The sequence below is a fragment of the Cupressus sempervirens genome, chromosome 8, assembly GCF_028749045.1.
Source record: "Cupressus sempervirens isolate cs-2001-9-10 chromosome 8, ASM2874904v1, whole genome shotgun sequence".
Taxonomy (NCBI): Eukaryota; Viridiplantae; Streptophyta; class Pinopsida; order Cupressales; family Cupressaceae; genus Cupressus; species Cupressus sempervirens.
Window position 1 is genome coordinate 320013611 of NC_143125.1, and position 72089 is coordinate 320085699.

Consider the following 72089-nt stretch of genomic DNA (forward strand, 5'->3'; position numbering starts at 1 on the left):
TGTGGTGATGGAATTATGTTGCCAGATGCCCTCTGACACTAGTCTAGATCCTTATGAGAAAGTTTATGATAGTTAGTTAAACAAGTGGTAACATTTAAAATTTCATGGGATGGGAATCATATAATAAGATAAGAACATTGTGGTTTCATCTGACATAATGAGATCTACGAGTGGTTGAATGTAGATTCTCATGTTGACACCCTAGGGCTACCGAATCATTACCTTGTCATATTCTATGTGAGTTTATTTCTGTATAATTATGTGTAAGAAATTATTTACTTGTTTTACAATTTTAATGCGAAAGGGAAATTGTATTATCAGTTTATCTGTTATTTGGATTTAATGATTATAGCATTGTTGTTAAATCTAACATGCAGGATAACTGGAGGTTTTATCAATTAGATTTGTACTAAGCCTTGTTTGGTGTATTGTGTTTGTGTGTTGATCTGATTTTAGGTTCGGGATATGTTTGATTACAGACCTAGAAGAATTGGTTGTTTAGCATTTGAAATGAAAGATTAAATTTGAATGTATTTAAATGTTGCTATTTTACTTTTTAGAAGAGTATCAATTTGATAAATTTTATGATGTAGTAATTTGTAAAAATTACATTGTTGATTCTGAAGTACTATGTTGTACTTACTGTATTAAGGATATTTTGAAATGGTGATTTATTTAAAAAAAAAAAAAATTGTTTGAGGTTTTAATATCTTTTTGTATGTTATTGGTTGTATGGTTGTTATTTTGGTTTCTTGATGGTTAGGGTGTTACATTTGGTATCAGAGCAAGGTTTAAACACTTGGGACTCGATAGTTTTAAATTAGGGGTTTCATTATGCTTCCTACAAGATTTTAATTAAATCTCTATGATAGGAATTTCATTATGCCTCCTATTACACAAGGAGCACGGGGATGAGGTATCCCTAATGCTGATGCTGAAGCAGGCAGAGGTAGAGGTGGTTGTAGAGGCTGTTGTCGAGGTCTAGGTAGAGGTCGTGGCCTTGGTAGGGGTCAATATTGTCATGAAAGACATGATGATGGAATTCCTCATGATGAAGAGCAAGGGGGATTTCAAGCTGATATTCTTCAATAGATTCTTGGATGGCTAGATGGGATTGAAGCTAGGAATAATATTCTTGGTGGGGGAGCAAATGCTCAGAATTTGCAGATTTCCAATGCCAATCAGGCTATGGTAATAGATCCTAGTATCAAGACTTAGTTGAAAGACATATCTAAGCTTAAAGGGTCATACTTTAATGGAACAGAAGCTTGTAATGAAGCTGAAGCTTGGCTTCTAAACATCAAAAGGTGTTTTGTTTTGCATGACTATCACACTAATGTGAAAGTTCACTAGACTACAATGTAATTAAGGTCTTTTGCATCAATTTGGTGGAATATGGAGTTGGAATACCTTGGTCTTCGCATTTCTCAAGTCACTTGGGAATTCTTCATTGAGAGGTTTCGAGAAAGGTTTATGTCTAACTTCTAGAAGCAAACTAGGTCTGAGGAATTCTTTAGCATTTCTCAAGGAAATTCAATAGTGGAAATGTACGAAAGAAGATTCTTTCAACTTAAGAGGTATTTTGGTTGGAATGAAGGTGATAAACCTTTAGTGCAACACTTTATCTGGGGTTTAAATCCTAGGATCGGTGAGGAAGTGAGAACTTTCCAACCTAAATCTGTTAAGGAAGCTGTTGATCAGGCTAAGCTTGCTGAAATGAAATCTAGTTTTTTAACCAAGAGTGTTATTAACCCATCTGTTCCTGACAGTAGTAAAAATCAAAAATCCTTCAAAGATGATTCTAAGGTAGCATCTAGTGGCTATGGTAATAAATCCCAAAAGAGTAATTTCAATAAGTTTACCAAATCAGATAAGGGGTTTAAGGTCCCTGAACTACCTAAATCCAGTAAGCTTGCTGAAAGTGTGAAACAGAGTTTTACATTGCCACAAGAAAATTCCTCATAGGATAAGAGTACCAAAAGAGGAGCAGAATGTTGCATTATGGGCAGTTGGGTCATTTATAGTGGAATTATCCTCTTAAAGGCAATAATCAGGGTAAGCCAAGAGCATCAGGTTCTAAAGCTACTATTGGAGATTCTGGAAGGAATCACTGTATTTTTGCTACTGTGGATCATAACCAAGAAAAACATCAAAAAATGGTGATAGAGGCTAAAGGTACTTACCAAGGTACAAAAATTTCCATTTTATTTGACTCAGGTGCCACTAATTCTTTCATTTCTGCAAACTTGGTTAAACATTGTAATATTCCTGTGAGAAAGGCTGAGTTGACATGGCAAGTTGAGTTAGCTTCTGGATCTAAGGTAGAAACTGGGCCAACTACAGTAGATTGTGAGATTTGTCTTATGGCATTTACCACTATAGCAAACCTCAGAGTTATTCCTTTAGGAACCTATGATGTAATCTTAGGAATGGACTGGTTAGATCAGCACCAAGCTGTAATTGACTGCAACGAAAAGATCATTGAGTGCATTGATGATTTTGGATCAAGTAAATTCATATCAGGTATTAAGAGACCTATTTCTTTTAGATCTATATCCACTAAACAACTTCAAAGGTGCATACAGAAAAGCTGCAAACTGTTTGCTATTTTTGTCAATGATTTTTCTGAACCTAAGGCAAAGCAAACTAGTTTTGACCATACCTTACTTAAGGAATTTTTTGATATTTTTGTAATGGAAATTCTAGGTATTCCACCCAAGAGAGAAATTGATTTTAGGATTGATCTTGTGCCTGGCACTGAACCTGTTTCCAAAACTCCTTATTGTATGACAGCACAAGAATTGGCAAAACTCAAAGTTCAGCTTGAAAAACTTCTTGAGAAAGGATTGATTAGACCAAGTGTCTCTCCTTGGGGTGCACCTGTTATCTTCATTAAGAAGAAAGATGAGTCACTTAGACTCTGTATCAATTACAGACAGTTGAACAAAGTTAGTATCAAGAATAGGTATCTATTACCTAGAATTGATGATTTATTTGATCAAGTTAAGGGTGCTAAGTTATTTTCTAAAATTGATCTTAAATCGAGGTACCATCAGCTTAGAATTCAAGAGGCTGATATCCATAAAACAATGTTTTGAACTAGGTATGGGCATTACGAATTCACTGTTGTACCATTTGGTTTAACAAATGCGTCATCAGTATTTATGAGTTTGATGCAGGGAGTTTTAAGAACTTTCCTTGATAGGTTTGTAGTTGTCTTTCTAGATGACATTCTGGTATATTCTAACTCCTTGGAGGAGCATGAACAACAATTGAGACAAGTTTTTGAGTGTCTCCAAAGGAATAAGCTATATGCTAATCCTGATAAGTGTGAATTTTTCAAATCCGAGATAAGCTACCTTGGACACATTATAATAGGAGATGGAATATCTGTGGATCCAGCTAAAATTAGAGCTATCATAGAGTGGCCAGAACCTACAAACGTGTCTGAAATGAGAAGTTTTATGGGACTAGCTAGTTATTATTGAAGGTTTGTGGCTAATTTCTCAAAAATAGCACATCCTATCACTTCCCTTCAGAGAAAAGGTAAGAAATTTATCTGGTCAGATAAGTGCAAAGAGGCTTTTCAACATCTTAAGGAACTCTTGACTAGTGCATCTATATTGGCTGTACCTAATTCTTGTAAAGAATTTGTGGTTTACACATATGCTTCTTTAGATGGATTAGAAGTAGTTTTAATGTAGGATGGCAGGGTGATTGCGTATGAATCTAGGAAACTCAAGGATCATGAGATTAACTATCCTACTCACGATTTAGAACTTGCTGCAGTAATGCATGCATTAACCAAATGGCAACATTTTCTCCTGGGACAACATTTTGAGTTGTGTACTGATCATAGAAGTCTTCAATACATTTTCACACAGCCAAATCTGAATGCATGGCAACGCAGATGGATGGAATTTTTTTGTGAGTATAATTTTGAAGTTAAATATGTGCAAGGTAAAGAGAATAAGGTGGTTGATGCTCTTAGCAGAAGACGTCATGAACTCTCTTCTCTAACTCTCACTGTGGATTTGAAGGAGAAAATAATGCAAAATCTAGTTATTGATCCCTGGTTTTTAGATGCTAAGGTGGTTATAGAAAGTGGCAGTACGTTAGAAGGTAGATTTGAAGGTTACTCTATCAGCACTGATGGATTGTTGATTTATAGAGGTAGCATTTATGTTCCTGAGGTTGGAGAGATACAAAATTTGATTATGTCTGAAGCTCACAAGGTGCCCTATTCAGCTCACCCTGGTGTTAAAAAGATGAATGCTAATCTTAAGCAGCATTACTACTGGCTAGGTATGAAGAGGGATATTGCTGATTTTGTCACTAGATGCTTAGAATGTCAAAGGGTGAAAGCGAAACATAAACATCCTGCTAGTTTACTTCAATCACACAATGTGCTCGAATGGAAATGGGATACCATCTCTATTGATTTTATAGTGGGATTACCATTATCTGCTAGGCGGCATGATTCTATCATGGTGGTAGTTGACAGACTAACTAAAGTTGCACATTTTATTCCTATAAGATCTTCATATAATGTTGCATTTGTAGCACGTATTTATATGGAACAGATAGTAAAACTGCATGGGATTCCTAAAAAGATCATATCAGATAGGGACCCAGTTTTCACATCTTCACTATGGAGGTCTATGCAATGTGAACTTGGTACTCAACGAAATTTTAGTTTTGCATATCATCCAGAGACTGATGGGCAAACTAAGCGTGTAAATCATATTTTAGAAGACATGCTCAGAATGTACATCATGGATAGGAAAAACAAATGGGAAGAATTCTTGCATTTGGTTGAATTTGCATATAATAACGATTATCACAGCTCTATAGGAATGGCTCCATTTCAAGCTTTGCATGGGCGACCATGTAGAACACCCTTAAGCTGGGATAATTTGGAAGATAGAATTCTCCTAGGTCCTGAAATGCTCCAAGATTTGGAACAGCAAGTGAAGCAAATCAGTGAACACCTTGTTACAACACAGGATAGATAGAAAAAGTATGCAGATTTGCATAGGATTGAGCATCAGTTTGTGGTTGGGGACAAAGTATTTATGTGGGTCAGACCTAGAAAAAGTCCTATTAGATATGGTAAGGATCCAAATTGTCTCCATGTTTTGTGGGACCATTTGAAGTTTTGGGATGTGTTGGTCCTATTGCTTACAGACTTGCTTTGCCTCCTAGCCTATCTCAAATCCATGATGTCTTTCATGTGTCTGTTTTGAGGAAATATATACCTGATATCACTCATGTTCTGAATTGGAATACATTATAGGTAGTGGATGGCCAATTGATGCTGGAACCAGTGCATATAATTCAACAAAGAGAGCTAAATCTTAGAGGTCGCAAGGTGGAATAGGTAAAGGTATTATGGGATCATAATGATGATACCTCTGCAACTTGGGAAGATACAGGTGCAATGAAAGTTTCCCATCCTCATTTGTTTTTAGGCTTCTAGGCATAAGCCTAAGTTGGTGTGGGAGGGTGTCATGGCCCTAATCCTCTACATCCATCACTTTGAAATTTGTGATTAGTTTTTGTTCTGAATGATTTGGTACTTGTTAAGTTATAGTATTCTGGTTTATCATATTAAACTATTTGAGAAGTCATAGATTCTCAAAGACTGATTTTCAGATCAGATGTTTTACGTTTTCCAGCTTTGTATTATTTGCAAAATCTTGTCATTTGAATCACTCTAGATTCAGGAATCATTTTTATAATCATTAATGTATGGTTTCAGTATTGTATTCTTGTCTGGTTTGCACTTTTAGACTTAAGTCAGTGCATCTTAGAACACCTTGAATTTTTGTGCCGAATTTAAGTATATGTATATATAAATTTATATTTATATATTTACAGCAAGGTGTAAATAAATAAATAAATATATGTATGAATATAAATGCATCAGTATATAAATAATTATGTATGTATATATATATATATAAATAACTATTAGATATATTTATATATGTATATATGTATATATATATATATATATATTTGCTAGTAACGTTTGGGTGTTAGTTGGATTAATATTAATTAGTATTGATGTTAATATTAATATTAATATAAATATTGATGTTAATACTAATATTGATTAGTGTTATGTTATGTTAGTAATTCCTAAACTTCGTAAGTTAGTGCTTAGTCTATCCTATCATATGGGGTTAAACTAAGGCATTAACTAAGATGAAAAAATCATATTATGAACTTGGCTTGAGGCAGCTATTTTGTGAGATTTTATGGCGGGCAGTTGCATCGATATTTGAAATGGTACTGCACTCGCCATGTGTTGGAAGTAAGGAAGAGGAAGTTGCTAGAGATAAACTCACAGTTATGGCATTGATTTTATCACAGCTTGAACCGCCATTGCTGGGTTTTCAGTTTGGGTTTTGATGCTCTGTTAAGCAAGTCTCTCTGCGATTCTTGAGGAAATTTGATGGCCATTATGGTGTTTACTATTTCTATCTTTCCTTATAGGAAATTTGTGGGTTTAAAGGCTGTGGTTACGAGATTGGAAGCTTGGGGTTTTGAGTTGGAGGAAAGGCTCAACAGGCAGTTTCTAATTGTGTTTCATCCCGCTTTTTCACAGGTAGGGGGCTTTCTCAACCTAATCTTGTAGTTTTAGTTTTGTTTCTTTTGGTTTTGCAAATAATGAATATCAAAATTAAATGGGTGATAAACCCAGAATTCGTAGATGGAAAAAGAAAGTGCTCTATTTTTTGAATGTAGTATTCGAGTTTATGATGCTTTATACTAGGCAATTTTACTTATATTATTTTCTTTCTTAGGTTCTATTATAATTCTTTGATAAAGGAATGTAAAGTAGGGTTAACTGTATGGTATTGAGGTGTGAATTGATATTCATGAATGGGCTATCTACAGAACATGGCTCTGTGTGCAAAGTCAGTATTATTTATATATACATATTAAATAGGGTTTTGATATTAACGGTTGGGTTTTTTGTTTTAGCATGTTTTATTTTCACCATTTGGGTTTTGGTGAGGAACCATTGTTGTGACAGCAATTTCATAAATGCTTTGGTTTGAACTGTTTAGCTCATGGCTATTATTAAGCCGAGCCTTGTATGTATATTGCTTTGTATGGAAGTTGTGTTCAAATGCAAGTCGTAGTATATTTTGTGTTTTGATTATGAACTCGGTTGAGGATGCGAGTTGCAGTCTAGAGTCTTGACTAAGGAAAAATAAATATACATGATAGGATAGAGTTTTTGTTTGTCAAACATTTTGTTTGGAATATGTGTCACGGCTATTGTCATGAATGATTTGTTGAATTTGATTCGATAGCAGTTTTAAGAATTTTTTTTTAATTAATTGGAATATAGGAAATTGGGAGCATTCTAGTGTATCGAGTTGGAACAATGTATTAGAAATAATGGTTGTTGTTTTGTATTTACATAATGGTATAAATAAGTGAGTATGTATGCATATATATATATATATATATATATATATATATATATATATATATATATATATATATATATATATATATATATATATATATATATATATATATATATATGAATGTATGTATGTATTGTATACATATATATATGTGTGTGTGTATGTATTTATTTATTTGTATCATCATATAAGTATATATCTTATGAAATGATCGTTAGAATATAAGTTGATATTAATAATAAAAAAGGTTATTGTAAAACACTAGTTTGGAAAATGGAAAATTGATTGATTTTCATATTTTGATGTTTGTTAGTATTAACATTTGTGGATAGTTTTAAGTGGGTATTTTTAAAGTGAAATGCATTTTAAGAGAATCATGGAAAGGTAAATTCATTGTTATTAGATTAGAGTTTAGTTGTTTTGCAGTTTTTAAAAAAAAAATTGGTTGCTTGTGAAATTAAAGGGGACATTGCTGGTTTGGTAATACAGATTTTTTGAAAAATAAGAAAGGTTGCAAATATGGTTTCATTTGGTTTCATATGATATTATGTTGCTGATTCAATTATTATATTGAAGAAAAATAAGAGTTTTAGTTGGAATTGGAAAATTAAATTAAATTTTCTTCCAATTAGGATAATTAAACTTAAGTGTGTGTTAGATTATGCAAGTGTGATCCTATAGTATGGGTGGCTATCATAAAGGGAGTAACTTGTGGTGATGGAATTATGTGGCCAAATGCCCTCTGACACTAGTCTAGATCCTTATGAGAAATTTTATGACAGTTAGTTAAACAATTGGTAACATTTAAAATTGCATGGGATGGGAATCATGTAATAAGATAAGAACATTGTGGTTTCATCTGACATAATGAGATCTATGAGTGGTTGAACGTAGATTCTCATGTTGACACCCTAGGACTACTGGATCATTACCTTGTCATATTCTATGGGAGTTTATTTCTGCATAATTATGTGTAAGAAATTATTTACTTGTTTTACAATTTTAATGCAAAAGGGAAATTATATTATCAGTTTATCTATTATTTGCGTTTAATGATTATAGCATTGTTGTTAAATCTAACATGCAGGATAACTGGAGGTTTTATCAATTAGATTTGTACTAAGCCCTGTTTGGTGTATTGTGTTTGTGTGCTGATCTGATTTCAAGTTTAGGATATGTTTGATTACGGACCTAGAAGAATTGGCTATTTAGCATTTGAAATCGAAGATTAAATTTGAATGTATTTAAAATGTTGCTGTTGTACTTTTGAGAAGAGTATCAATTTGATAAAATTTATGATGTAATAATTTGTAAAAATTACATTGCTAATTCTAAAGTACTATGTTGTACTTACTATATTAAGGATATTTCAGAATGGTGATTTGTTTTAAAAAAAAAAAAAAATTGTTCAGGGTTTTAATATCTTTTTGTATGTTATTGGTTGTATGGTTGTTATTTTGGTTTCTTGATGGTTAGGGTGTTACAATAAATCTAAATCCATGATTTCCTAAAACAAATGGATTCTATTATTATGTTCTACTCTAAAAATTCTTGAAGTATGCTAGTTTGGAGTGTCTTGACAAATCTGTTTGCACACTTTTTTAAGTCTATTCTATTTGTAGCAATTGCTTTTCTACCATTGTTACCAATCCTGCAAATTTGAGTAGACCACTTTGACCATTCACCAAATGCACCCAATTATTGTTCGTGAGCCCAAATACCATATTTATACTCTTCCCATGATAGTGAACTAATGCCCTAGTTTTCATTCCCCCAAGTGTCAGTTTGACCTATTTTCAAAGCCAAAACCAAATGTGATTTATAGTTTTCTGACATGTTTTCTTGCAGACAATTGTACAAAGGTAATTTTGATGGTAAATATGTTTTGACCTAGATATTATCATGAGATGGGATCTAACAAGGTAATAGAATGTAGAACAAAGAACCAACATGTCAAATCTTAAGGCTTGATTAAGTGTTTTGGTCAAATTTTAAGGCCAGTCAGAGGATCACTTGACAAGAAGTCAACATTTCACAGACAAGAGGTGATGTTTTAGTGATCAAGTTCAATTTTGATAAGTAGAAAATATTGATTGGATCAGTTTGAGATGTTAGTTGTTTTAGAACAAATATTTTTTAGCTAGACCCACTTTGGGGCCTAACTAATTGCATTAGATTGATAGATATGGAGGGGATTAAATATGTTTTGAGAGGTCATAGTTATCTTGATATCTTGGATTATGAAATAGTGTAAGGTCCCTCCTCACATGCTCTTATTAAATATGAATTTCTCTATTAAATTTGTTATAGGAAATTGGAATGAATATGAAGTAATATTTTAAGGTTTAGATTTCCTAATAGAAACTAAGATCAGCTCATTCATCTATGATGTAAATATTTAGTAATTCAAGAACTACTACATTATCTTGAGTGTTTAAAAATTAATTTTCACTAATGATGAACGAGGTGTTTCACTTGATGATGAGGTTGATTATGGTACCTCGATGATTAGATTATACACATTCAAATAGTTTAGTATTCCTTGTTGGAGATGTTTATGATGTTTAGGTATATGCATACCTAATGACGATTATTCTAGTATTTTAATCTAAATTAATAAATAAGGTAGGTTATATTGATTAATAAATTACTAATGATTAAATGTGAGTAGAAATGAGATAAACAATTATTTATATGAAAGATTGATTTTTTGATTAATGTGATTACACAAATGAGTTTTAAATATATACATGTGATTTTCCTTGAACTACTGATGTGTGAAATGAAGTGTGTAGGATTATTAGCCAAAAAATATAACAGAGAATTGGAACTCAACCCTATGTATAGCTTGTGAAAACCAGGTTTGAGTCTAATGAAAAGATGTAGGCCCCATCATTTCCTACTTTATTTATATTGTAAATTGAATGTGTGTATCATTCTATAATCATAAAGTGTTTTATGTTTTGTAACAGTGATTTGATAGTGTCACTTGACACTCATGATCCATATTTGTATATCAGCATGATAATTAGAGTTAGCTGTGTAACCTAATATCTAAGTTGGACTAGGTTAGTGACCTAATACTAATTAGTTAGTAATTAGTATTAATTACCCTAATTAGGGTTTAGTGATAAGTTTCTCTCCTATGGTTTTTAGAAAGCCTAAATATTTCAAGCAATTTAATAGGTCCCTAAATAGTCGTAGAGGCCAAAAATTATGAAAACTAAGTGTCAATGGGTTATATGTATGAGTTGGGGCATTTTCCACCCTTTTAGCCCCTTTTGTTGACTTTTGTGATCACTCAAATATCTCATTTTTTCTTTAGTGTGAAAATTGGAGTTTCACCATGAGTTTGACAAGTTATACTCCACCATGAAGTTTTCTTTAATGATAGGATTGAATTAGAACACTCTGGAAGCCTTTGCTCAAGTGAGAAGTTATTACAATTTGTAGGTGGTTGAGTTAGGAACCTATTTAGTTGTAGAATTGAGGGTGAAAGAGTGTTCACCCAACCTCTATATTTAGAGAAAATAGTCAAGATTGAAGGAGAAAGAAGGAGAGCTCTTCTCAAATTTTAGTTTTTCATAACCATTTGTGAAGGTAGGAATCCTTCAAGTTTGTGTCCTCATCCTACATTTCATTTTTTAAAGTAGCCTTTTTCATGTGTGTGTTTGTATGTATAAAGAAACATGTAAGGGATGGGATTGTGATGGGTTTTCTTAAATATTTTTACTTTGTATTTTATGTTTTAATTTTTGAGGAAAATTGTAAGGGTTTTGTTGGCATTACTCACCCTTGGATAGGGAAGAAGTGGTCATGTATGGGAGGAGGGCTTTAGTTGGACTCTAGCAGTACATAGTCTCTCCTCATGATGAGGAGAGGGATAGAGTAGGGTGTTATGGGTCCCTACTCATCTGTACAAACCATGTTTGTGTTTTAGAAAATTGAAAAGTAAAAGAACATAAGTTCTTGTGATTATAGCCTCAAAAGGGCATCTGTAATGGTGTTGTGACTGACTTCTCCTACCTAGAAAAATCTAACTTCTCCCTAGTCTAGTTTGATAATGAACCTATTGTACAAATTTCAGATGGGATTAGATAGGTTGAATGTGCCTTTGTGTTAAATATGTTTGTCTCCTAGTTAGTTTTTTTTTCTCCATGGTTACTTGATGAAATTATAGATTTTGTAGTGGCTACCTTGTTATGGAGCCAAGTAGGAATTCAGAGTTGTTATTTTCATTTCAAATGTTTGGAAGATTTCTCCTCAAGATAATCACCCTATTGTAAAATATTATAGGTTAAACTTATTTTCAAAATGGCCATGATGTCCGATTTTCTTCCTTAGTTCTTTCCTGATGCAGTTTTTGAATTAGGTGATTCAATAAAATAAATAAGAAGTGGTTAGCGCACATATGTTGATAAAAATCAAGTATTATCCTTGCATATGATATTTCCTATAATTCAGTTTATATGCATATGTTTATTGGAAAATGGATGCAATAATGTTTTACCTTTCCTATGACATTCTTATATATGATTAATGGTACTTAGATGAAATGAAGTTATATATATATATGTATATAGTTTATATGTTATGCAATTTGATTTCAAATTATGTTAAGAAAATTTAAATTACATGAATGGTACTTCATCTTGTATTTTCATTATTGATGAAATGAAAAATAGTCCTACGTGGATGAAAAACAAAACATTAAACTCTATGTTATAATCCAACTTAGAGGGAAAAAAATAATCCCTTGCCTTGAAATCTAAATAAATTGAAAATCTAACAATTAGGAAAAAAGGGGCTTGAAAAAAAAAAATTCATCATCCTAGAGAAAAAAGCTCTCTGCCCTTTGTATGGGAAAATTTAAATTCCCTTTATAATAGAGCATATTTTAAAAGAATCTCTTTAATATCCTTTGTCATCATTTTGAATAACAGTTATATAATTATGAAATCAAATTTTTAAAAAATTCAACACTACTCTATCCTATCCTAAAGTCTCACCGACTAAATTTTAAGCCATAACTCTTAATTCCCTTTCCTTCAAAATGCCTCCTTTGTTGACTTTACATTAGCGATAAACCCCACACAAGGTGATGACATCACAAACTTTGCATCACCCCATGGTAGGTGAGCTTGGGAGTTAGGAGGTGGAGTTAAAGGTAGGTGAGTTGGGGGGGGTGTAGGGTTTGTTTAGCATGGGGCTATGTGTTAGGATTTTTAGTGTTAGAAAATGTTAGTTGTTAGTAATAGTAAGTTATTTTGTTTTAATAATATTATTATATTAGTCAAGTTTTATATTTTTGGTGTTAATATTTTTATTTGGTTAGTAATCTTTTTGAAAAGGACTTTGAATGGAGACAATGTTAGTTAGGATTTAGTAAGGATTGTTTATTAATTTAATGTTAAGTTAGTAGGTAAAAAGATAAAATTAGTTAGTTATTTTGTTTAAAGTAATGTCTTTGTTTAATGAAATGTCATTTTATTTTATTTGTATATTTTAATTATATTGTTAATGTTAGATATGCTTATTTTAGAATAGGACTATAGATTTGAGTATTATTAGTTTTACTTTTAATTTATGTTTAATAGTTAGTTTGTAAATATAACATATGGTTGATTAGCGTATGCAATATTTAAAAGTAAATAGAATTAATATTATTTTAGATTAATTTAAATCTAATTAAAACATATTTTATTTTTTATCATGTAAGGTTTAATTAACATTAGTAATGTTTAAAATGTGATTGAAAACATTAATCTTGTTAATATTAATATAGTGAAATTTAAGATTTGATTATTAGATATGTAGAAAATGTTGGGATTATAGATGAAGTAATTGAGAGGGGGGGGTGAATTAGTTACCACACAAACAAATCTTGATCCCTTAGATGCCTTAAATAACTAGTTACTGCTGTCACTCGGTAAACACATTATAAAAATGTTGTAACTTGGTAGATTAACTTGTTACTGATATTTAGGCATTCATAATTGTTAGCATGCATGAAAAAGTAAATAACATGAACACAAGAGACACTAGATTTAACATGGAAACCCAATATGGGAAAAACCATCAAGTAACTAGCTACCAATTTTCACTCTTCTGAAGTGAGCTCTATTAGGAGCCACCCTATTAAAGGTTACAATACACACTATTAGGTGTGACCCTATTAGAGGATTTAATCACCTTGTTGAGAGTGGCCTTCCTAGAGGTCTTTAGAAAAATTCAACTAAACTGTCACCTTGTTAGAGGATTTACAAAATGGCTATTAAACCAACTCTGTTAAGAGATTTTGAAATCACTACTACAATGGTTAGAAAGTAACAATTAATTGACCTAAATATGATGCAACTAAATTTGCTAATTACAAATCTCTATTCTACACTATTAGATCCTTCTTAATCAAATATAGCTTTGCTACTCCTTAATGATCTCTTGTCGTCCTTCAAAATTCACTCCCGCAATAATCAGACCTCCTTCTCATTCACATTACATCAAATCCATCACTTAAACTTATAATTTGCAACTTGACCTCTTATATATGCCATTCAGATTATCAAGTTGGCTCACAAGTTACATTTACCAATAAACCATGCATCTATTCGCTACAAATATTACATTAAACAAATAAAACTTAATTTCAAACTAATGAAATCCTTCATTGGTTGACGTTGTTTGGTAAGCACTACTTCTATAAATAGTTTCTTGAGTTAACCATCTCAACTTGGTTAACACTACAAAATCTGCAAAATCCTTTGGTTGTCGAGTGAACTCAGTAAGAACTGAATTTCCTTCACTGACCATGAGAGCTTGGTAGACTCTATCTCTACCATATTTCCCTTTGATAGCTGAGTGAGCTTTGTAACAACTAAATACATAAGGTAAACCCTAAGAATGCTCGGTAGAAACTGTAAACCTTCTTTTCTAACCTTTTTAGCTTGGCAGACTCTGTCTTTTGCCTTGTTGACCAACTAAGCTCAGTAGACTCTATCTAATGATTGATATGATATTTTTATAACATCAAAGATAACACATAATTGAACAATTGTATGCAACAATCTCCCTCTTTGGCATTGATGGCAACACAACATGTCATAGCAGAATGAAATTCGAAAAAAAGTCTTTTCTGATAGAATGCTTCTCCCTCTTATGTTTCATTCCACAAAACTCCTCAAATAATCTCCCTCTTTAATAGTAATCTCTCCCTCTTACATAAACTCTCTTTTTCTTGAAAATTTTAGAAATATATGATAGTAAACTCTCCCTCTTTGACAACACATGCCAAAGACAACACAAACCAAATGAATAACAATGTACCTTATTTATTGATTCATATGCAATGTCTTCATTACTTTGCTACATCAAATAATAGATCTTCAATTCTATTTCTGTTGATGCATCACTAAAACTATATTTTAGTGAGCTTTAGATAGGGGAATGACCCCTAACTTACCTCTTAGATCCAAGAATTCATCCTTATGTAAAGGCTTTGTGAATATGTTAGCAATTTGTTCTTTTGTATGGACATATTCTAATCTGATTTCCTTTTCATGTATCAATTCTCTAACAAAGTGATACTTTATAAGAATATGCTTGGTTTTTGAATGCATTACTGGATTCTTCGATATGTCAATTGCACTTGTATTGTCATAAAACATAACAATAGGTTCCTTGATTTCTTACTTCATTCCTTCCAATAACTATTTAAACCATACAATGTTTGAGTAGTTTACAACTGCTGCAACATATTTAGCCTCTGCTATGGATTGGGATGTACAATTTTGCTTTTTACTTGTTCAAGAAACCAACATATTTCCAAGAAAGAAAGCTCCTCCACTTATACTCTTTCTATCATCAACATTTCCTGCCCAATCTATATCAGTGAACACTTTTAAATCTAGATTTACTCCAATTTTATACCATAATCCATAATCTTTAGTTCCTTTTAAATATCTCATGATCCTTTTGATTGCCATCATGCAATTTTCTTTTTGCTTTGCTAAGACTCTTGCTATAATTCCTACTGCAAGGGAAATGTCTGGTCTTGTGTGCACTACATACTGCAAATTTCTAATCATAGATCTATACAATGTCTGATCCACTTCCTTTGATTCATCATCCTTGGTAAGTTTCAATCCAATACACATAAGGGTCCCAACTAGTTTGCAGTCTTCCATACCAAAAAAATTTAGTATCTCCTTGATTTATTTAGATTGAGTGATGTAGATGCCATTCTTACTTTGATGAATTTGAAGACCAACAAAGAATTTGATCTCACCAAACATTGACATTTCAAATTCTTTATTCATTTGTTTTGAAAATTCTTTACAAAGATTATCATTTCCTATGAAAAAAGTATCATCTACAAATTTTTATGCCAAAACAATCTTATTATCTGGTCCTTCCTTGATGTACAAGCTATTGTTATCATTAGTTCTTTGAAGACCAATCTAAATAAGATAGTTATGCAGTCTTTCATACCATGCTCTAGGGGCTTTTTTTAGACCATAAAATGCATTATGTAATCTACAGACCATGTCCTTCTTGTCTAGATCAAAAAAACCTTCAGGCTATTCAATGTAAACCTCTTGATCCAGTATTCCATTGAGAAATGCTAACTTGACATCCATTTGATAAATTTTGAATCCTTTTTATGTAGCATATGCAAGTAAGGTTTTGACACCTTCCAATCTTGCAAGAAGAGAAAAAGTCTCTACATAGTCCACACCTTCTTCTTGAGAGTATCCTTTGCATACCAATCCACCTTTGTTCCTTGACACCTTACCATCTTCATTTAACTTGTTTTTGAATACCCACTTAGTTCCAATCACATTTTTGTTTTTAGGTCTAGGTACAAGAGTCCATGTTTTGTTTTTCTCTATCTATTCTATCTCTTCATTCATAGCTTCAATCCAAATTTCATTTTCTAATGCATCTTTGACATTTCTAGGTTCAAAATCAACAAGTAAACAAGTGTCTTTTAACTTACTTCTTGTCATTGTTTCTTCAGATTTATCTCCAATGATCTAATCTAGTGCATGATGCTTCACTACTACATTTAACATCATTTTTTGACCAAAAACTTTGACCATCAACTAAATAAATTTAGGGTGGTCAAAATGTAAAGGCAAAAATTTCATTTTTTTACATATAAGACCAATGTTGGTAAAAATTTTGACCAACACAAGGCTTATACATCTGCAAAGTTCAAAAAATATTTTCCCAATTATGTTTTTCACACCTGATTTCATTTGACATTTTTGGAGCATTTTCTCATGGTTTTCTCTGAGCCCAGTTTTGTTTCAGGTTTTCTCCACCCACTTGATTAATGATGCTTGCTAGCCCTGGGAATAATATGAAAGGAGGCCCTGCATTTGCATCAATATAGGTGGGGTAGAATAGTAGTTCAAAACTCTCGATATTGTCTTTCTTTCATTCTTCCTGATGTGCTCGACTTCAAAAGTTGTTCCATTCACGACCTCCAATCACACCTGCATCTTCGGTGGTCAAGGAGAGGGATTTCTCTTCGAGCATATTTCCATAGGTACATTTGTATTTTTTTTGTAGGTTTTTATGATAATATTGAAGATGGAAGTGAATACTATTACTATCATTATTATTTTTTATGCCAAAGTTTAGCCATTGTTGTGTAATATAAATGGGAGAGTCTCCGCTCAAGTGTTTTTTCTTAGTGATGTTTTGATAATAAGTGTTAAAAAGAGTCTAGTTGCAAAAATAATGTAATATACTTGTTGTTTCATTTTATCGAAAGTGTGTAGATGCAGATTTATCATTTGGAATGTTGGTCTATTGTAAAAACTATTATACTTTTTGTTATAGTAATGAAAGAAAAGAAAGGAAATGTATAAGCAAAAGTTGTAGTTGTAAAAACTTAGAAGAAATAATAATGAAAATTTTTTTTTTTTATAAATATAGTTGTGTTGGTATCATATTTTTCTTGTATTTTTGTTTTAATAATACATAATTATATTGTATCATTTAGACAATAGTTTTATATTCAAAAAAAGAACAAAAAGAAAAAAAAATTGAGTGTGTTTCTCTCTTCAACTCTAGAACATTCAACTTAAACATCAACACATAAAGATAATAATTTGAAATCTGGTGTGTTTAGTGCTTGGAGTTGTACCCTCAATGCCTAGGCCATGTGGGCTATAAAACATGATATTCATGTGATTCTATGCTAGATGATGATGATGATAATGAATAATCACCATCTACTACTAGCTCATGTAGTGATAAATTTTTTTTAAAGCACCTCTAACTACAAGTATGCCATGGAAAACTTGTGATGGAGATGACTCCTCAAACTAATAGACTATCATGGAAATTTTTTGATGAAGATGACACCTAAAAATACTGGACTATCTTCAAAAACTTATGATGAAGATGGCACCTAAATTTACTAGACTATAATTGAATTGATGTACTTTGGATCCTTCACCGAAAGTCTCTGTCATTTTGTTAGAAGATGATTTATCTTCTAGTTCAACCAAAAGAATCTCTCTCCTATATTTCAACATTACATTTAATTGTTGCATTGCAATTAGGTCTTCCTACAAGGGTTTCCATTTGGATGAATAACAAACTTGTTGGTGTTTTAAAACTACTAAGCAACAAAATGCTTAATACCAAGATGACAATACTCACATATTCTAAAGACTAGCCAATTCTTATTATCAATTGTATGTGCACACCATTTGGGCCAAAATTCTACAAAACCAAGGGTGGTTTTCTACTCTTTTGGCTCTACAAAATTAGGGTGGGTATACCCAGGGATGATACAAGATTGGGAAAACTATATGAGAATTATCTTAGTTTCATTCTGATTCTCATCTCAAATTCTCCAATACATGTACAATTCTTGATACTTTAATAAAAACATCCCATATAACAGATATGGCCAAAAATCTTCTATAGGTCTATAGATGTTCTCAGCAATAATGGCTAACTAAAGCTAAAACATTCCATGCAAACAAGTAGAGACCAACTTTGAAGACCTACAGGAAATAAAAGTAAAGTTGATTATAATTTTGCATTTTGACAATCATGTGTTACACATTTCTCTTTCAACTAGATTAAATTTGATTAGTGCCTAAATCATTGGGGTTCAGAGTCTACTACAAATCTCTAGATCTAATTTGTTGCCTTACAACAAATTTTATCAGCAATTCTTATCAGAAATCATCATTCAAAATCTTTTCCACTACTACAACAACCTTATCAAATTCATCAAAGCTTTTACTTAATCCATTGAATTAATAGCCATGATAAAAAGATATACAACCTAATTGAACTGCATTCGATTGCACAAGCCTTTACTTATACAACATCAAGATAACCAAGTAATCAAAAGGAGACAAAGTTTAGAAAGAACTGATATGGGGACAGTTCATAATTTGTATTCATTTTTCTTGAAAATTGTATACAATTTACAATAGACTCAGAATGACCTTCAGAATCAAACACAGATCATTCTATATTCATGTATTCTCAAGATCTGACAGAGAAAATACATCACGAATTTTTGCTCAAAAATGGTGGACCAAAAACAAACTAAGTGTATCACTTAGCAAATAGAATTCAAACCTTTTCTCTTGTCCTAGAATTTCACTTATATAGTGTGAAATGCAACAAGCTTTAGGCTAAGAGAAACTGACAGGTGTCTTTTACAAGGAATATCTACATACACCTATCACAAAATGACAAAACTATGGGTAACAGAAGATATCAAAATCAAATCATTCCTTTCGGTGGGTCAGCTTCTGTTACATGTTCTAATGTTGCTGAGTTGGCTATTGATCTGATTCATCTTCATATGTAACTGCTAAATTAGCCAATGATGAAGCTTGTTCTAATGAGGGCACATTAACCTCCACCTGCAGGCTTCCACCACCTTCATTCTGCATGGCAAGGACAACTTCTATGTTTTCCTTTTCTTTAATTGTATTGGCATCTTGTGGTCCCAGTTCTGCAACTAAAAGTGATAGATTTTTCTTGTCTTCTTCTTTTTATTGGGTTTGAGTAGTGATGGTATCAATGATTTGGACTTCCTCACCCTACACCTCATCACTATCAATTTCATCTACATCAAACTGTTCACTAGAAGGCATTTCTACCATCCACCTATCAAATAATGTGTCATCTAGCCAATTGAATTGCAAAATATCCTTCTATTTCTTTATTATATAATTAGCCTCATTATCAATATCAACAAATCCCTATTGTAAAGAATCAAAGAATATTTTGGCTTTCACCATTTCTTCTGTTGTGGTGGCCCACCGTGCATGCCTTGTTTCATTTATGACTTGATTCATTCTTAAATAGAATAAATCATCAAGTTCCTTTGCCCATTCCTCTTTGCTTTTCAAACTATTTTTCTTATCTAGGGAATGAGGAAATAAGTTGAATTTTTGGCTCTTATATTTGTCTAAGTAGCCTATTATTATCTTCTGTAAATGTATCCTTTTGCTATCAAAATTAGCAAGATTAGAAACAATGTCAAAGGTTTTATCAATCTGATCACGAGAATTATTTATAATAGATAGACACAATAAGGTTATTTCTTTCTCCCTTCTCACCCATTTGTTCACAATAGGCTTTAGAGCCTCATCATCTTCTTTTAACTCCTCCCAGATGTTAATCACCCTGGCCAATTGATCATGGATTAGTGGCCAGTCAACCTTGTCTTATGTAAGAATTGTTCTTAGTTTATCTTCATATTTAGATTCCAGCTCTACATGTAAGGCCTACAGTTTACTCTTTTCTTCTTCAAAATCCTTAGTAGTGTAATACTGTGGCCCTTGGGGTGTGTCTCATATTTCAATGAGGGGGGTATATTTGAAAGGTTTAACAGGGGGGTGAGGGTATGTTATTTTAGGCTTGGTGGATTTTCCCAGTAGCTTGTTCTCAAGCTCAACTCTCCTTTTTACCTCTTTATTGTAGGCATCCACAACTGCCTCATATTTACTTTGTAATTCAAACATTTCCTTTTCCTCCCTTTTAGCAATAGCCAAGGCAAATTGAGAATAATCCACATTCATGTGGGCTGCCTATATGTTTGAGGTATCAGCAACTCTCCTCACAATAATATTCCCTATCAGTCCTGAACCATCAGGCTGTGCTGATACAATCCTTGATCCTCTTCTTAATGACCACATAACAAGAGTAGCTTGATCATCACTAAAAGTAGTCCCTATAAATTCCTTTTTATTTGGGTCTTGTAACTCTAGTCTATTAGAAACAGAGTTGAAAATTAATGCATTTTCAATATCCCAATTAGGCAACAATAGTATGTTAGAAGTTTTTACCATTTTCCTTCCCTCCTTAGGGGTAATGTTCTAGAATTCTTGCATCATTTTCTCCTTTATTTGGTTTTGGATGGAGGCTTCATCCATTTCTGGATGCTCTGTTTTCATGTTCTTACATCTTTCCTCAAAATTGTGGATGTTTGCCCTCCAAGAAAATTAATGGAAAGCCCTAGACCTTACAAAACTGTCATCTATCAAAAATTGCTGGTTGGCTTGTTCCAAAATGAGGTCCAATTCCCTTCCCTTAAAATCAGCTACAGTCAGCTCGAGGCTTGGCATAGGAGGTTCCTAGGGGTTCCCTTCATCGATCTCTGCTTGACTGACAAAAATACCCCCTTGTGATCCAATTTGTTCAATTTGCTCAATAGTGAGCTACTCCTCCCCAGTTCTCAAAGGGGTCTATGAAGGTGAATACTCCTCAACATGAGAATCCTCCTCTCTTATTATTTTTCTCCTCTTAGGGGAGGGCTCAGTAGGCCTCTCTTCCAAAACCCTACTAGTGGACTCAATTAATTTTTTTCCTTTGTCCACTATATTTTTAAAATTTTGAACAATAGTATATCCTGGCCTTTGTTGGACAGTTAATTGACCTGCCCTTATATTGGGAGTAAAACCCAATCTTCCCATTACTTCCTTGCCCTTATCTAGGTAGAACCTAATAAAGAATTTCTTCTTTTCATTCATTGCCTCTATTATTTTAGAAAAATTATTCATAAGTTTTCTCATCTTATCTACATTTGTAACTGCATTGTCCAAAGGACTATAATCTGGATCAAAACAATGAATGAAATCAAAAATTTTAGAAAAGACTTTCCACTTTTCTTTCCTAGTCTCTTGCTCCTACAAGGAGTACTCATTCCTTATTAAGTCTTCAGGAAAATAAAATTCATGCTCAATTTTACCAAGCTTAATTCTTTGCCTCAGAGCCAAATGATAAAATCCTTCAGAATCACAAAAAAGATGATGGGAAGTGGCCATCTTATAAGGATTCAAAATTTTGTGTAGAGAAAGCCAACCTCCTTTTGTGATTACAAAATGATGAGCCACTATGCAAGTAGGAAAAATTGACCCCTTTTTTCTTTTCAATAGAAGGGCTTCCTCCACTCCTCCCAGCTGCCACAATATCTCAGCAACTCCTACCTTCAAAGGCACTTGGTAGGGTAGTACATGAGGGCTTCCTTTAAAACCATATATTCTAAATATAGTAGAAACAAAATATGGAATGACATCTCCCAAATTATGTGAAACTTTCAAACCACTTGGGTTGTCCATAGGCCTAATGAGATTCATTAATGCTTTGGGGATTCTGGGATTGTCCCTTAATAGGAGGCATCTGATCTTTGAAGTGAAATACCTATCAAACCTGACAAAACTAGCATTCTCTACATCCCAAGTCATATCTACACTCCACAATTAAATTGGTAATGCTTCCCCACTCTCTTCTCTATCTAATTCCATTTCTTTACTAAAATATGTTACTCCCTTGAATAAGAACATGTGCATTAATAGAGAATAATGGCCAAAAGTTTTTTCCACCTTACCCTTAGCAATTCCAATTAGTCCAATGTGAATCTCCTTAGCTAAGTAAGAAGCAAAATAAAAAATTATATCCACACCAAAAGAGGAAATTTGAGTAATCATATACATAAAATCCATAGGCATGAACTCTTCTTCATCTCTCCCAAAAACTTTACACAAGGACCTATATATTTCTATAGCCCTAGAATTGAAGTATGCCCTTTTGAAAGGCTCCCTGGAGGATACTGTTATTGCTGACAATTTTCTAATTCTACCTATGTGTGCGCTCAATGCTCCTTGCCTAATTGCATCTCTCTTAGACATATACTCATTTTCTAACCCTTTCAAATCAATGGGCACATGATAATCAGTGACAGGCCCTAAACTGAAAACTTCCCTAATCTCCTCTACGCTGATTGTAATCAAGATTTCACCATTAGTTCTCCTCACTATCCTAAGGGCTTGTTCATAATTCTTAGCTATAGCTTCCAAAAGATCATAATCCATGAAAATACTGGGAACCACCATTTTCCCTAGACCAAAATTCCAGATGTTGGCATGTGGGGCAAAAAGGTTCCTCTCTAAAAACCATTTTTTGAATAAAACAAGACCAGTCTATGAAGTTGTTGCATCCCTAACCCAATTTCCTTTGTCATACAACCCATCTTCTATTTTCAGCCTAGGGTTTAATGAAGTTAGCCTCTTAACTTCTACAGTTTCAATAGTGGAAGAAGGGAGCAGTTCAAGCAAATCATCGTGGACATTCCTATCCAAATAGTTCTCTTGACTAGAAAATGCTTTCTATTTTGGAGCCATTTTAATTAACTCTCAAATGAATTGAAACAACAGGAGGATTATAATGCAAGTACTTACTTTGAATTTTTCTCTAGTTCTTCTCAGTGTTATTGCAATCTTTCTACAAACAAACTACTTCACAATCTTACCAAATCCAACACAGTCTTCTCAACAATTGTTTCTGCTTAGAAATGCTCTGAATCTTTGTTTGAGTATGGTGGAATTAAGAAAATCTTCTGTGTTATACTCTATTTTTCTTCACACATGAAGCTTTCATCTCTCATAAATGCATAGGGTGGTATCACCTTCTATATTCAAATTTACACCGTGGATTTATGAAAAATCCTACGATCTAGGGATGCAAGAAAAGATGACTCATGTTCCTCTTGACAAGCTGGTAGTCAACCCAATGAAAATTTTCCATGTGTACCTTTCCTTCATTGTTGGTGCCTCTGAACTGGACCCACAGAACTCTGAGGACACGTGTCACTTAGGCACTATCTCACTATACATAAAGAGTGAGCACCTTGCGAGATATCGCCCATCATTGATCCTGATTTGATCATGCGGATGACATTTGATGCATTGCTCAAAAGAAATATGGTGAGCCCCTTGTCTTTATTCATAACCTTCATGCAACTCACCATAGCGAGATAGCTATGATCATGGATCTGAGATAGATCTGACGATCAATCTTTCATATATTTTGTGAACAAGGCATGGGTCCAATCATTGATGACATGATGAAATCCTGGCTATATTACCTGCTACTTGGGGCCCATATTTTTTTATTTCTCGACTGAGTGCTATGTCGCTAATAGGGAGAAGAACATGTTCCCAATAGTGACATAGCGAATCTTGGTGTCTTCACTTTTCCCAGTGTATACGTGTAGCCCATTAGATGCTAGTGTGTTCCAAAGCTTTATAATTGATATCTGATGGAGTACTTTCTGGGACCCACTTACTCTGAAAGGTCATCGTAGTACTACTTTCTGTCTAGGTGCTATGTCGATAACGGCGAGAGACACCAATTCTCCAATAGTGACATAACGATTTCTAGTGACTCATCAAAATTCAAGGTCAGAAAGATAAAGGTGAGTGAAGTCATAACTACCCTCATTAATGCATTTGACACATAATAAAATAGCATGTGCACCACACAGCCTAAAAAAACTTATGATCATTGAAAAATTGAAAAGTGATTGCTGGCCATTATTTTTGGTGAAGGCATCATGTCGCTAATGGCGAAGTGCCCAATTTATTCGATAGCAACAAAGCGACTAATCTAAAAAGCTAAGATTTTTTTTGACGCCTTTTGTACCTCAATGTTGTAATTCCTTTTCAGGTTCTAACATGTCTATTGTAAATGTGATGAAATATCTTTGAAACAATACAATCTTCGGTCACCATATTTCTACTTGACGGTACCGCTTTTCAACTTAGCAGTGGTCACTATGTTGCTAAGGGTAAAATACTTGTATCTTTTCTGATGCAAGAGCATCCTGAGGTATAAGGGCAATCCTATGTCACCCAAAAAATGTACTTAGACTTAGTTTCTATTTCATGTGTTTTCATTTTTGGACACCCATTTGGGTCAAATAAGGGTTCCAACTCTCACAGTTCCACTATCAGTGTGCTAAAAAATCCTAAAAAAATAGGAGCATGTAATTGGGCCATCATTTTGGTAAACTAGAAGGTGTGAATTGGCCAGATGAATGTAATTGTGATTTAGAACATTCCGGAAAAAGAATCAGGTCAAAAGGCCCCATGGTTTGAAAGTTATTGCAGTTTTTTGAGTTTTGGAGACCTCCTAAGAATGCTTCAAAGTTAGGTTAGAGGCATTAAATGACCTCATAAAGGGCCAAAAAATGGGGGATGAGCAAATCTGGTCCATAGGGCTATAGAGAACTTTGAGAGCTTTTCAAAAATGTAAACGGTTCGTCAATCGGAGCTACGGTTCAAAAGTTATGCCTCCCAAAAGATCGATGACCATTTTTGGATTCTTCTAGATTTGCACCGACTTCTAATGCAGCTTCTAGAACCTTCTATTTGGTCAATGGATGCCTACTAGCACTTTCTAGAATGTACTCCTAGTCCTTAACCCTCTGGGGTCTATTTAAGGAGATTTCTGGCATTGTAAAAGGCAGTTCGGAGTGGAGTTTGAGAGGAGGTACTGAATGGAGAAATTATCTCCACATTTATGCTATTGTAAGCCCTTAGGGCATGTTTTGAAGTTTATTTTCTTTGTACTGAATGTACTAGCTTATTTTTTAGTTAATACAATTTATCTTTTTCTATTGTGTCCATTATGTTCTTGGGTTGTGTACCCATCATTTTCATAGTGAGATAGTGATTGTTGTAGATCTTTTAGGGATCGAGTGGTCAGAAACACAAAAGAAAAGATGTGACTTAGGGTGTGAAAAGTTTGAAAAGGATGGGAATCTTTGCATATTTTTAGTTTCGCACCCAAAAAAATTAAAAGAAAACAAGACCTAGGGTTTCGACAAAAAATTGCTTTAAAGACCTACAAAATATGACTTGGCTAGAAACCCTATTCACCATAGGTGGATCCCAATCTGAATTCTTCTATACCTTGGACAAATGGATTCGATTATGCAAAAATTTTAGACCACCAAAACTATCATGGAAAAATTGTGATGAAGATGGCACCTGCAACTATTAGACTATCATAGAAAAATTGTGATGAAGATGACATTAAAAACTATTGGACTATCATGTGTACAAGTCACAAAATGATTCCAACATATGAAATTAAGTGTACTACATAGGATAGTGATGACTGAATTTCCATGCCCTCCAAATTTGGTGGTTGTAACATTTATACCAATTTCATTTGTGGGATACACACTCTTTAAATACTCTAGGCAATTCCTAAGTGCAGATGTTTCAATTCCTTAGTGTCAAAACTTGAATATATTTCATGCTTATCATTTCCTCTAGCAATTCTTACGTAAAACATCATTAAAATAATTGTTCCCTTTGCAAGCATCAAAGAGTTTATATATACAATATTTTTGAAGTTTTTTGTGCTAAATGAACCTTTTGTGATCAAGTCTTGTAAATATCTTGGTTGGTACAACTATAGATTTCTTACTAGCTTTGTACTAGTACCCAAGATTAACATTGATGACATTAGTAGAATTCCAAGTTTTTCTATTGTATTCCTATTAATTGTACTTGATTGTCAAATATGTTAAAGAAGAAAAAAATGCCAGTTAATTTAAAAACTGTAACTGACCTGAATTGATTGATGTATTTTTTAAATGTTGAGATGCATATACTAAGAATTTTTTGTTTCTATAGGCCAAGCCACAGCTGATAGACAGGTCAAAGCTTCCAACTATTGTGGATCCTGTGATTAAAGAGTTTTTGAACTTCAAAATATCTTCAGCAAGTAAGTTGCATGCAAAATATTTCTTTTGAAGAGAATTGACATTATTTTTAAACATACATTCAGTTAATACAATTTTACTCATGTTTTGGTGGATAAAAACTTAACGTTCTTCCACATTTCTTGCCCATTTTATTGCATATCTAAAATAAGACATAATCTTGCCATTTTCCAATAGCTAAATGTCTTTAACTATGATTGAAATTCGGCATAAAATATATTTTTTAGGTTAGATTGTCAGCTAGTTCTGGTTGATCGCCATTTGAAAATTAGAGGTGCTAATCCTTTCATTGAAGATAAAATTTATAGTGCACTACATATCATCACACATACCCAAAAAAGTTGAGCCAAACATTTGATTATCTAGATTGAAAGTCATTGTCCACTTCATAATCTAAGCAAGAAGAACACCATAAGTGCTTGTGAACCAAGTATTTATGATGAAGCAAGAAGGAAAGAAAAATGAAAAAATGTGTTGAGTCGAGAGATAGACATTGGAAAGAAAGCCATTGATTATAAAAAGTATTAAGATCAAGTTTAAAAATAATGTTTTAATTGACAAGTACAAAGCAAGATTAGTAGCTAAAGAGCAACAAATTTTCCTTGTACATTCATGCACTATCTCCATGATTCCATGTTTGGTCCTTAGCCTCTTTGCAATAACCACATGATCAATGATTGCCAAATAGTGCCAACATACTATGTGGAAAGGCCCTTTCTAGATCATATTTCAATGCAACAATTTATCAAACGATGGCACTTTGAGGGGACAATGATCATCTTCAACCGTGTGACTTTGGCTCATTGCTTCAAATTTGTTAGAGGATATAGAAACTTACTGACTATAAACAATAGGTATGTTCTTAGAAAAAAAACCCATACTCATTGTAAATAGCAGGTATGGACTTAATGCATATTTCATGAGTTGTGGTTCATAAAAACCCATACTCATCAGCTTGAATTGTTTGTTTAATACCAAATGTATTGAGGTGATGCTTACAATTTGAATTCATAACAACCATTTCTCATCAACTTAAATTGTTTGTTTAGTACCCATTGCATTGACATGACACTTACAAGGTTGAAGTATTGCAACTTCCTAGAAGGTCTGGCTACTCAATTACATGATGATCCACCTTTCCTTGATCCTTGGGAGAATGATGCAGGAGCATCAAGGTCAAGGTTGAAGGCATGAGAAGACATTAAGGTCTCAAGATAACCAACATGACCATGTTAGAATAGTTGATGTAATAAAACCCTGTGAAGGTCCTTTTTGATATGTTTGTAATCATTTTAGTTACATTTGAAAACATTAATTAACAAAAACCATATGTGCGGATATAAACATTAATCACAACATTTCCACTTTATTTTTAGGTATATTTTCCTATGAAGAAAGACCACGATTGACAATATGAATCTAGAAGAAAATAATGAGACAATGGTTGCATTGTGGGCTCAATTTCGAAGAAAACCTAATAAATGTTATTGTCCTTGCAAAAAGTGTAAGGGTTTAAAGAATCAAAGAATTCTAATCACAATAGCCCAGAGTCATTGTAGGCAATATGGTCATGTTGAAGGGGGCCATGATTTTTGTCCATTATTGAATGTGGATTTCCTACTGAAGGAACATGGAGGTGTGAATATCCAAGTTGAGGATAACACTCCCATGGAAGAAGATGATAATGTGCCAGAGGACATGATTGAAGAAGATGGTATTGGGGAAAGCGATGAAGAGGCTCACATTGATGGTACTAGCAAATCTAATAATAATGATGAAGATGGTCTTGATATACCTTTACTTGAGAAGGCACATGAGCCCTTATACCCAGGCTCCCAAACAACTCTACTATCGGCTATAGTGTCGTTGGTGAACTTAAAGGTTATGAATAGCATATCCAATGTAGAAATGTCACGTATCCTAAGGTATCTCATTTTTGTCATCTTCAAGGTTAGCATACAATTACTATTCATTATATTAACAATGCATATTTTTTGTTGTAGGTTGATTAGTGAGTTTTTGTTACCACCATCAAACATTTTGCCTCGTTCGTACCGAGAATTATCTAACATTATGGATCAGATTGGAATGAAGTATCACACAATACATTCATGTCCCAATGATCACATTCTATATCATAAACAACATGAATCTGCAATAGAATGTCCTAATTGTCATGTTAGTAGATATTAGTCAGATCAAATAACAAAAAAAGTGCCTCACAAGGTTCTTCGGTACATTCCCATTATTCCATGTCTGGAACAGTTATTCAGGTGCACTAGCTTGGCACAATTTATGGATTACCATGCACACAATAGAATTTAGGATAACATTATGTGAATGCATGTCGATGGTTTTGCATTTAAAGAGATAGAAGAAACATGGTCACACTTTAAAGAAGAACCTCGTAATCTAAAACTTTCATTGGTGGTGAATGGTGTCAATCCATATGAAGATATGAGATCTATTTACTCAGTATGGCCTATTTTTGTTATTAACAATAACTTTCCTCCTTGGATGTCCATAAAGAGGGAGCACATAATTTTGTCAATGATTGTGCCAGGTAATTTCTTTTTATAGTTATCTAAATTAATTTATAAATAATGCATGAAAATGGTTATAATAATTATGTAATGTTTATGTTCACTCAAGTGCTAGGTAAATACCAAGTTAAAGATATGAACGGTTTATTGAGCCCCTAATTGACAAGTTGTTGAAGTTATGGAATGGCATCACTATGTATGACATCTCTAGACTGATAGGACATCGACAATTTCAATTCCATGCATTGCTTGTATGGACAATACATGATGCCCCTAGGCTAACTCATTTTTGCAGTATGTTATATTGTTAAGATCACATATTTTTGGTCTGTTATAGTGCTTACACATTACTATCAAATGCTTAAGTTGTGCATGATAATTGTACATGATCCAATTATACATGATCTTTTAGGTCTTTAGACAAAGGGAAAATTTGCATGTCCAATTTGTGGTCCAAAGATGAAATGTCATCATTCAAGAACTTTAGGAAAGTAGGTGTTTGATGAGTTTAGACACTTTCTCCACAATAATCATAGCTGTCAAATTGTCGAAAAACATCTTTTCAATGGGAAAGAAGAGACATCATCAAGGTCATGAAGAATGACACCTCATTTATGGAAGTTGGAATATGATCGACTAAATCATCGAGGTAATGTCCAATTTGTCATCCAAAGTTTACAATTTATATTTTGATATTGTCTTATATTTACTAATGCTGTAACTTATGCTTGTGAAGGTCATCAAGGCATCAATGGCCAACTTCCTAGAGGAATGAAAAGTTATCCTACACAATTTAGTAGGTTACCATACTACAAGGATCTCCCAATCGTGCATTTGTTTGATACTATGCATATTGGAAAGAATGTAATAGAGAGAATATGGAAAATATTGTATGGAAGGCGTGATAGAGAACAAATTTCTAAAATTTGTACTGACAATCATGAATCTAATCATGCACTAAAATTTTTCATTGAATCAAATAGGAATGGAGAGCACATAAATACAAGTGCCCTTCCTTGGTTATTAACAGAGCAACAAAGTGATGCATGAAAAGAAGTCATAAGAAAAAAAAAATTCCAACAGGATTTGCTGCAAATTTAAGCACTCTTCTATCAAAGAAAGGTGATTTTGGGCCAGGGTTGAAGACACATGATTGGCATACCTTCCTCAAGGTAAGTCATGTTTTCTATTTACAGTATATTTGTAAGATTGAATGTAGTACCAATTGCATTATTTAATAATATATTGAAATGATCATTTTTTAATGATTGCAGTTTGTCCTACCTCTATCCCTTCCACAATAGTTTGACAAAAGTATTAAACAAGTTATATATGATCTTGGAAAATACATGAGGTTAGAAAAGTGTTTTTTCTTAGATTTGTAGCTTTTATCTGAAATCTATTGTATAATTTTATTTGAAATCTCCTCTATGTGTTTTTACATGTTGAATCTCATTTAGGTGGTTATCATCTAAAAAAATTGATAAAAAAGATATAAAATACTGGTAGAGAAAAATGCCATAGCTTATGTGTGAAATGCAAAAGTGTTTACCTCCAATATTTTTCAATGCTCAAGAACACTACCTCATACATCAAGTTGAGGAGATTGAATTGTGTGGACCAATACAAGCTAGATCAATGTGTATGGTTGAGAGGCATTTGAGATTTATGAAGGGCTTGCTTCGACAAAGAGAACATCCTGAGGGTTCTATGATAGAGGGATATATGATATATCAGACCATGGTGTATATCAGTGAATATCTTCCAAAGTTTGCAACAGGTATCCATCTAGATCACATTTGGGATCCCAGCAGTAATGAAAACTTCAAAGGGGAGTACCTGATAGGGAAAGGTAGATTGAGGAGGGTGAGAGGTAATTATAAGTTTTTTTTTGTAATTTAACAATTCTTATCCATCATCAATATATATAAGTTGTTTCTAACTGGTGTAATTGTCTTCTTTATAGTTGGTCGTGAGTGGGATGCACTACACTTGTATATTACAAACAATCTTGATTGAATGATAGTGTGGATTGAATAGTCTCAAGAAAATGGTCGCTCATTAACATGGGATGGTGTTGCATCGTTGGTTAAAGAAGCTTATCGTAATGGAGATCCCAATGTTAGGCCAATGGTACTTGATCTAATATATGGTCTAAGAGATAAAAAGGTATGCATAAGATTACTAATCATGAGACATAAGTTTAATATCAACTCACAAATCAATGAGAAGATTTTTGACATGTTTGAATAATTGTAGGTCAAACAGCACAAAGCTATGTACTACCATGGCTATAAATTCTGCACAAAAACGTTAGATGAAACGAAGAAAATGTGTGATTCTAGGATAAGTGTTGTCTTTGCGGTCACCAATATTTCATCTAGAATTGACATACATCCTCAACAATCTGAAAATTGATACTATGGCATTTTGGATGATATACTTGAGTGTGACTTTAATTCATTCAAAATAGTTCTATTTGTCATCAAATGGTTTAGGTTACGACTGAATCAAAATGATCCCAATAGGACTTTTATTGAACATGACAGTGGATTTACTATGATTAATACAAGGTATATCCGGGCCTCTTTTGTACAATTATTTTATTAGTTCTCACATTTGGAGTGAAAGCCAACCTCCTCATGACCTCTCTGGCCTTATCAGGATATGAATCAATAAAAAATTGTTTCTTTTCATTCATGACCTCCATTATTTTAGGAAAGGTATTCATAAGCTTACTTATTCTGTCAGCCTCTGTAATAGCATTATCAAAAGGATCATATTTATTATCAAAACAATGAATGAATTCTAAGACCCAAGAATAAACTCTCCATTTTTCCTTTTTAGTTTCCTGCTCCTGCAATGAGAATTCATTCCTTATAATATCCTCTGGATAATAAGAATTGTTCTTGATTGGTCCCAACTTGATTCTATGCCTCAACATCTGATTGAAAAATCCCTCAGAATCACAAAAATGGGGATGAGAGATAGCCATCATATACTGCTCCAAAATTTTATGCAAAAAGATCCATCCCCCTTTTGTAATCACAAACTGATGGGCCACTGTGCAGGTAGGGAAAATTGACCCTAATTGCCTTTTCAACAAAAAAATTTCTTCCACTCCCCCTAACTACCATAAAACTTCAGCCATTCCCAGCTTCAAAGGAACTTGGTAAGGCAAAACATGAGGGTTCCCCTTAAAACCATAGATCCTAAAAATAGTAGAAACAGGGTAGGGGATTATATCTCCCCAATTATGTGAAACTTTCAAGTCATGCAGGTTATCCATAGGCTTGATGAGACTCATTAGTACCCTAGGGATTTTGGGATTGTCACTCAATATAAGGCATCTCAATTTAGCAGCAAAATATCTATCAAATCTGACAAAACTAGCATTACTTGCATCCTAGGTCATATCTACACTTCACAACTAGATTGACAGTATTTCCCCATTCTCCTCTCTATTTAGTTCCATCTCATTACCAAAATATGTCACTCCTTTGAAATAAAACATATGCATCAATAGAGAGTAGTGACCAAAAAAAATTTCCACCTTGCCCTTCGCAATCCCAACTAAACCAATGTGAATTTCTTCACCCAAAAAGGAAGCAAAATAAAAAATAACATCTACACTGAAGGAAGCAATCTAAACCATCATGTACATGAAACCAATGGGCATAAATTCTTTCACCAAAAACTCAGCATAAGGTCCTATATATCTCTACAGCCCGGGAAGTGAAAAGACTCTTCTTAAAAGACTCTCTAGAGGCTGCAGTAATTACTGGCAAAGTTCCTATTGTACCAATATGTGCCCTTAGTGCACCTCCCCTAATTACATCCTTCTTTTCTTAATATTCATTCTCTAATTCTAGCAGATTGATTTGCACATGGTAGTTTGATAATGGTTCCAGGTGAAAAACCTCTCTAATTTCTTCAGGAGTAATCGAGACCAGAGGCACACTATCCTTTCTTCGTACAACCCTAATGGCTTGGTAATAATTCTTAGCAATGGCTTCAAGAAAATCATAATCCATGAAAACACTTGGGACTACTAACTTTCCCAAATTAAAATTCCAGACATTAGCATGTTGGGCAAATAACTTTCTTTCTGAAAACCACTTTTTAAACAAGATAAGGCTAGTTTGAGTAGTTGTTGCATCCCTAACCTAGTTCTCCTTGTCATATAGGCCATCACCAATTTTAAGGCTAGGGTTTAAGGAAATTAACTTTTTAACTTGTACAGACTATACAGTAGATTCTGGGAGTAACTCTAATAAATCATCGTGGACATTCCTATCCATATAATTAATTTGCCTAGAGAATGGTTTCTTAGGAGGTATTTTTATAGTATTGAGAGAATTGGAATGCCACAGAGGTTATAATATGAGTACTTACTTGACTTTCTGAACTTGTTCTTCTCTAAACTTCTAAAATTTCTCTCAAATGATAGAAGAATAGTTTTACATCTTTACCAAGCTTAACATGACACAATCAATCAGTCTCTTGTGCTCATAAAATTTGCAATCTCTGTTCGCGTGGGACTAGAATTAATGAAAATCTCTATGTTATTCTCTGTTTCTCCCACATGCGAAGCTTTCACTTATCATAAATGTGTCGAATAGAAAAATAGAGTGGTGTCATACTTTCTTTTTTAAACTTGTGCCATTGATCCTTGAAAAATCCTACGATCTGGGAATTACAACTAAGCTGACTCAACTTTCTTCTTAACACATTGGCAGTCAAGCCAATAAAACACCTCCACCTCTACCTTTCCTTCAAGCCTGGTTCTTCAAACTGGGCCCATGCATGACTATGCACATGTGTCATCAACTCGCTAACTCGTTATACATAATTCTCGAGCACCTTTCCACAGCAAGCTAGTGATGATCACTGATCTTACTTTAATCGTGTGGTAGACAATTGAAACAACCTTTAAGAACACAATGGTGGGTCCATTACTCATTAACTCAGTATACCTAATTTTCACACATCTCTTTATAGCAAGTCAACGAGTGTCATCGATCCAAACTTGATCTTGTGGACAACAATTTTACTTCAACAATAGTGGGCCACACTCGCTAACTTGCTATACTTAACTTTCGAGCTATTCTTTATAGCGAGTCAATGCCACCCTTTGATCTTGACTCAATCTCACGATCAAAAATCTTTGTACCTAGTACACAAGAAGTGGGTTCATGATATCGATGTCCATGATATGGGCCCTACAGATTTCTACCAAGCATTGGTCAAAAGTTTGACCAATGAATGGCAGAAAATGTGCTAACAACGCCAACATTTTTTGACCACCGTATTCGTTGAAGTTTCGACCAACCTACTGGATGGTCAAAATTTTGACCAAAAAGTTTTCAACTGGTTCTGTCTAGTTTTCCACCATGCATTGGTCAAAATTTTGACCAATGCCCCGCAGATTTCTACCAAGCATTGGTCAAAAGTTTGACCAATGAATGGCAAAAAATGGCTCAACAACCTGGACATTTTTCGACCAACGTATTGGTCAAAATTTTGACCATCTAGTATATCTGTCAAATTTTTGACCAAAAAATTATTGACCAATTTGTTGGTCAAAATTTGGTCAAAGATTGGTTGAAAAATGGGTCAAAATTTTGACCAATAAAGGTCGAAAAAATGAGCCCAAATGTACTAGTGCTTCTTGACATACTTGGCTAACACAAGCTCCTTTCCTTTTGAATGACTTGCATTGTTATCCTTCTATGCTTCAACTTTTGCTTCTGGTTCTAGATGCTCAGGCTCGATAGCTACTGATTCAATAGCTTCTATTTGCAACTCGAGTTCTTACAACTCGGTAGGTATTAGTTTGGTTTGAACTTCTTGCAACTTGGTTACAAAAGATTCTGGAGTAGAAGATTTCTAATTGATAGGTGTGCTTGGCACTATATTAGGTTCAATGAAAATAAATCTCCTATAGTCTTCAAGTTCCATTTTTCTTTCTTCTTTAGTTCTTACTGCAAACTCATCAACTTTTACATGTGCACTTTCTATAACTTTGTGAGTAGGCAAATTCAAACATCTATATGCTTTACTTTTGCAAGAATATCCTAAAAATTTTCCTTCATCACCCTTTACATCAAATTTACCTTTTCTTAGATTCTTTCAAAATGTAACATTTTCTTCCAAACACTTTTAGGTAACTTACATTGGGTTTGTAGCCATACCATAACTCATAGGGGGTTTTGAATGAGTCCTTCTTCAGTTGTACTTTGTTCAAGGTATGAACTCTAGTGTTGATAGCTTCCTTCCAATATTTGATAGCAATTCTCTTTTCAATCATTAAGGATCTTGCATAGTCCATGATAGATCTATTCCTTCTTTTAGCTATTCCATCTTGTTCAGGAGTTCTAGGTGCTAAAACCTATAATTTGATTCCCCTTTTAATGAAAAATTTATTGAACTCATGTGAAATGAATTCACCACCTTTGTCTGACCTTAAACATTTTAGTCTTTTTCATGTTTCCTTTTCTACTCTAGCCAAATACCATTTGAACTTTTCAAATACTTCTAATTTCTCTCTTAGGTACATGACAGTCATCATTCTTGAGTAATCATCAACAAAAAGAATGAAGAACTTTTCACCATTATAACTTTCAATGCCAATAGGTCCACACAAATTAGTATGCACAATTTTTAAAATTTCTTCAGACTGATAGTTCTTGCTTTTAAAGCTAGTCTTTCCCATCTTGCCAATTTGACAATTCTTGCATAGACCAACCTCAAGTTTCTCTATGTTAGGAATGCCTTTTACTTTCCTAAATTTACTTTTTTTACCAAGTTATCAAAGTTCACATGACATAACCTCCTATGTCATAACCAACTTTCTTCAACTTGAGCAATAAAACATGAACATTCACCAAGTTCAAGATAAAACAAGTTACCTTTTGTTTGAGTGCATGATCCAATCAGTTTTCCTTTGCCATCCAGTGGTCTTATTTTCTATGCATGAATTCCACTTTGAATCCTAATGTAGGCAAGATGATGAATTAATAGGGCTAATGGCTCACCTAGCTATCCAAACCACCCTACAAGAGTTAACACAGAAAATGCAAACACAAGGAACAACAACCAAAGGAGAGAAGAGAAAATACTTCTATTGATTCATCAAAATATCTTTGTACATGCCTAGCTATAAGGCCTTCTAGGTTATGGCCAATTATAAATACATTCATGTTCAAAGATCCAACTGCAAATTCACACTTTTAGTTCTACTCTCTAATCTACTCTCTCTAAAATTTCTTCTTTTTCTCAAAACTTCTTCTCAAAATTTATTTAACTCTAAGCCTAAACTCTCTATTTATACTTGCCAAAATGGCTTACAAATCATTCTAGAATCATTACATAAGAGGAAGTCCAACACAAGATCCTATCATTAAATTCATGATCGAAATTAAATATGTAAGTTGGCTCCCACTAAGAATCAAAAATAGACAACTTAGCACTTACTAGATAACTCGACACCCATTAGTAAACTTGCACTCGCCATCAACTAGAAACTGGCACTTGGCATCAACTAGAAGCTAGCACTCAGCATCATTCAGCATCCACTAGAAACTAGCACTCGACATCAACTAAAAACTGGCACTCGACATCACTTGACATCAACTAGAATCTGGCACTCGGCATTATTCGGCATCAACTAGAAACTGGCACTCGACATGAATTGGGCAACTTGGCACATCAAGAGTTCTATAGTGACTCAGCACCCACTAAGTAACTCAGCACCAACTATAGAATGAACAAAAAATGAGTAGGATAACAAGATAACCTAGGATACTCCTGCATTAGACAATTGAGGTTGAAAGAAATGATTCTCCTAAATCATTGAGATGTCCTAACCTAAGATGAATCCAACTCAAATTGAGAAATCCATGAGGCATCTTCAATAGGTCTATTCTTCCACTTCACCAAATATTCATAGTAATCTTTTCCTCTTGTACTCTTGTCAACTCTCTGATCTAATATCTATTCAACTTCTTCAATCTACTTCTTAGGATAATTATCTGGTATAACAACTTCATCATCTGACTCATGATAGTTATACAAATCAGCAATATTGAATATAGGAGATATATCCATGTCATTAGGCAACTCAACTTCATAAGCATTACCACTATCAAACTTTTTTAAGATCTTACAAGGTCCAAATTTTTTCATCTTTAGCTTACTGTATGTTCTAATTGAGAATCTTCCTTTCTTTAGATGAACCATCACCTCATCACCAACTTGAAAATCATGGTGTCTTCTAGACTGGTCAACATTCTCCTTATACTTTTGATTGCTTTGTTCGAACCTTGACTTCAATTCTTTATGCAAAGACTCCACAAAATCAGAAAATTCTTCTCCTGCAACACTTTTCTTTTCTTCACTAGCAACATCCCTGAAATCTGATATACCTCTACGATGCATTCTACTAACAATCTCAAAAGGTGTCTTCCCTGTACTCCTATTCACAGAATTATTATATGCAAACTCAGCCTGTGCTAACACTACTTCACAATTACTTGGCTTGTCTCCAACTAAATATCTCATTAAATTACCCAAGCTTCTATTCACAACCTCTATCTGTCCATCTATGTATGGATGGAATGTAGAACTAAACTTCAATTCAATACCCATGTTCTTCTAGAAAGTCTTCCAAAAATAACCAAGAAACTTACTATCTCTATCTGAAGTAATGCTTCTTGGTAATCCATGCAATCTCACAATCTCTTTATAGAAAAGTTCAACAACATGCTTGGCATCTGATGTCTTCTTACATGGTATAAAATGAGCCATCTTAGAAAATCTATCCACTACAACAAATATAGAATCATACCCCTTCACTATTTTAGGCAATCCAAGAACAAAATCTATACTAATGTCAATCCAAGGTTTCTCAGGAATAGTAATAGGTGTATACAAACCAATATTTTGACTCACTCCCTTTGCAACTTGACAAACTCCACAACTCTTTACAAATTTTTTAACATCCTTATACACTTGTGGGCAATAATATTTTTCTTTCAGCAAACTCAATGTCTTATCAATTCCAAAATGTCTAGCTAATCCACCACTATGCTTTTCCTTAATCAAATTCAACCTCATAGGACTTCTAGGAATACACAGTTGAATAAATTTGAAAAACATACCTTGTTGAATGAAATATTCATCATCAGATTTGGTGCTCTACACTCTCTCCATGCCTCAAAAAAATCAAGATCAACATCATATAACTCTTTCATCTCATCAAAAATAAGAACTTCAACCTTCATTTCACTCAACAAAGAATGTCTTCTACTCAATGCATCAGCAACTTTGTTAGTAACTCCACTCTTGTGCTTGATCACAAATGTAAAACTCTACAAATAATGAAGACACTTCATATGTCTTTGATTCAATTTATGTTGACTTCTCAAGTATTGTAAAACTTTATGATCAATATACAACACAAACTCCTCAAGCATCAAATAATGTCTTCACTTCTTCAATGCTTGAACAATAGCATAAGACTCTTGATCATACACAAAATACTTCCTTTTAGCACCATTAAAATCTTCACTAAAGAAAGCAACAAGCTTACATTCTTGACTTAATACAGCTCCTATTGCATTACCACTTGCATCACATTCAACTTGAAATACTTTGTTGAAATTAGGTAAAGCCAATACAGGTAATTCAACAACCTTTTGTTTCAAAGTCTCAAAACTCTTATCATCTCCATGTGTCTACTTGAATTCCCTTTTATCTCCTCTCATTGTTTCAATCATAGCATTACAAACAACACTAAAATTCTTTATAAACTTTCTATAAAAACTAGCCAAACCATGAAATGATCTCACCTTGCCCACATTCTCAGGTGTAGGCCATTCTAAAATTGATTTAACTTTCTCAGGATCCATCCTCAATCCATCAACTAAAATCACAAATCCCAAATACACAATCTCCTCTTGCATAAAAGAACACTTTTTCAGATTAATCAGCAACTTTTTCTCTTTCAACCTCTGCAATACTTGTCTAATATTCTCAAGATGTTCTTCCTTAGTCTTTCTAAATATTAGAATATCATCCAAATAAAAAATCACAAACTTACCCAAGAATCTTTTTAGAACTTCATTCATCAACCTCATGAAAGTACTAGGTGCATTAGTCAAACCAAAAGGCATAACCAACCATTCATACAAACCATCTTTTGTCTTGAAAGCAATCTTCCATTTGTCACCTTCTCTGATTCTGATATGATGATAGCCACTCTTCAAATCAATCTTGGTAAAATACTTTGCTCCACTCAAATAATCCATTATGCCATCCATCATTGGCATAGGAAACCTATATTTCACTGCTATCTTGTTAATGGCTTTGGAATCAGTACACATTCTCCATTCTCCATTATTTTTAGGTGCTAATACAATAGGTACAACATATGGACTCAAGATTCCTCTGATCGAACCTTTCTGCAAAAATTCATGCACTTGTCTATTAAGTTTTTCATTCTCTACAAGTGTCAATCAATATGGTGCTTTGTTTGGAAAACTAGCTCGAGGGATCAGATCCATACAATGAATTATACTTCTTATAGGAGGTAAACCATCAAGAATATCTTTAGCAATAATGCCTTTATAATCATTCAGTAACTCCACAATTTCTCCTATCGCTTGGTCAATACTATAATCTATTACTCAGTCACCATTGACTGGCACTTAGTCTCCATTGACAAAACTCAGTTTTCTTGGAATTATAGCAAAACAAACTTGATTCTTCTTCACTTCCTTTTCAAATTGTTTCCCATTAACCATGCAAATTTTTATAGTAATACAATTAACCTCATCTAGACTTTCGATCAAAGGCAACAATGTTTGTTTCTTCCCATTTACCCAAAGAGTATATTGATTCAATCTTCCATCATGTACAACATATCTATCGTATTGCCAAGGTCTACCCAAAAAAATATGACAACAATCCATGGGTATAATATCACACAAAAATTCATCAAAGTAATGTCCAATTTTGAACTTCACAAGGCATTGCTCACTTACAAATATCTTATGCTCATCTTTGATCCATGAAACATGATAAGGTTTGGAATATTTCAGCCTCTGCAACTGCAACTTTGTAACTAGCTCTTCTGATGCCAGATTTGTAGAACTTCCACTATCAATGATCACTTTACAGCACTTTACAGCACTTTTCAGCCATCTAACATCTTGTCTTGAAGAGACTTCTCCTTAAAACAAGTTCCTCATCACCTCCCTTATTACATAAGGTTCTTCTCACCATCAAATTTTCTCTAGCCTCGGGTCCACTTGGTGAACTTTCAATGTCTTCTTGAATCATAAAATTTCTATTATTCTACCCACCTTTAGAAGATCTACATTCAAAGGATCTATGCCCTTCTTTGCCACATCTAAAACAATTACCATGAAATCCACCTCTAGAATAAGAATTACCTCTTCCTCAATAAGAATTAGTGCTTCCTCAATAAGAATTATCACTTTTCCATTCAGTCTTGCCTTTGTCATCATTCTTCCATTTAGATTTGCCTTTATCCTACATAGAACTATCAGATCTACCACTTTCTCCATAAGATCTACCTCTGCATCTCTAGAATCTACCACATCTACCTCTTTGTCTTTGTTCATGCTTCTTTGTCAAGATCTCCTCAGCTTTCAAGGCATATTGATATACTTCTTCTACACTTTCTAGCTTCACAAAACTTATTTCATCTTGTATTCCAAATCTCAATCCATTAATGTACCTTGCAATTTTCTCAACATCATCATCCACATGTCTAGATTTGGTGTCTAATCTATAGAATTCCTCAGTATACTCTTTCGCATTCATGTCTTTTTGCTTCAAATTTTGCATCTTTCTTAACAAGCTAACTTGATAATTAGTAGGAAGGAATTTTTTCTTTACTTTGTTCACCATCTTTGGCCAAGTTTTGATCTTCTACTTTCCTCTCCTTTTTCTATTAGATTGCAAGTGCTCCCACCATAGTGATGCATGACCTTTCAACCTAGTGACTACAATCTTCACCTTTCTATTATTATTAGTGTTTTCATACTCAAAGAACTTCTCCATATTAGAGATCCAATCAAACACAGCATTGGTATCCAATTTTCCATCATAAGGAACAATTTCTATAGTAGGTTTTGAATTCACTCTAGACAATACTCTCAACAATCTTTCCTCATCTTGGTCTTCTTCAAGTTCTTGATTAGAGTTTTGTGTTGCTGCTTCATCATCACTTATATCATCAAGATGTGCTTCTCTCCTCTGGGATATCTCTACAACATCTAATCTGGTTGCAATTTGTCTCAACAGATCCAATATAGCATTATCAACATTATTTCCTCTACCATGAACCATCTTTACAAATTAGGTTCCTGCAAGATCATAACCCTTTGCAAGTTATAGGTCAAATTTTCTGATCTAATACCCTACAACAAAATCCAAATTAGGGTTCTACATGATCCAATCTCTACAAGGATGAACCTTAAGCTTTAATACCAACTAACGTAGGCAAGAGGATGAATTACTAGGGCCAATGGCTCACCCAGCTATCCAAACCACCCTGGAAGAGTTAACTCAATGGAAGAAAACACAAGGAACAACAACCAAAGGAGAGAGAAGAGAAAATACTTCTATTGATTCATCAAAATATCTTCATACATGCCCAGTTGTAAGGCCTTCTAGGTTATAGCCAATTACAAATACATTCACGTTCAAAGATCCAACTACAAATTTGCACTTTCAGTTCTGCTCTCTCTAAAAAAAATTATTTTCCAAAAACTTCTTCTCAAAACTTACTTAACTCTAAGCCTAAACTCTCTATTTATACTTGCCAAAATGGCTTATAGATCATTCTAGAATCATCACATGAGAGGAAGGCCAACACAAGATCCTATCATTAAATGCATGATCAAAATTAAATATGCAAGTTAGGTCCCATTAAGAACCAAAAATAGACAACTCGACACCCACTGGATAACTTGACACCCACTGGGAAATTGGCACTCGGCATCAACTAGAAACTAGCACTCGACATCAACTGGAAACTAGCACTCGACATCACTCGACATCCACTAGAAACTATCACTTGGCATCGACTAAAAACTGGCACTTGGCATCACTCGGCATCAACTGGAAACTAGCACTCGACATCAACTTGGAAACTTGGAACATGAAGAGTGCTACAGTGACTTGACACCCACTAAGTAACTTGGTACCAACTGTAAAATGAACAAAATCTGAGCAAGATAACAAGGCAACCTAGGATACTTTTGCATCAAATCAATTATTGAGTAGTTGTGCCACACTCAACAAATTGTGTTTTAGTCCTTCTACCTAATATGCATTGTAACATACAAGTTCTTTGGTTAGAGAGATTCTTCCTTTTGCTTTTATGCAACAAGGTTCATATTACCAAATCTCACACTGCCACTATCATAGTTTTCAAGATGTTCAAACTTAGTTTTATCACCAGTCATGTAATGAGAACAACCACTATCTATAATCCATGTATCATATTTTCTTATATGAGAAATGAGTGCCATTTCTTTATCATTATCAGATTCATCCTTTACACTGCTAAGAGTGGCCTTGCTAGAGGTCTTTAGAACAATTCAACTAAACTTTCACCTTGTTAGAGGATTTAAAAAATGGCTATTAAACAAACTCTATTAAGAGATCTTGAAATCACTACTACAATGGTTACAAAGTAACAATGAATTGACCTGAATATGATGCAACTAAATTTTCTGATTATAGATCTCTATTCTGCACTATTGGATTCTTCTCAATCAAATATAGCTTTGCTACTCCTTAATGATCTCTAATCATCCTTCAAAATTTTCTCTCACAATAATTAGACCTCCTTCTCATTCACATTACATCAAATCCATCACTTACACTTAGAATTTGCAACTTGACCTCTTATATATACTATTCAGATTATCAAGTTGGCTCATTCACAAGTTACATTTACCAATAAACCATGCATCAGTCAGCTACAAATATTACATTTAAAAATAAGAATTTATTTCAAAATAATGAAATCTTTCATTGGCCAACCTTGCTCAGTAAGTACTACTTCTAGAAACAATTTTTTGAGTTAACCATCTCAACTCAATTAACACTGTAAAATTTGCAAAATCCTTTGGTTGTCAAGTGAACTTGGTAAGAACTAAATTTCCTTCGCTGACCATGATAGCTTGATAGACTCTATCTCTACCATATTTCCCTTTGATGACCGAGTGAGCTCAATAACAATTGAATTTCTTTGATTAACCTTGAAAGCTTGGTAACAACTTAATACACAAGGTAAAGCTTGAGAATGCTTGGTAGACATTGTAAACCTTCTTTGCTAACCTTCTGAGCTCGGTAGGCTTTGTGTTTTGCCTTGCTAACCAACTAAACTTGGTAGAATCTATCTGATGACTGATATGACATTTGTGTAAAATCAAAGACAACACATAATTGAACAATTGTATCCAACAAAAAATGATTTTTTATGTTAGTTAAGTATTAATTGTATTAGTTAATGTTCAATTTGTAGTTAGTAAATATTTAATGTTATTTAATTGTGACGATGTTATTTCTTATTTTAAAAAGGTAGTAATATTGTTCCTTTATAGTTATTTATTTTTTAACTAAGAGGTAAATAAAAACTTTATTTAAATAGGAATTTAAATTTCTATGACTAAATAGATTTGATAGATTTAAATTTAATACTAGGAACAATAATCTATTTGAATATGACTAAGTCAAATTTATATACATGTGTTGAATTAACCTATGAAATGGAAGTGATAAATAATCTAATATTCAATAGTTAATGATTTTAATTAGTTAAGAAGTCCTTTTTAACATTGGGAACAAGTATCAAGGTAACTTAACAAACATCTTGAAAGGATGTAACCTATTCAACTAGGAGATAAACCAAGACAAAAAATGAAATTTGGAACTCTAGAAAACTTGAGGTGACTTACATATGTGTGTAATCAAACTGGTAATAACATAGTATATTTATTAAACTTTTTTAAAAATGGTGTATTTTTGCCCCAAATTTTGGGCATGAAAATAAGAAAGTTGTCATGTTTCAACATTCCTATGCATGATATAATTTTTTTAAAGACCACTTGTTATCTAAAGTCTAGCTATTTCAAGAGTTCCTTTCAACACTTTAAAGCCACTTTTGTTTGAGGAAGGACATGGTGTGGAGATCCATATCATCACATAACCCATGCATCATCCCTAATGTGACTACAACCTATATTAAGGGGTTCAATGGATTTCTTTGGTGGTTTAGGTGTTTGAATTTAGAATTCTTTTTAGTAAAATCACCCATTCATAAATCACAAAAATTTTCCCATTGCATTTAAGACTCATTAAGGGTGAATATGGATCGTTAAAATTTTGAGTATATTAAGAGAATTACATTGCTCCTACCTTTTTTGTATTCACTTATGCATAAACCAATAATATACTATGATACCACTCCAAAAGAAACTTGTGCCTAGTTTACTAACATGTATTTCTCTAGCCTACTCCATGTGGACTAGTAAATGAAGAATCTTGAGTGTATCTTCAAATGAAACTTTTGATATAAAACCAAATGGACAATAAGTGGTAATGTTCCAAGTCTGCTAGGCATCTATGTCTAATTTCAAAAGGGGATAGAAGCAGTGAAGTGACAAATGAAAGAGCGCCAAGCATGGCATGTTAATCACCAAAAAGAAGTAGCCCATGACAAGAAGAAGAGCTAGAGGATTCATCCATGATAGAGGAAAAATTCATGAGATTCTTTTTCCAAAGGCTATGTATCTAAAGCCTCCACCAAAATAGATGAAGGAATGCATGTTTTTAACTTGAAGTTATGACATGGAATGTTCACATTGAGAATGAAATAAGGAGACATTGGATCAGAGCACACGAGGTAGAAACTTGGGAAGCAACACCAAACATAGGGAAATGGGTGGATGTTATGACATGGTGAGGTTGGATAAGTTTCATGACATCTCTATGCCTCTAGTGATGTCGTAGTCCTAAGATTTTATAGCAACATAGTGACAAACTACCATGTGGCAGGATCGATGACGTGGCATGGAAAATGAGGAGTGATGAGATGATAGGTTTGGATCAAATGCATAGATGCTAATTAACTTCCTTGTGAATGATTTATCAACATTTCAGATTCATTCCTCATGGGTTTATCATGATATAATTTTGCATTAGTGTTGTGGTTCCACAATGCATGCCCCATTTTAATTAGAAATGTAGATCCCCTACTTTATTTTGGGCTTTAGGGACCCTAATCCAAGGTCTGATGTTAATTTTGAGGACTTACCTCTTTCCCCCCCCTATTTCACATCCAAGTCTTGTCAAGGAAGCTCATAAATTAGATAGTTGAGAAGAAGCAATTAAAATTTAGAATTGAGCACCCTAGGTGCAATTGGTTTGGTGTGCTAGTATGCCCAAATTTATAAAGAGTTTTTCATTATATGTGCATTTGTGGAGTTGTACAGCTATGAAAATTGCACATTTGTGCACCTAAACAATTGCACTAAGCACCAAAGTCTATATAATGCAAGGGGTATCTCCATACCCCCTTAGATTGTGCCCTCCATCTTTCCCACTCCATACTTTCTTCTACCTATGCACAATCACAAAAGACAATACTTAGGGGTGCACAATAACACACCTATCTAAGTGTGCTTCAATGCACCTCCCCTATGCACTAGTTAAACACAAAAAACTTAAAAACAAGCACCACAACACTTAGGGGTGCACTACTTTGCACCCCTAACATAACTTAATCCAAATAAACCCAAATTTGGGTGTGCACTTGCACACCTAACATGATGTGTAGGTGTGCACCTGATATTGCAAAACAAAAGCAATAAAATCCATAAACAAAACAAGGTATGCCCTAGCACACCTCATCGGGTGCACTGGTGTGCACCCCAAATTCAAAAATCTAAATCATAGGTGTGCATTAGGACACCTAAATAGGTGCACTACTGCATACCTATTATTTTTGAAAGGATGTTCGAAAATTTCTCTTAAGAGGTTAAAAAGATAGGTTTTCTTTGTTTATGTTTTCAAAAAAGTTATGCTAAATTTTGGTTTATTAGGGATTAATGGATTTTTTCCTCTTTTGTGTAGATATAATGGCATCCTCTTCAAGTGAGAAAATGGCACCAAAACCTGTTGTGCTCAAATTCCAAGGCATACCATCAAAATCAAGGTTCCAAGATGACTATTCAAAGATTAGGGACACATATTTGGAACACACTAATATGGGAGAGTTTATAAGGATTTACAACAGACCCACTGAGAGGTCAACTATAGTTTTTACATTAATCCCATTAGGGCTAGTAAGCATAGCTTCACACCCAATGTTAGTGCAATCCTCAGAGCTCATAATGACACTTGCACAATACTTTGTTCCAGAGGAAAGGGTGGTAAAGAGTATTATAGGAGAGATTATCCTTGATCTCCAAACTAACAACATTAAGAGGGTATTTCATCTCCCTAGGGTGGATCAATTCATCAAATTAACCTATAAGGAAATAGAGAGGTGGTAGAAAGAACACCTTAATGATGCTACTAAGATCATCTAGTCCTCTTATCTTATTAAGAATACTCCTCTAGGAAAGGTAAAATGAAAGGTGGATATGAAAATGTGGTACATGAAAGAATATATTGGATACTCTATCATTCTTTTGAGTAAAGTAATGGGTCTACCAATGGTTGGCCACTTGAATGTCATTATGATAAACTTTATTGAGACTATCAAGACGAAAAAGATGCCACTTGACTAGGTCACCATGTTAAGAAAAAATTTATGTGAACAATTGGAGGCAATTAAGGACAAGAGGAAATTCTAAATGACATCGTATTTGGTGTATCTGTTAGCTACAAGGGTGACAAACTATCTTGGTTTTAATAAGAAGGGTTGCATACAAGATCCCAATGTTTGGTTGTATATTGTTTATCCACAATTAGTGAAGAAGAAGCTCTTTGAGTAGAGAAAAGAATATAGAATTGTTAATGATGCCTTCATATTCGCTATAATTAGATTCATAGAAGGTGATTATGCAAAGAGTTTATTAGATGAGGTGGTGGCACAAGTAATAGCATTTGGTGCCTATTATATTCAATTCAAAACATTCATGTATCTAAGGGTAGCTGATGCCACTATCAATCCAAAGAAGCTCCCAAGGTATCCTAGTGATAGACTTGTCCTTTTGGATATTTCTCGATAGATTGAGTCTACATGTAACAGAGTTAGGAAATAGCACAGACTATGTTAGACATGGCCCCTTGTCATAGGACCATATCAAGTTATGAGGAAGCATGATATTCCTTCTTTTGAATGGGAATGGGATCAATATCCCCTAGAGGAGTACAATTCCTTGAGGCCCTATTTTAATAATATCAAGAAGGTCCAAAGTCTAGTATGTAAGGAATTCCAGCATAAAGAAGCCATTGAGGATTATTGGATAAATGTGACAAATGACGATGATGTCCATATTATGGATTATTGTAGGATGACTTTGTATTCAATAGAAAAGGCTTTGAATATAAAGATTCCATTGGAGATATTGAAGCAAGATTTTGGGGAGTTACTCAAACCTTTGTGCATTGAGGATAAAATTGGGGAACAACCTATTATGAATGCAAAAGTTGATAGGGAAGAGAATGATGATATTAATCATTGGGCCAAGTACATTGTCAAGATGACATAGGGTTGGATTATGAAACCCTTCAAACTTGATCCAATACCTGAGATAGTAGGCTTTCATGCATAGGCCCACCCAACCAAAGGTAGAGGGAAGAAGGTTACCATCCTTACCTTTGTAGCCCAGTTTCCCATAAGGACTGAAATGATATACCAATGATAGAAAAACTAGTTGGATACTTTTTCCCTCCAGAGAAAAAAGGAAAGGGAAAAAGAAAGAGGATTTCTCCTCAAAGAGCCAAACTTGAGGAGGGTGAAATTCTAGCACCTTTGTAGCAACAAGAAAATGTGCAAGGGCCTGAGGATACTAGGGCACAATAGGAAGACCCATTATTAGCACCAGCTACACCTAGTCAAAGGGAGGGTAAAACCCAAGAAGTCTCTCCTCCTTCATAGGTTGAACAAGCATCCCCTTCTGTCTCTAAGAAATAGAAAAAGATCAAGACCTCCATGAAGAAGAGGTAAAGGGTGATTAGAAGGATGGTTCCTTTCCCATCTTTCCTGGAAAATATTCCTAAGGGAGAAGAAAAAGAAGAGGAAGATGAGGAGGAAGATGTGCCCTTACAAACAAGAACACAGCTAGCAAGAGCCACAGAACAAGAAAGGAGGAGAAGTTCCACTATGACATTGCCATTAATCCTAGAAGAACCTCTGGAGATAACTACTTCAGAAGATGAAGTACAATAATGGGTTGATGAGCAGAGTAAAGATGGTGATGATGTATTCAAAATGTCAAATTTTGTCTTTATGCCTATGGGAATGGAGTTTATTGGAGATAAGATTAGGGATACCCTAACAAACGAGCCTCAATAGGAGGATTGGATGCAAATGCTACCAAAATCATAGGGTCTTGATCTTGCTCCCCCACCCCTTGTCCTAGTCACAATTGTAGACAAAGGCTCTACTACTCCTCCACCTCTAAATGTTGAAGAAGAACAAGTTCAAAAGGAGCCTTCACAAGAGGAGAAGCCATAGAAAATGACAATTGATGAAGTGTCTAAAGAGGGACAAATGGTTAAATATCCTTAGCTAGCCTCTAAAGACACTGAGGTTCAAATTATAGGCTCCAAGGAAATAGAGACCACTAAGGGGGAGACATCATAGAAAGAAAGAACCCTAAAGAGGAGTGACAAGGGGAAAGTAGTAGCTAAACACACTCCATCCTCAAGACACAGACCTTTGGTATAAAGATTTCTAAGGTGGTTGATGAAGGAAATGATGAGAAATAGGAAACCATAATTCTATGTTGATGAAGAGAATATGATCAAGTTGGTTGAGGTTCTAAACAAACCTGAGTCCCCATCAGAGCAAGCAAGAGCTTTTTCTTTCATCAATAGTACTTGAAACCAAGATTTACTTTCTTAAATGGTTATCCCTCCCCAATATATAGATGTAGAAGAGTTAAACCCATAGGACTATCAAATCCAAGAGGTCATGCCTAGGAAGCCTACATTGGATACTACTAGATTGATGGTCATAATGGGAATAAAGGAAGTCTTAGAAGCTTAGAGGAAGATGGGCCTGAACTTAGTACACATAATGGATTTCAACATAATGCATGAAGTGCAAGCATGGAGTAAAGATTTATAAGTTTTGCAAGCCATAAAAGGGAAAAGTTATGGGATTTTGATAGGTGTATATATAGCATAGGAATTAGATTTAATTGATGATTGGATTGGGAAAATAGAAAATAGTAATAAAGTAATTGAAACATTACATGTGGAGATCCATTAGCTCAAGGACTATGCTTGAGAGAAAATTTTGGAGGAAGAGAAACATTATAGTGATGAGTGTTTGGACTTTTTTGTGGATGAAGAGCAGGAGAAATAAATACCCATAGAGGTAGTGGTAGAGAAGCTCTAGAAGATTTTTGAAGAAGCTTCTAATGATGATGACATTCGGCAGGCCTTCAGAATAGAAGAAGCCTTGCCAGAGTTAGATACAAAACTCAAGGATTTTATTGATACCCGAATTGAAGTAGAAAACTATAGACAAAAGGTCTAAGATAAATATGATGCTTTAGATCTACTAGATGTAGCTAAGATTATTGAGATTATTGAGAAATTCAAAGGTAAACATCTAGACACAGCTCTGGTATGAAGGGAAACAAAACACATAAGCTAGAATTTTAGTTTTGACACTCAATAAAATTATGAGATTTTGGACCTTTTGAGGTGCATAGGTGTACAAGTGCATATTTACATAGGTGTGTAGATACATAGGTGAGCTAGTGCACTTTTCCATAGGTGTGTTGATAGTTAACTGCTAGTTCCAAAAATAGAGCTTTCCATGTATCATAAAAAACATTCTAATGGTAGTTCAACTTCAATAGATGCCCAGTGAAGGATCAACCTCTATTTTTGACACTTCTAGACACTTCTACTTTGACTAAAGGCTTTCTTATTCTTTTCCTCTCAAATTTTTTTCCCTATGACATGTAAAGGCTCATGCATCTAATTAATAAATATAAAATGGATGGAGTCTTGCTAAGAACTAGTTAGATTCTTATTTTGTATATAATCAATTTTTTTTATTAGTTTAAAAGCATATTATTGCATGATGATATCTCTCTCTCAAAAAAAATTGAGAAGATGATTTCTTATAAATACTCCATTGTAATATGTAATTGGGGCTACCATTATTTTTTAATAAAATTATGCTTTTGGTGCTCACATTTGGAGTGTAGTGATTCTTGCCTAGATGTGTCATTGTTTCGTGAATTTATGTTCTTGGAATTGTGATTGAGCCAAAAGTTTATTGCTTTGTTTCTAGTTGTGCAATCTTTTAGTTCTAGTGTTTGCTATGGTTTTACAAATTTTTTTGACATATCTAGCTCGAGAAGAAATCACGAAATTGTGTCTGCATAACTCTTTGTCTCATGTGAGTGCACCTTTTATGGCTTTGCAATTTGATGAGGAGTGAAACATCATATGGTTACTAAAGTTTCCCATCGACAGTTGCATTAGTGGAATCTAGGAAGCATTGCTCATATTTTCATTGGTTACCTACTTATTTCTTTGAAATCTTAACTCGTAGATGTGTTATTTTCTATAGCTAATATACATTAGCATTTTACTTTCACATTACTTGTTTTAAAAGTTCTTGTTATTTTCTTTACTAACCCCTTGTTAAATTAGGAATTCATGTTACTTGCATCATTAGATTGCATTCATTGGAAAAACATAAAAAATACAAAAACATAGTTCTTCTTGTGTGTTTTATTTTGAAACAGTGAATAGGTTCCGTGTTTAATCCAAAATCAAAATGAACTAGCAAAGGTCTCCTCATAAAAAAAATATATTTATCTTCAAGTGAGTGGATTTTAGTAGGTTGCAAGATCACTGGAAACCTTGGAGTTGATCCTTGGATTAGCTTTTCAAGAGAGGAGTTCAAAAGAATTCCTATCATTTAGGATTGTGCATAACAACTACTCAACAGAAGTGGTTCTAGAAGGAAGGCCAATAATTTTGATTTTCAAAATAGAAGAAAAATCTACCAAAGTTTCAAAATTCTATGCTTTTTGCAAGTTTAGAATTTCTCTTGAGTTTTTTTAGAAATTCATGTGTACTGTTGTGCAGGTCCATAGGTCTGTAAGTCCACAAAATTCTATGGCACATTTTGTTGTGAGAATGTGTACTTCTACATAGGTGTGCTTCTTCCAAAGTTGATGCAAATTGGATTGTTTTGATCTAGAATCCACATTTCAATGAGCGTTAAGATCTTCACCTATGCACACGAGTTTTTTGAGCTTACCCACTTTTTCAAACCACACATTGATAATGGAATACTTTGAATTCAACCACTTCCATTCAAAATTTCATCATCTTCTTCAACTAGACCTCCACTCGAACCACTTGGTGGACCACCACATATTCCAATAGTTCCACCTCAACAATCGAATCCTCTTATGGCCTTCACAAATGTTGCGGAACCAATAATCAATTTGAGAGCTACACTTCATGACCTCCCTAAAAATCCTGAGAAGTTTTTCCCAAGATTCATTTATAGAGAAACATGAATTGTCAAAGACCACATTAAAGTATTCAAAGAAATTTGCAACCAAAAATAGATTGCTAACAAATATGTTGTCCTTCATTTGTTCCCCTACTCTTTGGGGGAAGTTTCCTACATTTGGTACATCAATTTGCCACCTAGGTGTATTGGAGATTGGGACACCTTCAAAAAATTATTCTTAGAACAATTTAAAACTTTTGTCAACCTAGTTGTGATACATCAACAGTTCATATCAATTAAAAGGTATCTAGTTGAGATAGTTTCGTGCTTCAATCATCGCTTTCATATGGTGTATCACAAGTTGGAAACACCATATACTATACTAGTTGAAGTGGTTATTTAGATTTATCTAAATGCTATGGACTATCTTACTACTATCTTTTTTAGAAGACTCCCTACAAAAAACATCGATACATTGAAAAAGGTCTTCATAGAAGCAATAACTTTTATTAAGAAAGCCAATCCTAATGGAGGAGGATTGATGCTTCTAGCCCAAGCTATTATGGCAATGCCGACATACCCCATCAGATTACCCACCATGCCTAGTCAATTTGTACCTATATATCTAGTTCCATTACAATAGGCACCTACTCCACAGAACCCTGCTCTAACATATCCAAGGTATGAACCTCTGAAAGTCACTTTCTTTGAGCAAAAGGTAGCAGTACTCGCTAAAGCAAAAAATAACTTTATTTCTAAATTTGGCCGGATGAAAAATACTATGTCACAAATGAACAACAAGCTGACTCATCTAAGGTTATTATAGGGATAGAATAATAATTTTTAGAGGAACAACACTAGCACCTACAACAACGATTATGGTCAAACTTATAATAAGAACTTCAGTGGGAACAATAATAGTGAGAACAAAAATAATAAAACAAACAATAGTGGAGGGAAAAACTACAATCCTCCTGATCACAATAATGGCTTCCAAAGGTAGAACCGATAGTGGAATACCCATCCAAATAATGGAAACATTCCTATAGACAATAACAAGAATTACATTCAGTGCATAGATATTAATTAATACAATGATAGACAAAATGCACCTAACAAAGATGGTTCATACTATGATGGAAATCAAGAAATGACTCAAAATTGGTAGGTAAACAATAATGTTCCTCCTGTGTAGTTTAATGCTATGTTGGGTAAGAGCACAAAGTTGGGTCACAATTCCACAAAAGTCAAATCTACATAATTGGACCTCTATGAAATGGGTATCTGATTTGCTTAGAATTGGGTATTCAATTCTTAAATCTTGCTTTGGGCACCCAATCCACGTTTCAAAAATTGGGTAGCTAATTTTTGAAATGTGGATTGAGTGCCTGAACATCTTAAAATTCATTCACTTAATTTTCAACAAATTGGGTACCCAATTTTTAAAAAATTGGGTACCCCACTTGTTGAAAATTGGGTACTTGATTTTAAATACTACAAATCCCCCCCATTTTTGGCATTTTGGTGTCATTTTTACCATTTACAAAATGTGAGCCTGATTTTAGAGCAATGCGGGAGCCCGTTTTTTACCTCTATCGACCCCCCTGCTACTATTTTCCAACATACTAGGTATTTTATTTTGTTTTGTAATTTTATTTAATTTTTTTCAATTTTCAATTTTATATACCATCAATTTTTTTTAAGTTTTAATATGTACATAAAATTGTAAATTTTTATTATTAATAGTATTATCTTTAGATTATTGTATCTATTAATTTAAATAATAGTTACGTATATTTTCATTTAAATTTTATTATTTTAGATGTTTTGAAATTTATTTAATATGTAAATTACAATGTTGAATGATTAGATAGATCTAAATTCATTATTTAAACATGTAATTATATTCAATATTTTATATTTATTTCAAATAAATAGTGATTAATCATAGATTATTTTATAAACCATATAAAAAAGAAAGTAAAACTAACTATATATTTGTAAGTCTTTAACCTTGACCTAACCATAAATTTACAATAAAACCCTAAACATATAACTAAGTATTTAATCACATAACACCCTGCCAAGGGATCCAAACACAAAACTTAGTATTTAATGATTTTACTGATTGTATTGTACTTTGTTTCATGGATCCAAAATGGATGATATAAAATATTTTATAAATGTATATTCTTTCAATCTTTCATACCTTGTGACATGTATAGTGGATGTTTGTGCATTCTGAATTAATGCCAAATGGCATTCGAAACAAATGTATATTATTTAAATGGATTGAACTTGTAGTTATTCTTTCATGTGGATGTGTTATTTATTTTACTTCTAGTATAATTATTTAAAAATGAAATGTAAATGTGCTCATTAAAAAATGTAATCTTTAATGTTTTTAATGTAAATTATTGTACATGTTATTGCTTGCTTAGTAAAACTTTAGGTTAGTTCTTTGGATCCCTTGGCTGGGTGTTACATAATGTGCTCCCTTACCTTAAAACCATATCTTTTTAAATAAAACCAACACACTAACCATAAACATAGTATTAACCTTGATGTAAAATCTCACTCTCACCATAATTCTAACCTAACCCTAACACTGATTAATATTTTTAACCAAATTATATAACTAAAATTGAAGAACTTAATTCTAAGCCTAACCCTAATCATGTTAATAAACTTAATCCTAAATGTTAAACCATAATTGTAATTGTAACTTCAAATCTTAAACCTAACACTTGATCCCTAGCTAGGTAACCATAACAATAGGTATAAGGGAAAGTAATCTTAATCCTAAGTTTGAAAACTATATTTAATGATTTTAAATTGGGTTGAAGAAATATTATGGATAATATGAATAATATAAAATTTTGAGAATATATGTTATTAATAATTAGTTCTAAATAATGAAATGGATTGTGTATAAAAATTCATTTATTAATGTAGTTATTTAATAGATATAATTGTCTTAAGTTAAATACTAGATCTTGGACATTGATATTTTGAGACACTAAAACTATACCAATTATAAACTTCCTCTGTCAAACTATTAAATTTAGTGTATTTTATAATTGTCCATTATTCATTCATTTTGTGATGAAGTCTACATTCTTTACAACTTTAGCTATGAGTTTGTATGATTCTATTAGATTTTATAACCTTTTTAACCCATTCATTACTAAGATTTCGAGCCAACAAAGGTAACATTACTAAACTTTGTTTGATCCTAAGATGAACATATAATCCATAATGAAAATACAATCCCCCAGTGTCACAAAATAAGTATACATAAATATTGATCTAGCTACTTGAATATAGTAAAGGGAAACAATTTTGAGGTAAACAACCCTAAAACATAAAACAATCCATTATGGACAAAAATCCATTGAATTACATTAACTGAATGATAGCATCTATGATATGCTAATACAACTCTACATAAGTTATCAAGTCTCTAAATTTCAATATATATTCTAGTCATACCTCTTAGATCAATCTTTAGTATGACATTCTTACACACCTTTATATCTCATACACTCATAACATCACCATTTTGTTGTAACATTAAAAAATAATTTCATCTTACATACATGCAATTAACATATAAAAAAAAGGTTGATCTTAACCATCATATTAATTTTACAAAAATAAACTACAATAATAATTTACCCAAGATATGTAAACTAAGACATAGTTAGGATCCACATATATAATCTCTAGTATGTGATGATCTATCAATCACACTCGTGATCTAATGCAACATGACAACTAACTGAGTCAAGCAATAATACATCAACACACTCCAAGAGACCTTTTGAATCCAATCAGGAATCTCATTTTTCCTCTTATTAATAACATGATACAATTAAGAAACATAAATAAGCATTGTGAAATACCACATCAACAAAAAATACATCTCTATCTCATAATCCAAAAGAAAATCTACACTATTCATCATGAACATCAAATAGAAATATCTATCTTTAAATAAAAATAGCATGCACAAATAAAAATCATGAAGCTTTCTATCTTGAGAAACACATATGATTACTTGAAACTTCACTTGGTTAGCACCAAAAAATATTGCATAATCGATCCATCATCACTAGAAAAACTAGTATCTGATCAACACATTGTAACTTAGAACTCAAGTCATCATATTGATCTCTACAAGCAACATTGTGAGTCCTTCCTAGACATAGACATGTTATTCTTATTTGACTCATCATGACTACTAATCATACCCAAGAGATATGTTTACATCAATGGTAACATCTATATGCTCATTATTGATGAAATTACCTAGAAGTGAGTCCTTGATTTCTCCTTGGATGCATCTAATAAATTGGGAACTCCTAACATAAGGAGTCATTCTTCTATACAATACTAAAGAATTGATTGAAATCATCATCATCATCATCATTGTTATTTTTTCTATCCTTAATCACACATGGTTTGTCTAAATCATCCTTAATGGTCAATTAGGGGTCTAGGACAAAAGCATATAATTGTAATATTTTTTTCAACAAGACTATAAAAACTAAATAGAATAGGAATATAACTACTCTAGCATTCAATATAAAATATTAATAATAATAAAATCACTACAATATTTCATAAAGTAATTCCGTTTAGGATCTCTAGATCATAATCTAACAAAACAATGGTTAAACTATTGGGCACTTTCACATCCTTTTCCTTAATATCAAAAACATGTTCCCTTGAACTTGCATAGACAAAACAAGTTTGTATCTAACATTAAAACCAGATTTATATGGTTGATTTGTTAATGTAGTTTTTTGTTGTATTATTTTATGATTAGATTTAAATTTGGTATAATGTTTAATTAGCTTTAACATTGAAGTTTACTCAAGTGTTTAACTTTATTTATTTAATTGATATGGTTTTAAAGATCTGCACATTTATAAAATTGATATTTTAGATTTAAATTTTGTTAAATAGTAATTTTGTCATCTTTTATGTCATTTAAACATACATGCAGATTATATTTGATGGACCTACCACCACCCCCTCCCCCTCCCCCACCCCCTCCATCTCCACCTCCACCTCCACCCCCACCTCCATGACCACCTTGTCCTCCTCCACCACCCACCACAGATGATCTATGAGAGAGCACGAGGTGTAACCTTAATGAGCTCATGTGAGATATTGAGGCTATCAAGTGCCAGCGCCACCCCCTCCTCACCTACTACACCTTGAAGATAGCATGCAAGGCATTGCTTAGTCTATAGAGGATTTGGATTACAATATTGATTCATTTAGATTATGGAGGCAAAACATGTGTGCCTTCTATTCTAATGGCTTATCATATAGAGAGGTCCATAACCTCAAAATAGGTAAAAGAAATTTTAAAAGCTATTTTGTAAACCCTAAGATAGGTGAGGAGATTAATAAGAGGAAGCCTTGTATTTCTATTAGATGGTGCACACATCCACACATAGCAACACACTTTTGGGAGTGGTGGTGGATGGTATTTGACCATCCACCACACACTAATCATGAGGTGCCCATGTACTTCCTTAGGAAGCTATGGGCTAAGTTTGAATTGGGTTTGAACCCTAATTATTTTAATATGAAATCATTTTTGGGGGTTGGTGGAGGGATGCCTCAGGATCGACCTAGGGCAAAGCTAAGTGGTAGAATGAGAAATTGTAGGCGATCTCAGCCCCTTGTACCTCTTCTTGCACCCATTGTACTAGCTTCACACCATCATTGAGTAGTTTCATGTTCTCTTACCTCTTTGAGTGCCTTTTCAGGCAATTTAGTATAGTACTAGACATAGGCAACACAAGTTTGTCCACTTGGACATATTTGTACTAGTTGTGGAGGCATATGTAGAGGCCCCCAGAGTGATGCTAATGCAACACATGATGACCATTATGTTGAGGGTGCTGATTTTGATGATGATGTATACACTACCCATGGTGATGGTAGTGATGAGATTGATGTCTCATCATTTGTTGACCTCATGTAGGGAGAGCCCAGAGATAGTCAAGAGCAACAGGTAAAATTTTAATTAAAATTTAAATATAAAGTACATAATTATTTACTTTCTAAATATGTGTGTAATTGTATTAACCATATTAATTTATACTTTTGAAATAATAAAGGATGGATGATATTGTTCCTCCTAGGAGGTATTATAGTCTTTTTTTGAGACCTATAAATGTTGGCATCCCTTATGCAATATGCACTTTGAATCACATTGTAAAAATGTACATTCAAACTCAAATTTAGTAACATATGCTCGGGATTGTCGACTACTAAGTATTTTTGATGTCAGTATAGGTCTTGATCCAGTTACCATTGAGGCACAGCCTCAAATACATAAAGTATGAACTTTTGACTAAAGACAAATAATTTTTACTATTTTTATGTATGTACATTTTTATTAACTTATAATCTAAACAATTTTGACTCATGTATATATTTTATGTGTTTTGATTTTATGAATAAGAGATGGATCATACTCATCCATATAGGCCTCAATATAATTTTATTTTCAACTCCATCTTTTGATCATCATTCTAGCATACCTTTAGACACATCTATGACATTGGTTACTACTCATATATGATATATATACATATTTTTATAGTGTATACAAAATATAGTGTAAAAATTATGTACTTTTTAGTTTACATACTTTGTAATTATTCATGTATATATAATTTTGACTCAATATTTATGTATCCATGGTTTCAAGACTCTATCACCATGAGTGTTTTTGGGAGTATGGGTCTAAGCCAAATGGAGGTACCTACATCATACTCTAAGGTCAGCATTGTAATTTATGTACATACATAGTTTATTATGCTCTTTATCAAATTTTAAAAATGTATGTATTGTAAATTACAGGACCTCACCACTACCACATTTGGTAGCTTTTATAGTGCACCTCTTTTTGTTACAGAGGGGCACCCATCTCATGTGGTATTTATTATATTATGTAGTGAATATTTAATTTATTTGCAAGCTATATTTTGAAACCCATTTCAATTAAGCATGTACATGATGAGACGTGTCGCATGTTACACAAGATGATCCATCTACCTCACAAGTTGTCCCAAATGATGAGATAGCTCATATTACACTAGATGATCCATCTGAGTCCTCTTCATGTGGAGTAAAGTGGACATTTGATTAGATAGATTAGGTCTTGTTGGCACCTTTAGATTGGGTTTTTATGACACATATTGTTTATTTTGATACACTTTGTATTAGGATAGTTAATTGTATTATATATATTTTTTGACTTCATAGATCATGTTATGACACGTTAGACCATGTACTATTATTTTATGACTTCTTATAATGCTAGTTTATGTAGTATATATTATTATGTTAAATCATGTTTTAAGTATTCAAACCATTTTCTTTATTGCAACATATTTTATTCATCAACATATGACACATTTTGCAAGTATATATGGTACATGAAAAATAATTTTAACTATTTATAGAGCATTACTACTAATATCAAAAAGATTAATGGATAAATATCACATCAAATTTATGCATTGAGATTCATACAAATAAAATTGACCCAATATTATAAATATTTTTCATCCTAAAAATTTAAATTTATAAAATTGAGGTAAAGATTGAAGATTTTCTTTATGAAATGATGGATGATACCCTTCCTTTCACACATTTTCTCATCAAGTGTCACTCTGGCTAGAATGCCTATTTTTCTATACAAGACACTTGATGTCTTATCAAGTTGTTGCATTTTCTTAAATATATTTACCTATATAATTAAATAACTGATTGAGGTAGTTTTAATGTGTCCTAATTGGTCCTAATATATTCTAAGGTTTTCTAATGGGTCCTGGGGCCACTTACAATCCATTATGACCCCTTATGATACATTAGAATCATTAACATCCCATTTGTGTGTCCCACTATAGTTAATTTGTTCTAAGGGGTCCTAATAGGCCCTAAGAAGTCCTAGGACCACTAAGAACCCATTATGACCCTTCATGATATATTAAGACCACTTAAAATCCAAGAGGAAACATTAGGACTAATTACAACCACTTACAAACTATTATAATCCCTTTCGACATAGTACCACATAGGACCAATTGTGATTCGTTGTGAGATATTAGGACCACTTAGGACACATTACTATGTCTTGCAATGGTTAATGTGTTATAAGAGGTTTTAATGGGGTCTAATGGGTCCTAATGTGTGCGAGTGGACCCTAATGTGTCCTAATGAGACCTAATGTGTACTAATGGGTCCTAAAAATCCCTAATGTTCCCTTAGAACATATGACTCATTAAAGCACATTAGACCTCTAAATGGTGTCCTATAATGACTAATATGTTATAAAGGCTCATAATGGGTCATAATGGTTCCTAGGAGGATGTAATTAGTCTCAAGTATTTCGAGAACCACTTAGGACCCACTAAAACTCCTTAGGAAAAAATAGGATTGAATAGGACACATTACAACCCTAAAGTATATCCTATGATGATTAATGTGTTCTAAGGGTTCATAAAGTGTGTTAATGGTATGAATGGGTTCCAAGGAGTCATAATGGATCCTAAGGTTTCTTATGACCACATATGACCTATCAAAAACTCTTGGAAACATTAGAATGTACTAGGACACATTAGAAAAGATTACTTTTAGGACTACAATAACTAATGTGTTGTAAGGGGTCCTAAGAGGTGCTAATTTGTCCTAAGGCATCCTAATAGGTCCTAATGTGTCCTAATGAGTCATAATGGGTCCAAAGGGATTGTAGGACCACCTAGAACCCATTATAACTCTTTCTAATAAATTACAAGCACTAATAACCCTCCCCATATCCCTCCCTCCCTCTCTCTCCCTCTCTCCCTCCTTCCTTCCCTCTCACTTAACTTGGTTAACATGGTTAAACATACATGTCAATTACCAACATAATAATAGCATATAATCAATACAATGACTAATGATCTTTAAATTATCATGTACAAGTGAAGGGTTTGATGTTACAATCAATAGTAATTTGAAATTTCAAACAAACATTAATTTAAACTTGCTTGAATGTAAAAGTAATGGAAAAAAATAGGAGGTCATTACTTAAATTATATCAAGTGCACACCTTTAACTTTCAAATAGAAGTAAAATTCTATTTTTAAATTTGTTTGTACAACATATTTCACAATATATGTAAGACAATGTCAAGGATAAATTTATAGAAGTGAACTCAAAATATAAAATTGGTTCAACACATCTCTTCAAATGAGAACCTGTAAAATAAAATTGTAAAACAAAAACACATGTTAATAAATAGTTAAATTAATATGAGGTATATAAACTATGTAAATATATGTGTAATTTGTATGTACTTACTATGTGGAATTGCACAAGATGTTGGTGTTTGATCCACTATAACATTTAAATTTGCATAAATTGTAATTGAGACTTGAATAAGAGGAATATATATAAGTTCTCTAATTTGGTATTGATAGTGCAAACATAAATGTAATTAAATTATATAAGTACATATATAAAAACAACACAATAAAGAAAAAACTTACATGTGTTTAATTTAAATGTAGTCATCCCATTGTATCATCTACATCCTCTCTCTTTTGCAATGCATCTATGATTGTCTCATGCTCGTCCATTGAAATTGTCCATAATTCCTTATTAGTGGGTCTGCCTTTGTATATTTCTAATTTGATATTTGATGCCACAACCAAATGAGAATAATGTAAAATATTCTTTTTATATTGGTAGTCTTCAAATGCTAGTAAACCATTTCTTCTTGTTAGCTATTTATGTAGCTAGGTGCCAACTACAATGACAAACCCAACTGGATACTCAAAACCATCAGCATCTACTTGATGACATATCAATTTTTTCTTAGGTTCTACACATCTAGCTAGCCAATACTTAGTCTATTCATCTTTATTACTAGGTTCAATAACAACATAAACATTTCCTACAACATAAGATAAAGTACAAAAACACTTTAATCACATGAGTACATATGTAAGTTGTATAAATTGAAGCATGAGATCACAACAAAATCTAACTAAATTGTGCATAATAGGTTCTATGAGGTCTAAAATATGATCATAATCTTCTGATGCAAAATTAACATTTTGGCCTTCATTTACTATATCATCTTGAAAATGTGTGCCAATAGGTGCCAATGATTTTTTTTGTCAATCTTCAACCTATTCTATATTCTTGCATTCTTCCCATTCACCTAGAATACAAAACAAAAAAAAGCAAGTTGCCTAGTCCATATAGTCCAAATGTTAGAATCAGAACTCCTAAATGAATACCATTTAGTTGGCCCACTAATTTTATCACAGTCATATCTTGAAAGGATATTATTCTCTTCAACTAGGTAGAAGAAATATTTGATTGTAGAGTTCTCACTTGATACTATGTAAAAATATTTGTTACACCATTTGACAATCTCATGTGTATTTTTGAATTTAGCTTTTTCATCAAATTTTAATTACTCTCTACTAAGGGCTCTCTTCATGCATGCACCAACACCATCATGTTCTCCTTTACCATGTCTAGCCTCTAAAAAAATCCACATATCCTACTCAACCAATAGAACATTCTAGCATTCTTGAACTTTCCTATACAATTATCTAACCATATCAAATGTTGTGTCATTTGAATTTGTCTCTCTTTTAAATTATCATAAAAGACCTTGAAACAATATTGGACAAACTCAGATGGATGGAGTTTATTATCACTCATATAAAAATGGCATTCTCTCAATATTTTTTCATCCTTCTCTATACTATCAAGTGTATGCCTATAAACTATATGAACACAAATTGTTACTTGCACTAAATTGTAATATTGTGGTTGTACCTCCTCTTGCAGTGCAAGTGTGTAGTTCTTTGCAAAGTCAACAACTAAAAGTATAGTACCAATTGAAAATGTATTCTTACATATTCAAAATTGTCCATCAAGCCATCTAGCATATTGAGAGTGTTTAACATATTTTGGTATATCACACTCTTAAACTCATCCATAAGTGCATGACAACTAACTTTATCTGTAACTAGATCACACCTTCTTCCAATCTTCCCATCCTTCAATGGATATTCAATAGTTTTGAATCTTTCTACCTGAATTGATTATTGTCCAAAAGTAGTCAAATCATTTTCATGCAAACATTCATCTAACAAAGAAAGATTGTCACACATATCACATGTACCAGAAAGAAATGCATTGAAAAGAAAGCATTGATCATTAGGTGGCTTACAAAACAAACCTAATATAAAATCCTTTATACTTTGAGGTGGTATTTTTATACCACATTCCTACAACATTTCTTTACTATGCATGGTACCACATATAGATAAAAATACATCATAATGGTAATGAAATTGAATATGAGTTTTACAACAATATGTGATTCTTTCCTTGTTAATCCTTACATAACATGGTTTACAATTTTTAAAAGATATTTAACTAATGGTAATATTTAATACCTTACCATCTACAACTTTTCTAAACAATTTAGTTTGAGTCATGTCTAAAAGGTGTTTAGGATGTGGATCACATATTTTTGACCCAATTCTAAATTTAAGAACATCTCTTGAATTACGTGATACTCTTGTATTATCATGCCAAAAAATTTCAACCAAACTTTTGACTTCACTAGTACATTTCATATCACATCATAGGAGTCTATCACTACAAGTCCACAAAATATTTGCTAGATCACATTCAAAGTTAACCCTTCTCTTTAAAACTCTTTCTAAAGTCTTACAATTCAGATTAAGATATCCAACTTATGTTGCTAATCAATATTTTGTCAGTTGTTGATTTGTTAACTAAAGCTATTGTTATTGCTCATCATGCTACATTCTTATCTTTAGAGCCACTTCTCTTTCTTATAATCACTAGCAACAATGGATACAACTTGTTTTAAAGACTCATTTTTATTCCTGAGTTTTGCATACATTCCTAACCTTCTCATTACTTTTCACATTTTAGACATTTTAATTAGTGGCAACATCAACTGACATTGAAACCCAAATTTCTTGTTATAAAAAAAGGTCTATATAATCTATTAGCATGTGTCCTAATTTGTCTCCATGAAACCAATCCATCAAGATTTTCTAGAACATCATTAGGAATATGAAAATAGTGTTTAGACACTTTACTATCATTATGACATGTTTGTTCAGTAGTTGGTGTTTCTATGTCTACATTCATGCAATCTTTATTTTCAATTGACATTTCATTTTCACAGTTATTTGAGATATGAATCTCATTTCAATTTTTCTTAGTATTTCTTTCAAGGAATGCATTTCCATTGGAGTTTTTTGTGAATGATCATTTGACAATTTATTCTCATGAAGAAAATCTAAATCATTTAAATCGCAACTTGCTTATAAAAAATCATCAATTTTATCACAAGTAAAAATTCAAGGGTTTGGAGACACAACTATATTGAATGTATGATTAGAATGTGCACCTGAATTTCCTTGTATTGGGTTCTCTTCTTTGGCCTCTTCATCCATCATGGTATCCTCAATGTCTTTTTCCTTTGAAACATTATTCAAGAATCTAATTCTTTATCTTCTCTCTCATTGATGTCATTCTTCATTCTCTTTATTTGTTGCAATCTCCTCATCTGTTAGAACTCTTATTTTCTTCTTTCTTCATTTTTTGATCCCATGTTTGCACCAATTTTGTATTAAAATCAATAGCTTGCAAATTGTAGAAGAAGACAAGAAAATAGAATAACTATGATAGAATTCATTGGTGCAGATCGAAACTATTATTCAATCATTTCAATCATTGAAAGTTAGCATGTGGGGCATCTTTTGGGGCCCAACAAGTACATTAGAATCAAGTAGGGTACCCACTTTGTAAATGGGTGCCTAATTGTTTAAGAATCAAGTACTCGATTCTTTAAAAATTGGGTGGGTACCCCATTTTTAAACAATCGGGTACCCGATTCTTACAATGGTTAACATGCAATCGGGAACCCAATTTTTGAATTACAAATCAGATGCTCAATTCTTGAGACATGAGCAGGAATTTGGAATGGCCACAACATTTTCATGGGGGTTTTCCTTGGGGAAAGGCATGGCATAGGGTTGGTCCCACCAAGCCATGCCTTTATGAACCATATTTTTCTAAGGCATTTAATCGACAATTTCAGGGATTTTCATAATTTTTATATGGCTGTTCACATTGAATTTTTTGGTGAAACAAAAACTTGTTATAGTTATTACTATACTAATTTCAAAAATGTAAATTTTATAGTGTTATTAGTTTAATTGCTATTTTTCATTATTTATTAATCAAAACTATCTCTTAAACGTTAAACAGTAACATTCACTCAAACTTTAATAATGTTTTTATTTATATTTTTTCTTAAATTAATTTATGTGTCACCAATCTAATATAATTCTTTGAGGTTTAAATTTTTTTTTGAAAAAAGTGAAATTTTGATCAAATTATGGTGTTTGTATGTGAGAGGTTTTAAAATTTACCTTTTTAGCTAATTAATAATTAATTAAAAAAAAATTATTTAATAAAAAATTAAGGAAAAATATTGTCATCAATCCTATGTGTATTAGGTAACTCCCTTTAAAAGGATTTATGAAAATTCATTTATTTGTGTCAAATTATAGTGTCCATACATGAGAGTGGTATGGTTCTGAAATAGGCATTTTGAAAAAGTGGTTTTTAAATATCCATGCCAAAAGAATAATCTATCATATGGGTACACAAATAAATTGCATAATAAAAAACTAGATACTGAACACTTAAAATTTTATTTTTGATTTTTTTTTATATTCAATCTCTAAATGCCTCAAATTTTGACATCAATTAACAAAAAAATTCAAAAATAGGAAAAACACTTCCACCTTTTGGCCAAAAGTGAGACCCAACTTCTTGCACTGACCCTATTTTAGAATCCTATGATTATGCACAAAGTACACATGTAGAGGAGTTAGTCAACAAAAAATTCTCATTTCCATTTAGCCACAAACTTGACCTTCCACATGAAGAGATGTTTTCTTTTTGCAATGACAATCAAAATAAGTACAACTTGAGAAGTAGAAAAGAGTCACTGATAGATGGAATTCCCCCAGAATTACAACCAACTCCTCTTGATCCAAGGGCAACCAACAATTTGACACCAATTAAACCACCCTATGAAGGACAACAAAAATAGAACCAAGTGAATGTACCAACAATATTGAAAAATCCTACTTGGTCTACCAAAAAGTATAGTGTGGTAGAGGACTTGAAATGAACAAAGGCCAATATGTCCATGTTTGACATGCTGCAAAATTGTCCACAACAATGAGAAGCCATCATTAAGACTCTAGATCATACAAAGGCCTCACACAATATGAATACTACCCCTCAAAAAGTGGTATTGCAACAAGTTAATGATGTGGAGGCATTGCCTATTATATTTAAAGACAAGGTAAAGGTGCCCTCGTTTTTAATTAGCATTAGAATTTATGGGAAGAATATTCATAATTGCCTTATTGATTCAGGAGCTTCATGCAATTTCATGTAATTATCCATAGCACAAAAGTTAGGAGAAAGCCCTCAGCCTACCAACTGAATAGTGATGCAGTTGGACAAGACAGAGGTGAAAGTCATAGGTGTATTAAAGGATGTGTTGATATAGTCAACAGTAAATCCATGAATTCAAGATGTCATTGATATATATGTGGTTAATATACCAGAGACATAAGGATTACTCTCTAGTAAAGAGTAGAAAAAGTGTCTAAGGGGATAGTTTTCCATAGACTTCACCCAACTTTGGTTACCATGGAAAGGTCTGAACAATCAAATCAAAATAGATGTGAAACTGAAGTTAAGAAGATGATCACAAAATACAATGCTCCTAATGAGTTAGCCTTCTTATAAATATATTTAGGCTCCTACAAGGTGATGTTTCTTGATACAACTTTGAGAAAAAAACTAGATGATCAAGATATGGAACACATAATTTCAACCCCAAAAGATGAGGTCATAACACAATTCATAGACTATATGATGGCTAATTTAAAATTCCTTGGAGAAGAAGCTGACCCCAATATCCTCCTCCTTCTAGGATTTTGTCAATTACATAAAGTTAGCCATTCAAAGTTTGAATTTTCATCATGTTAAGAAGTAGTATCTAAGGTGCTAACACAAATGGTGGGAGTAAAGAAAGTCGATGACCCACAAAATGAACCTACAGAAAACCAAAGTCTTATGAACACATTCAATGTTGTTGAAGATATTGAAGAGGAAATTGAAGATCTAAATGCATCATATAGAAATACCTCTTTAAATGGTGGAGGTTTGTCTTCTCCTCCACTTGGAATGATCAAAGTACAAAGAAGAAGATGGTACATAAAAGGCTAGGGATGGACTTTGGTAGTCATCCATCCTAAACTCAAAGTGGCTAAAATTAAAGAATTGATAGATGAAATTCAAGACAAACAAGGAAAACATATGCTCCCATCTTTGAAGAATGATGATGGAAAATCAGTAAGCCCATCCCACAAAAGATTACAATGGGTGCCCAAGAGACAAACCTTCCAAGCTTAGTAAAAGAAAATTTTGAGGACAAATAAGCATAAGGTTAGAAAACCCAAGGAAAACCCAATTTGGACACTTCATTTCAACAATTCCAAATGCATATTAGGAGCTAGTGTGGTATTGAGTTAATTATTCCACAAGGTAAGTCTTTCTATGTAGCATATCGATTGCAATTTAGATGTATTAACAATGCTATAGACTATGAGGCATTGATTTGAGGACTTCTTTTTGCACTCAAGAAAGGAGTCACAACTCTAATAGTCAAAAGAGATTCTCAATTGGTTATTCAAAAAGTGAAATCACTATATTCCTATAATGATAAGATGTTGCTTGCTTATAAAAAAGGGTATGAGATTTACTAGACAATTTTGAAGCTTTAAACATAAATTCTATTCCAAGAAAGAAAAATATGGTAGCAGATGCCTTTGCTATTTCAGCAAGTGCATTACAACTAGTCAAAGGAACAAAGTTAAAAAAATTCTTAGTTGAATTGATTGTTGCTCTATCTATCCCTGACAATATCAAAAACTTCCAATTTTTTCAAGATCATCAACATATTCTTGAATTTATTATGTGCAATGAACACTTTAAGGGACAAGAAATAGATGACACCCTAGATGATGCACTTGAGATATTGCAGCTCAAGATGAAGATAGAATCTTGAATTTGAAAACCAATGTTATTCCTAAGGGGATGATAAAGTTGGTGCACATCTTTTATCATGATGAATCTACATTTAATAAAAGGACCACTAAAGAAAAAGGTACCGAGGAATGTGATTCATACAATTTAGGAACTGAGGGTGATCTCAAGATGGTAAGGATTGGGAAAGCATGTAGTTTACAAGAAAGGGAAGACATGCTAAAATTGCTCATGGAATATAAGGATGTTATCACCAAGAGCTATGAAGAACTGAATACGTATGATCCTTATATTATTAGGCATGATATCACACTCAAACTTGATGTCAAACCTTTTCGAAAAATGTAAAGACCCATCAACCCCATCCTCGAGCCTCTAATAATTAAGTAAAGAAGTTGTTGGATGCAAAAATTATTTTCCCTGTGTGTCACTCTACATGGGTAGCTAATTTAGTTCCTATATGAAAGAAGACTAGAGAGATTTGACTTTGTGTATATTTTCACAATTTGAACTTGGCATCTTAGAAGGACAATTACCCATTTCCCTCACTAGCTGAAGTCTTGTAAATTGTCAATGGTTGAAAAATGTTGTCTTTCTTAGATGGATATTCAAGCTATAATCAAGTAATGGTATAAGAAGAAGATAGACTAAAGACTACCTTTATGGCCAAATGGGGAACCTTTTCTTATAGGAGAATTCCATTCGGATTGATTAACATAGGGGCTACATTTTAGTATGCAATGGATGAAGTTTTTAAGGGATTGATTAATAAATGTATGGTTATCTGCATGGATGACTTGACTATCTTTTTGAAGGATCAAACTACTCACATCATTGATCTAAGATAGGTAATCAATAGATGTTGCAAATATGGCATATCTCTCAATCCCAAGAAATGTTAATTTGGGGTCACTAAGGGAAATCTCCTAGGTCATGTCATTTGCAAAGCTAGTATCTCCATTGATCCTAATAGAGTTGAAGCCATTTTGAAATTATTGCCCCCCAAAAGTTGGAAGGAACTCAAGTCTTTATTTGGTAAGATAAATTTTGTGCGAAAATTCATAAGTGGATTTGCAAAGATAGTGCGTCCCCTTAATAATTTTCTCAAAAAGGGGGCTAAGATAGAATGGGTTCCTGAGGTAAAGAAATTATTTGAGGACATCAAAGTAGTCATTTCTATGTCTCTAGTTTTGGTAAGTTCTAATTACAACCTTCCCTTTAAGATATATTCTTTCACATTATAACATTCATGCACATGGATCCTTACTCAGAAGAAGGTGAAGGAAGATGAAAGATCCATTGCTTTTATGAGATACCTACTAAGAAATGCTGAGTTGAATTATTCTAACCTCAATAAATAGTATTTTTCCTTGGTTGAAGTGGTAAAGAAATTCCTCCATTACATACTAAGGAGTAAGGTGTATTCTATCGTACCTGATCCTATAGTAAATACATTATTGATGCAAAATGAACTGGATGAAAGATGATGTAAATGGATGGAAATATTGTAAGAATTTGATCTAGAGATCCAACCCATGAAATTAGTTAGGGGTCAAGGATTATCAAGAATGATAGCTGATAACTAGATTGGCAATGAAAAGAAATTTGAGTTTGAGAAAGAAATAGATACAAAATATCAAAAGAAAATGATAGTATCTCAAGTTGACATTGGTTAAGGTGTAGCAATAGATGTCTGGTACTAGGACATTGTTTACAATCTCCTATAGATTCAATGCCCCAGTTGGATGAATAGTTCACAACACAAAGGACATAAAATGAAGTGTGAGTCCTATATGTTTCAAGATAACAAGTTGTACAAAAGGAACTATGAAGAGATCTACCTAAAATTCTTAGGACATGAAGAAGCAAAGGAATTCCTAGAACAATTTCATGACAAGTGTGGTATAGGGCACACTTCGACAGAAGTAATTTCTCATATGATTGTAAGATCAAGTTATTTTTGGTCCATGATATTTAAGGACACTTTTGAGCATGTGAATTCTTTTCATGTTTGCTAAACTAGTGCTAACATAAAAAGACACCTGGCGATGCTGCTACAATCCATATATGAGGTATATCCTTTCACAAAGTGGGGGTTAGATTTTATTGGTCCAATCAATCCACCATCATCTACCAAAAAAAACTACATTCTTATAGCCACTAATTATTGTACAAGATGGATAGAAGTATAAACTTTCAAAAATTGCACTGGTAAGGTAGTAATGAACATCTTGAAGGAACACATTGTTACTAGATTTGGGATGCCATCTGCCCTTATGTGTGATAATGGGTCAACTTTTGCATCAATATTTTTGACTTAATGGGTATTTGAAAATCAAGTTATCATCAAGTTCTCTTTGAATTATTACCCACAAGGGAATGGGATAGTTGAATCTACAAATAAAAACTTAATTACAGTAATAAGACTATTATTTAAGGAGAATCCTAGAGATTGGCATACACAACTCAAATATTCTTTATGGAAAAATCAAGTGAGTGTCAAGAATGCTTTGGGGAATTCTCGATATCTACTTGTATATGGAAAAGAACTAGTATTCCAACTCAACTTCAAGATTCCTGTTATGAAATTCATGAGTGGATATGCTGAACATGCTGACAAAGTACAAATCAAATTGATGAATCTTTTAAAGATGGACAAGAAACAGACAACTACATTGGAGCACATGGCTAAACATCAAGTTGTCATAAAGAGATGGTTCAACAAGAGGGCCATGAAAAATTCCTTCAAGATTTCTTACCTTTTTCTACTTTGGGATAGGACAAAAGAAAAGTTGGGCAACCATACCAAGTTTCAACACTTGTGGATCAATCCTAACCAAATAGAAGAAATTCTTGGAGAAAATACTTTTAGGCATAGTTCCTTACAAGGGGAATTTTTTTTGTTTCCAGTCAATGGGAAATTTTTGAAACATTATTTTGAAGCCTAAGAAAAAATAAATAAAAATTTAAAAGTTAGATTTCATTTTTGCAAGTGTGTTTTCTTTCTATTTGTGTGTTTTCTTTTAGTCGTATGTTTGTTTTCAAAGTTGTGTCAGTCCAAGGGGGTAAGGTGCACTTTGGATTTTATCTTGAGATATCTTACTAACTACTATTTTGGTTCTAATTTCAAGAAGAAGTATTTCTTTTTCAAAAAATTTGGACGATTGTGTCTCTTATACCAACTAGGGAGTGGATAATATTTGCATAAATCAAAAGACTCTCAATCTTGAATTCAAAATTCTAGACAAACAAGTTCTCATCACTTTGCAAACATAAAAAATTGATTGTCTTAGGTGTTGTCAAACCAAGGTCAAAAGTAGCAAGGGACAATCCTAACCCCAATTGGTTCAAATAGAAGGGGTCTTCTCGAAGGATTTCTAAGGTCATTATTTGGTATGGGACATTCTAAAAGTTCTAAAAGAGGAACGCAATGGATGTTCACAAAGGATCAAATCAAAGAAATGGCATCAATGTCCTAGCTGCATAGTCTAAGCATGATTAGGATATAGAAGAAAATAAAAAGAGGAAAAAAGAAAGAAAAGAAAAGAAAATATAAAGAAAGACGGTGTTGAGACCAAAGGATTCTAAAAGATCTAAAATGGAAAAAAGATACACTTTCAAAATAAAGTATTTGGCACCAAAATAGTGCTTCATTAAATGGTGACCTTATGAACTACATGTAGCGGTTATTAAATTTTTTCTAAAAATATTTTTAAAAAAGAAAAGTGACATCCCACCAAGAGCCCTCAAGTTGATTCTCTCATCTAGTCAAGCAACAAATTGATAAACGACCTTTGTGGAGATTCTTGATGGATGTTTCAGGAAAGGGGTGGAAGATTGTTTCCAAGTTGTCTAAAGATTTTGATTGGTCGCATCCCAAGATTTTAAAGGAAATGAATACACTAAACACATACTAATCTTGAATTTTTTGGGTCTTGAGGTTTTGACCATGAAGTCATTCAAGATTTGCTTGGAATGTTCAGGATATAGTTGGTGTTTAACATACCTTGAAATAGTGTTTGTTGATGAAGAAATGTTTTTATCATTTCTTCCTTTTGTCAGGGGTATTTGTTGTGGTTCCATAATGCATGCCCCATTTTAATTAGAATGGGGAC